This window comes from Benincasa hispida, chromosome 4 (assembly GCF_009727055.1).
Source record: "Benincasa hispida cultivar B227 chromosome 4, ASM972705v1, whole genome shotgun sequence".
In the NCBI taxonomy this organism is placed as follows: Eukaryota; Viridiplantae; Streptophyta; class Magnoliopsida; order Cucurbitales; family Cucurbitaceae; genus Benincasa; species Benincasa hispida.
The window spans coordinates 44,608,992-44,669,939 of NC_052352.1; the positions used below are offsets into that span (position 1 = coordinate 44,608,992).

The 60,948-nt window shown below is 34.8% G+C and overlaps 4 protein-coding genes across 9 annotated transcripts; 1 reads left to right on the top strand and 3 right to left on the bottom strand.

Annotated features, from left to right (window-relative positions):
- Positions 1 to 34,831: 34,831 nt before the first annotated feature.
- Positions 34,832 to 37,251, top strand: LOC120075712 (glycolipid transfer protein 3-like). 2 transcript variants are annotated; one of them, XM_039029336.1, is made up of 6 exons: positions 34,834 to 35,315; positions 35,414 to 35,469; positions 35,561 to 35,691; positions 36,193 to 36,328; positions 36,487 to 36,630; positions 36,717 to 37,251. In XM_039029336.1, exons 1-6 carry the CDS (start codon positions 35,159 to 35,161, stop codon positions 36,750 to 36,752), a joined length of 660 nt encoding a protein of 219 aa, XP_038885264.1. In that variant the 5' UTR covers positions 34,834 to 35,158; the 3' UTR covers positions 36,753 to 37,251. The 2 variants fall into 2 exon arrangements, with proteins under 2 accessions (XP_038885263.1, XP_038885264.1); XM_039029335.1 differs by having other exon boundaries at positions 34,832 to 35,315; positions 36,487 to 37,251.
- A 3,073-nt stretch (positions 37,252 to 40,324) lies between these two features.
- On the bottom strand, positions 40,325 to 41,933 carry LOC120075713 (pathogen-related protein-like). Of its 2 annotated transcripts, none has more exons than XM_039029337.1 (5): positions 41,767 to 41,931; positions 41,500 to 41,632; positions 41,303 to 41,387; positions 40,838 to 41,051; positions 40,325 to 40,609 (listed from the first exon to the last, which is right to left on the bottom strand). In XM_039029337.1, the coding sequence occupies exons 1-5, from the start codon at positions 41,893 to 41,895 to the stop codon at positions 40,466 to 40,468; spliced, it is 705 nt and encodes a 234-aa protein (XP_038885265.1). In that variant the 5' UTR covers positions 41,896 to 41,931; the 3' UTR covers positions 40,325 to 40,465. The 2 variants fall into 2 exon arrangements, with proteins under 2 accessions (XP_038885265.1, XP_038885266.1); XM_039029338.1 differs by having other exon boundaries at positions 40,468 to 40,609; positions 40,743 to 41,051; positions 41,767 to 41,933.
- Positions 41,934 to 44,891: 2,958 nt separating this feature from the next.
- Positions 44,892 to 51,663, bottom strand: LOC120075948 (protein LAZ1 homolog 1). Of its 4 annotated transcripts, XM_039029705.1 has the most exons (10): positions 51,368 to 51,663; positions 50,414 to 50,490; positions 50,043 to 50,267; positions 49,537 to 49,593; positions 48,126 to 48,234; positions 47,271 to 47,455; positions 47,088 to 47,176; positions 46,638 to 46,893; positions 45,894 to 46,139; positions 44,892 to 45,805 (listed from the first exon to the last, which is right to left on the bottom strand). In XM_039029705.1, exons 3-10 carry the CDS (start codon positions 50,256 to 50,258, stop codon positions 45,506 to 45,508), a joined length of 1,458 nt encoding a protein of 485 aa, XP_038885633.1. In that variant the 5' UTR covers positions 50,259 to 50,267; positions 50,414 to 50,490; positions 51,368 to 51,663; the 3' UTR covers positions 44,892 to 45,505. The 4 variants fall into 4 exon arrangements, with proteins under 4 accessions (XP_038885633.1, XP_038885632.1, XP_038885631.1 ...); XM_039029704.1 differs by lacking the exon at positions 50,414 to 50,490 and having other exon boundaries at positions 50,043 to 50,280; XM_039029703.1 differs by lacking the exon at positions 50,414 to 50,490 and having other exon boundaries at positions 51,368 to 51,662.
- Positions 51,664 to 53,812: 2,149 nt separating this feature from the next.
- Positions 53,813 to 60,312, bottom strand: LOC120075783 (vacuolar protein sorting-associated protein 45 homolog). Its single transcript, XM_039029454.1, has 13 exons — positions 59,949 to 60,312; positions 59,087 to 59,288; positions 58,919 to 58,998; positions 58,266 to 58,493; positions 57,910 to 58,035; positions 57,752 to 57,832; positions 57,519 to 57,660; positions 57,248 to 57,426; positions 56,611 to 56,766; positions 56,205 to 56,312; positions 55,997 to 56,118; positions 54,887 to 55,018; positions 53,813 to 54,389 (listed from the first exon to the last, which is right to left on the bottom strand). Exons 1-13 carry the CDS (start codon positions 60,036 to 60,038, stop codon positions 54,329 to 54,331), a joined length of 1,707 nt encoding a protein of 568 aa, XP_038885382.1. The 5' UTR covers positions 60,039 to 60,312; the 3' UTR covers positions 53,813 to 54,328.
- Positions 60,313 to 60,948: the final 636 nt, after the last annotated feature.

Below are 60,948 nucleotides of genomic sequence, written 5' to 3' on the forward strand. Positions count from 1 at the left end.
TGTATAAAATCTGACCACAAAGTGTTAACGTCTCGTTATATAACACGATTCATGACAGAGACTTCACTTCACTAGAATGACCATAGGTAACATGACCTCAATCCTGAGTGAGTTGGGAACTTTTACCATTGAGGGCGGTCCTTTGATTTGTATAGGTGTGAGTGGCCAGGTCACCGACTCAAACCTACCATTTTGGGGGTTCGTCTTATTTGGGAGCTGGAAACTCAGCTACACAAGATAGAATTCACTCCTTTCCCGAAGCAGGGGCAAGTAGATAGATAGCTCCCTTAAGGGCTGATTTCAGGTCTTGAATGATGTGGCGCCACACATCTCTCTTGGCCCGAGACGTGTTCACACATAGTTGGACTATGTTGTATTATTCATTAGAGGAATCAGTAGTACTTAAGAAGTGAGATGTAACTGCAGAGGCAAAATGGTAAATTGGCCCAGCTATACTTACGAGCATCTGTGAAGGGTCATCTTACTCATGATTGGTTATATCTGATGGACACGGAAATATATCTGTGGTAAAAAGAGTCCAGCCATTGATCTTTAGTAGAATGCCTGGCAGTTAACGGATGGTGGATCTCGTGGCTAAAGAGTTTAGTCAGCTATTCACGTACCGTTGGAACTTCGAGCCACAAGTCCATAAGGTCTCCTTGGTAGCTTGGATAAAGTTGAGAATCAGTTTTTGGATCAATTTGAAATGTTCAAATTGACAAGAGGGAGTTCGATTATATATGATATAATTGAACTGATTAATTATATATGATATAATTGACAAGAAAATTAGATATAAATATGATTTATATCAACTAGAGGAGAAATTACTATATTACATATATGATATCAAACTATAGGTTAAGAATATAATATGATTATATTCATTTATTAATTAATTGGTCGGTTATGTGATAATTGACCGAAAATTTCTCCTGAATCGTACGATAGTGAGAAGATCAATTTCGATTATTGTAAGTGAAGAATAAAATGAAAATTGGTTTCATTTTTGCAAAGAATTCGAAAAAATCGCTCACGGAGTGGAAACTTCACGATCGCTTAGTTGAGAGCCTATAGGATAGCACCTATCACCTAAATGATCACACACCCGCGCACTAAACGATCGCTCACCTTCTCTAAACAATCGCTTAGCGCGTCGTGCTTTTCTAAACGATCGCTTACTAATTGCTAGACGATCACTTAGTAAAACCTACACGACCGTGTACCTTTCTCTAAGCGACAAGCACCCGACTATACGATAGTCACCTACTATCTCCCACTTGCTTGTCGTTCTACACAATCATCCTTTCCTCCTTCCTCTACCAATTCCATCAAAGTCCACTATTTGGATTCTCACTCCGAGAATACCAAGGCTTCGAGTGGTGGTGTCGTCCTCGGCCGTGTTTGTTCGTGCGCTGTCGTTCGTGTAGACGATCGTGCCTGTCTCTTATACACATCTAGATGTGTATAAGAGACAGTGCTTGTTCGTACTACACCTCGTCTTTTCCTCCTTCCTCTACCAATTCCATCAAAGTCCACTATTTGGATTCTCACTCCGAGAATACCAAAAGCTTCGAGTGGTGGTGTCGTCCTCGGCCGTGTTTGTTCGTGCGCTGTCGTTCGTGTAGACGATCGTGCTGTTAGGCGACTGATTGCTGAGCGATAAGGATCGTCGAGGAGTCGCGTCCACTAGATTGAGTTCGAGTGAAGATAGTCTTCAACTGGTATGTTTACTCAATCTGTTGTATTTTATTTTTCAAAGCATGCCTATAATTAATGTTAAATGTATATCTGTTTGTTAGAATGTGTGTGTGGTAATTTGGTCACAATGAAATAGGAAAGATCTGAACCCGTTCATGGATACTCTTGTTTAAGATTCCTTCAATTGGTATCAGAGCCAAGTTCTGATATTCCAATTTCATTGATGCAACGAATTGTATATACATTCGCGGTGGGTGCATATCTGCTCTCTGTTTAATTGTTAAATTGTTTGTGGATGTGCAAATTAATGGATTTTTCTAGGATGTAACCTCGGTTCGATTAATTCTTTTGCATTTTAAGTTAATTGTAAAGGTCCCTGCATTTTTAGGCACAATTGATTATTATCGAGTCTGTAATTCAAAGTTTGTTTGAGTCTTGTGCCATTCGTGAAGAAGTTCGTAGCAATAGTTGCTATTCTTCGAGGAAGAAGACGATCAAGGGTTGATCGGGTCGTGTAAACGATGAGGTAAGCGATCATTGAGTATCGGATGATCGGGTGCCTTTTAACATGCACGCGCACTAGAAAATCGTTTAGCTCAGCAAACTTCATCGCTTAGTAACTGACTAAACGATCGTGGAATAACGCACCGTAAATCGTTTACCTTTCGCCGCATTAAACGATAGCCTAAACGATCAGGCTTTGTAGCCTCGTTATCGCCTAGGCGATCGTTTAGCTTTTGCGCTATCGTCTAGTGTGCGCTGAGCGATCGTTTACCTACGCTGTTTACTAAACGATGGAGGTTCTCTTGGCGGTTCAAGACCCGGTTCATCTGTGAACCGGTTTGCTCGATGGAAAATGTAATAGATAGAGTTATTTCATTCTGGTTTTTTATATGTCATATGGTATGCACATATAGTAAATCCCACCTTAGGTTATGCATTGGTCATGCATCATCTATTTATTGTAAATGTTATAATTTAGAGAAGCATGATTTAATTATGTAAGAGTATGCTCATGCATCATATAATATAAGAGTTATATTTATGCATGCATAAAAAGCATTGACATGCATCATCTTTATATTATAATTGTTATAGTATAAAGGTGTATGGAAAGCATGTTTGCTTGGTTATTACGCTTATATATAAAAGTTATGTATAGTAATGATCAGACATTGCATAAAGCATGACACATAGGTTTCTTTATAAGCATTATAAACACCTTGTTATGTGCAATGTGTTTTAATTGTTTCTTTTTAATGGTTAAAGAGAAATTAAAACTAAAAGCAATAAGAAAGACATGCATGCTCACTTAGGTTTAATTCTTTGTTTTAAAATGTTTAAAACTTGGATAATATAGACCTAAGATCATGGTTCTAATATGATTAGCAACCATTAGGCTTTAATCATTTAATCAGTTTAATAGGATTAAATTGACTAATAAAAAAGTTAAAGTGTAGCAAATCTATCTATAAGGGACCTTTTATCTAAGGAGGGTTCTGTCTAGGCTGGGGTATTTAAGTTGACGGAAACATAACACCTCTATCTGGGAACTTACTTGGAAAGGTAAATTAGATAGATTTGATGTATGCATGCAAGTTAAGGACAATCCATTAAAGTGTTTAAATGTGACTACTTGAACTTGTTCATAATTCATAGACAAAGGTTGTTTATGAGCGAACTTAAAAAGATGACTTAGACTAAAATCAGTAGCCGGATTGTCAAGGTTAATGAACCCCTAGGTAGAACATTCCGTGGGAGGTATTTGAGGTATATGATACTTCACTTAAACCTTTCACGTTTCTCCTATATAGTCCACACCGTGAGATCCACCCTCGGCCTCGTGGCACCTTGGGAGTGTCCCCCTAAAGGATGGTGTTTGGGTAGGTCAATATCAAAATGGATGGAGAGAGTGTTTATAGTAAGTGGGAGCGGGAGGCGAAAGCATATCCCTCAATCTCCCTCGTTGGATTGAATAAAGTTTTTGCACATCGCTTCGAGGCACCCTAAGAATGTCCCCCCTATAAGATGGCAGTTTTGCGCGTTTCTTTATTTGATCTCCTGTAAGAGGATAAGGTTACTTAGTCTCTTGTCCTAATCTACTTTTTTCCTACGGTGGGCTCATTAGGGCAAGACTCTGACACCGAAAGCGAGGGGTCACACTTACGCAAAATTGTTAAAGGTTAACAGTTCTGGACCAAATAAATGGTGGCTGTTAGGTTTAGTTCCAAGAGTTGGTTCTGCCTAATGGTTGAGAATGTCTCATCCCAGTGAAGGGGCATTTGATCACCTCACCGGTGACGTTTGTCCTGCCTCAGTGGGGCATTATTTCAAAAATAGAAGTCTTTCACTTAAGGTACTTGAAACTTTTTTGCAAAACTAATTGGTTAAAATGTGGTTTAGCAAAATCTAATAAAAGTTTTGTTCATTTTTCAGCAACAATCTTTTGAAAAATGGCCATAACCACTTTAGCTTTGTCAACCAGGTCCTAATAGGGATGTTTGCTCTGCCACCTCTGCCTGCCCATCTGATGAACCCTTTGCACTTCATGGATGAAGACCCTGCAGATGAACGCAGGGATGACGCACCAGCACAGTGAATTTGAGGGGTGTTGGTTATTTTATTCTGTCAATTGATCTTTTGTAATAGTATGTTTTGTTTTTGTTATTCCATGGTTGGCCTATCAAAGAAATGAATGAAATTTCTATCATTTTTCATCTTGCGTTTGTCTTAAGCATACCTCTTTTTATTCTTTGGCTATTTTCTTGTCTTGTGCTCTGATTTACCTTAATGATATTACTAATATGCAAAAATTTGTAAGTATAGGGTAGGCGTTAAGAAAATCAACCAAGTCTAAACTTCTTTAAAAATCAAGTACATGCTTTCTTTCTGACGCATGCAAGCCCTAAATCAAACCTCCTTTTGAAATTCTCAAAGCCTTTTCGGAATTTGTTTCTCTTTTAGCAATGAAGATTTTGTTGATCTCCAAAATTTGGGGGTGAGAGAAGTCTGAGTTAAGATGCATTAGTCGAATAACTTCAACAAACGAAAATATTAAAAAGAAGAAGAAACAAAATAGAAGGATGTAATACGCAAACTCCTCTGCCAATACTTTATAAAAGAAAACCTCAAACTGGCAAGAGTTAGAGTGGAACAGGTACTTAGCAGTAGTTGGATGCTTGCATGACACCCGTGGAGGCAAGTCAAAACGAAGTTAAGTCTCCTAGACCAACGCATCCAAAATTCCACTATCTAGCTTAAAAAAAACTGTATCCTGAAATGCATATATGCTTAGATATAAGTTTAGCTGTGAAGAGCTCTCACCCGTAATTGGATGCTCGCATGACACCCATGGGGGCAAGCCAAAACGAAAGTGGGACATCTGGAACAACGCATGGGTGGTCCAGAATTTATATTTTCTTACCTACATCTTGTTTAAAAAGAAAGCATCTAACGCATTTTTGGTTTAGAAAAACGAGAATGTTTTGAGAAGCGAAAGGAGTTGTTGACAAAAGGCTTGTTGCACTAGAAATAAAACAATCTTCCTTTTAGAAAAGAATCAAACCTGCTTTAAATTTTCAAGACGCCAATCTCAAAAACTTATAAGTTAAATATAATGAGAGGTGAAACCTGCACACTTAAGACAATGGAGATAACAAGGAATTATTTTTGGAATGCTCGAGGACGAGCATTGTTCAAAATTTGGGGGTGTGATAACTTGTAGAAACACAAGTTATTGTCTCTCAAAAGTTGTAACAATTAGGGTTTTTAATGATAAAATCTCATCATTCTTAGAGAAAATGCATGGAATTACTCGAACACTACTAAATTTGTACAAAAGAATGTTTTTCGCTAAAAGTTGCATCACTAACATATATTATTGCAGGATTTCAACAAAGATTCTAAGTGTTACAGGTGAAGCTAACGCATGGACATGCGTCGAAGAGATTTCAACGCAACAAAGGTTCATTAATTTAGGCTGTTTGTGTCAAATCACCACTTGTAAGCATGGGCAACTGACTGGCGACATCTGAAAAGTGTCTGAATGTTAGGCGGCTGACCAGGGTATGGAAATTAATGTTGCCTCATCATTAAGCTGGTGAAGTGCAATGCCTATAAATAGATAAAATCCCACCAGCAGAAGGGCAATCAGCTCATTATGTATAATTCCAAAAACTAGAAAGACTTAGAGCTTTGCTGCTACTACAAGAAGAACATAAAGGGAAAAGATCCATCTCCACCGTTGATCAAGGAATGAAGGAGACATAGCTCAATAGAGAATTCTCCTCCATTTCTTCCACAAGTTGGTTGTACACGAATTTAAATTAAGCCAAAGAGGACAAGAGATTGTACTCTTCGGCTTGGTTCTTTTCTTTTCATCTCAATTCCATTCAACTCATCTCATTCCATTAAGTATTGATATTGTAAAGACAATCTAGTTCTTTATGAATTCACATATTTGATCGATTACACTTTGCCACTGTTATTTCTTGTTATATGTTAGATGCATCTATGACTTCGTGCAAGTTCAATTTCTAAATGCTTAAGCCAATATAATTACTTGGTTAAAGTTATTTTAGCTTGAATTATTCGAGAGAATAAGCAAGTAAGCATTAAGTCAAAACGCTTGGTACATCTAGAAATAGAGACACTAGTGTTTCATTGCTTTTTGTGATTAACGCATGCATCCTAGAGATAGGAATTTGTGTGGCATTCGCATTGAGAAGTGCTGAATAAAACTTACGCAGAAACCTAACGCATCTACACATTTTTTAATTATAAGCAAGCAAAGTTTATTTCCATCCATACCACATTCTCGTACGTGTACATTTCACTTAGATCAACGCATACCATCTTCACTGAGCACCATTTTTACATGAACCCCTGTCTTCCACTTGACCTTTTGCATCTTCTTGTACGCACGCAGTAAACTTAGTGTAAATATAACTCATTCAGCATTTACTTAGGATCCTTCTACATTAGCTTCAATACAAACCCTGCGTTAGCTTTGATCTAAATCTCTGAGTTCGAACTTGGACTTACCAGGAACCTGAATTAGATTTATACTTGGATCTGATTCAGGAAAACTTAAACGCATAAGGAGAAGTGTCACGCATCCTTGCACGCGTCACTAATGCAACATCAACGCATCACTCATACTTTCACTTGCACCCTATTTTTCCACTTTCCTTACACAATACACTCCTAAGTTCGCGTCACGAGGAACACGAACAATCAGAAGTAGGAGCAAAGTTGTCAAACAAGGGATTTTCTCTTATGATAATCCTGCCTTTAAGAGATTCTATCAGTTGTTCCCATATTTTCTCCACAATGACAGAGCCTTATTCTTGATCATGAATGATCCTCTTTGAGTGACTCCGGGTGACAGGTCCTATGTAAGCATGGTTTGCAATGATAGCTTTGGATACAGTTTCCTTGGTGCTATTTGTTGATTTAGATGACGCGAGAGAGATGAGAGGTAGAGAAGTCCCATTGAACGTACCAATTTGTTCATACGAGGTTTCTAGAGAAACATGTTTCATGGAGTTAAACTTGTGTTGATGTAGATTTAATGCGGATGTGGTTCGGTCTCAAATATTTGATTCTCTTATTCTCTCTCAGTTGAATGTATACGCTTGATTTAGAGAAGCAGAGTGTGTGATATTTTTTAATTTGAAGTCTTGGAAGAATCTTTGTATCTTTAAAAGGCTTGTGTCTTTAAGAAGTGTGTAGCTTTAAGAGTCTTAAAGTCTTCTGATTGTTGGGAGAATTCTCTCTGGGCTCTCTAGAGTGCAGAATTTTCTGTGTCCCCTATAAATGAAGAGAACTTCACTATTTATAAAGTTCTCAGGTGGGCTTTATAGGCTTGGGCTTGGTTGGTCCATGAACTCAACTAATTGGACTTAGACCTTAATCAATATTTGGGTCAAGCATATTCTTGGACCCAATTTGACTTTAGCCTAAATAAAGTGTCAAATTGGGCTGAATTAATTTTATTCAATCTAATGGTCATGATGAAAACACGTGGCATCATCAAATTTGTCAATTTATGTCTTCAATTTGATTTGGGACACACGTCAACTTTTAATGCATCCCAAATCCAGTTATTTGTAATTTCATCATTAATTTAGTAAATGACGTGACAATTTGTGATTGGTCCAAAATTTCTCCATCAACAATAATTTTTTAGATTTTTGGATAAACTTTCTTACTTGGGTAGGTTTTGAAAGGAATATTGTATTGAAATTTCATAACCGCGAGAAACTTCCCTTACATGCATCTTTTGATATGTGTGTGTATATATATAGTAATAAGGATTGAAAAAATAAATTGGATCACACTTCTTTATAAAATAATAGTTCATTAGGCTATTCATGTACAAAATAAAAAAGTTTAGACAATGATGGAATTAGACCTATTGGGTTCTGATTCTTGTATTCTGATGTTGCGTTCAATGGGTTTCTAGAAATGCTCTCGTAGATTTAGATAAAATATTCCTTATTTTTCTCTCTTTAATCAAATTTGAATTTTCATCTTAGAATATCTCTTCCTCATTGTTTTCAAATTTTTTAGTCGGTCATGAGATATTCTAGATATGAAGCCCAATAGCTCTTACGGCCCAAACCCAATTGTTAAGACACAAGTCACTTTAAAGCCCAACCTAAAAAGAATGCTCTAGAGAGAGAACCAAAAAAAAAAAAAAACAAAAAAGGTCATATAAATAAATAAATAAGTGGACAACTAACAAAATAGATTACTAAATATGAATAAAACGACTTATTATCATTTAAAGGAGTATTCAGATATTATAAATGGCTTACTACCAATTTTTTTAATATTCAAACAAGAGTTAAAAGCCGATTTAGATGTTAAAAAGAAAATATATGAATATTTCATTCTTGAAACATGGCTAGCTTGTGGCCTTTCTCTAAATTGACAGTATTTTATCATGTTTAAACAATGCTTATAAAGCATAGGAGATATCACTTTCATTTCATAAATCTAACATCAATTTCAAGTGAGTATTAATTGTGTTCACGCTTCCAAAACATTTTTATACATGTTTAAATTAGTTGAGAACAGCCCAATTAATTAGATTTAGTAAAAGTTATTTGCTGCTGCCTAATTTGGTAGGGCTTGTGAAAGCAACATTAGTATCATCATTAAAATTAAAATAAAATAAATATAAAAAGATAACAACACGTAACTCCATAATAAAGACCTTATATTTCAATTATGTCGACTTTTTCTATTATTTTCACAAATGTCTAAGTGGGTTGGTTAATTACACAAAAATTAGGATCCAATTATCTTTTAGTCTCTAACCTACAATTATACTCTTTGTGATAATATTATTAAATGATATACTTTTATGATCCAACATTATACTCTTCGTAAATATGGAAAAGTATATCATAAATGTATTTATTATACTCTATTAATTATTTGAGATTTCTTCTCATTTTCAGTTAGAGAGAGAAAATGTATTTAATATGATGACAGATTCGTAGTTATTTTAAATATACTTTAGAACATTTAGTAATCATCCACAAAAAACTTGTTTATTCTTTGAATTTCTTCTTGTTGATACCAACTCAATTGAAATCACTCATAACAAAAACAAAGGCGACCCCAACAAAATTGCCTTTTCAAAAGTTGGGATTCTTCGTGTCCTAACTCCTATTAAATGAAAATATTTATAACAAAAAAAGATTTTCTCATCAATTTCTTCCACAAACTTTTTCATACATCAATTATCAAAATGCTTGGTAATATATGTTTTGGTTAAACAATTTTAATCATTCTTGGTTCATCATATTTGACAAAACATGTATTAAAAATTTTTCATTATGCTTTAATGATTGGTGGGATATATTTGTCCTTAATGAGGCTATTCTATCATACTAAATTCTTGAAAGTTTTAAATACTTTTCAAAAAAAAAAAATTCAAATTCTTTTTCCTTAACTCTACGTTTTTTAAATTATTTTCATTTGGCATGGATCTTTTGTTGAAATTACTCAATCACATAATCGAATGAAATCTCCCATCTTTTCTGAACATACAGAAATAAGTGGTGGGACAAATTCAATACAACTGTTGCTTCAAAAAATGTGGTGAAAAAATGGATTTCCATCTATCCCCACAACATGAAGCCAAACCTACAAAAAAGTCAACAATTCCTTACTCAAAAATCAAGACTGATGGCTGCAATGGCACAAGTATCAAATGAAGAAAAACTCAATGTTATCCTTCAACAAATTTCATCTTAGTCCACTAATAGTCAAGACAAAAATACATCCAACATTTAAGAAGAAGGGGATGAAAACGAATTTGCAGATTTTGTGCATCACATTTACACCAAAACCCAATCCACCAATCCAAATCAGTAGAAGACCAAATTCTCAAATTGTAAATGAAGACAAAGTGTTCTCAAATTGCAAATGAAGACAAAGCTCCATGGTTATTGTATGTAAACTTAAGCATGTATATGAGATATACAAGTGGATCATGCCTTAAGTGATAACCTAAAAAGGTCTGTAGTATAAGAATTAAGGAGGGATACCTGATCCTAGTGACACTACGGATACGGTCCGCTTTGTAGAGGTTTACAAGTGTTGTGAACTACTACAGATGGTAAAACCTGACTATTCATATGGACATGCGAGCGAGGGTGTCCTATACAAATTGTATAAGACCAAACCACGAGATGACTAGTCTCTTTATATAACGTTGTTTATACTTGAGACTTGCATCTCACCTAAACGATCATAGGTGACATGACCTCAATCCTGAATGTTTTAGGAATTCCTGTCTTTGAGGGCGGTCCTTTGATTAGTATGGCTGAGAGTGGCCAAATTGCCAACTCAACTTGTCTACCTTTTTGAGGATTTGTCTGATTTAGGAGCTGGAAACTCAATTACACAAGATGGAATTCACTCCTTCTCCAAAGCAGGGGTAAGTAGATAGATTGCTCCTTAAGGACTGATTTCAGGTCTTGAACATAGTGGTCACAACTTCTCTTTGGAGAGAGGACTCAGTTATAGTAGGACTCTGACTTATGTTCATTAGACGAATCAGTGGTACTTAATGAGTTAGATGTAATGAATCTGGCAGAAATGTCAGTTATTATAAGTCTTTTATTTAGAATCATGAGGGCTAACAAGTACTGATAATACTTAGAATTTGCAAAAAATTGAGTTTTGCGTCGATTAATACCTAAATCCTCACTAACCCCAATATTATGCATTACTCCATGCCAAAGTGTCTATTTTTGTAGCTATCGCATAGATGAAACGCATGTGCTGAAGCTAAGCAATCGTAAACAAATGCATGCGCTGAAGCCAGGCAATCGCAAAGACAAATGCATGTGCTAAAAGTTGGATCGCATGCGTCTATCGCATGGAAGTTGCGGTGATCGAATGCATCCATCGCACGAAAGTTGCGGTGATCAAGCGGATGCAGTGATCATTTGAGCCATAACACAATCATGATAGTTGTCGGCGTTTAAACTATATAAATAGCCTTTGGACCTTCATTTCAAGACATCCGAACTTCTGCCTCAGGGNATGCGTCCATCGCATGGAAGTTGCAGTGATCGAATGCGCCCATCGCATGAAAGTTGCGGTGATCAATTGAAAATTGCAGCCATGGAGTAACAACCATAATAGAAGGACGATTGCAAGATGGGTAGAACGCGTTGATACTTCAGCTGAATCAAGCTCGGACGCATACCTTGGGAGTAGCAACAAGATAAAAATATGTGACATTGCCCATATCGCAACAAAAGCAGCAATGAGCCATAACGCAATCATGATAGTTGTCGGCGTTTAAACTCTATAAATAGCCTTTTAACCTTCATTTCAAGACATCTGAACTTCTGCCTCAAGGCAGAGGTTTGCGATCACAAATGAGAGCTTGAGCAAGATTTTCAGTGAGAATTCTTCACCTCCACAAACAAGACCGAGTGATAACCGGAGCTTTCGCCGGAGATAGAGCTCGAGAGAGACATCTCCACCATTCATCCATGGCACCACCGACAGCCTTGATGCAGAGTCCTTCATTTCTCTTCTAACCTCTGTATTGTATTACATTTTAGCTTAAGATATTAAGATAATTTGAAATCAATGCATCTCTTGATTCCTTCAATGTCTTCTTCTTCATTATCTTTATCTCTATTATTGTTTATCTTCAGTGTTTATTTATCAAAGGCGATCGCATACTTAATCGTGTAGCCTAGAGATAGGGCGCATGTAGCAATCCACCGAGAAGTGTGCGTTGTGCGAGTATAGTGAGTTAATCCTCTTTGCTTGGTGAAAGGCTGTAGCAATGCTTGTCTATGGGATGTTGCAATGCTTTTCTATAAGTTAAATAGCCGCGTAAAACTTCCTGGGAAGGTAAGAGATGGAACGCACTAAAGCAAAGTATGCATTGTTCCTAGAGATAGGCACAATCTTATGTTCAACGCAACCATGCACTATAGACATATAGTCATGTGGCTGACCACCGAGAGGTGTGCGATGCGTTAGTGTGACGAGTTGGGATTACTCAAGCGATTTAAGATAATAAACATTATTATGCGTTAATTGTTATTATGTATCTACCTATTCTCATCGCAAGTCTTCTATTGCTCAATCTGTTTAGATAGGAGTAGGAGTAGTGTTTAAATCCATTAAACTTCTTCTTTTTATTTTTCTTTTCATCGCCTCAAACGCATTGCTTCACAAGCATTAATGAGTGACAAGTCCCTATGTTCGACCTCGAATTACCCGAGAAACGTGTAGTTGTGTTATACTTGGCGCGACCATAAGAAAACTTGTGATAGGAACGCGTGGTCATTGCATACTAGATTAACGCATTTTCATTCTAACGCATAGACGCATGCGCGTAAACACATAGCTTAAGCCATGTCTAATGCATGATTGCGTGCAACCCCATCCTTAATTCTCCTTTCAACATGTAACTACAGAGGCATAACGGTTATTGGCTCAACTGTACTTACGAGTGATCTGTGAAGGGTTATCACACTATTGATTGGTTGATATGGACACAAAATATATTTATAGTAAGGAGGGTGCAGTTGTCGGTCTTTAGTGGAGTGTCTGGCAGTTAATGGATGGTGGATCCCGTGACTAAAGAGTTTAGTCAGTTATTCATGTACCGTTGGAGCTTCAAACTATAGGTTCATAAGGTCCCCTTGGTAGCTCAATGGATTCAAGTTGAGAATCAGTTCTTGGTGTTGATTTGAAATGTTCAAATTGACTAGAGGAAATTCGATTATATATGATATGATCGGTGTGATGTATGAGATACATCAAGTGGAGGATTAATGTAAATAAGATTTACATTAAGTACCATGAAATAGAAAAAAGAACTATGGTTTATATATTTCATGAGATGAAATATTAAAACTATAGGTTATAAATATAATATGGTATTTTGATTATCAGATATATTTATAATAATATTAATTATTGGATAATTATATCTTTTTCTCTAATAACCAATTGAGTGGGAGGTTATTGGTGGTTTTCATGGTAACCGTGAGATAAAAGGAAAAATATTTTCCTAAATTTAGTTGATTTGAGATTTTCCAATCTCAGAAAAAAAATCACGAAGTTGCTATTAAGTGAATTGGATTCACTAACAATAGCTGAAGAGAGACTAAATGATCGTGGAGTGATACTACACGATAGTTCACTCAGTTGCTCATCTTCTAAACGATCGTGGGGCTTCTCCTATACGATAGCTTGCCATCTTCTATACGATTGAGCATTCATCTACACGATAGACTCATCTCATCTCCCACTTGCTCAATCGTATACATGATTGTTATTCCTCAGGTCTCTTCCTCTAACCAAGTCCACACAGAGCCCACACTTCTGGATTCTCACACTGAAAATACCAAATTATTCATTGTGGTTGTGTCTTACTCAACTCGACAGACGTCGAAGCTTTTGGAGGCCATTCACTGGGTTCATGAACTTGGAGATTGTTGAGTTCGAGTTTGTTGTTGATCGTGTTGTGTTGTGATCGCTGTGTTTGAGCATTCGTGTGTTGCAGTCTTGGAGATTGAATGAGTGCTCGTAATCAAGGGAGTTTGAAGCATGAGACTTTAAAGGCATGTATAATCTTTCCCTTAATCATATTGTAAAACATGCTGTAATTTCGTATTGTGCATAACCTGTTAGTTTCCGTTTCTTAACTTAATTGTGTATGTTCAATTTCGAATGGAATTTGGAATGATCATTCCACTGCTCATGGAAATTCTCAATCGTATCAGAGCCAGGTTGCTCTAATATTCCAAAATTCATTTTTGTTTTGAACTTCTTTTACAGTATGGTGGGTTTTCTACATTTGCATTTAAGTGCTAAATGCGTTTATGGATGGCATTGATGAATGTTTACGGGTTAATTGCCTCTATTTAAAGCTTTCTTTTGATTACAAAGTGTTAATTTGTAAGGGCCCCTGTGTTTTTTGGCATAATTAACATGCAATTGAGTCTGTAATTCAAAGTATTTGAGTTTATCGAGTCGTTCGTGATGAAGTTTCGAAGTATGGAGATGTGGTTCTCAGCGAAGAAAAAGACCAATAGTTGGTTATATCGTGTAGCCTCAGGTAAACGATCGTTGGGATTTTACTAAACGATCGTGTAGATTTTTCTATGTGATTGTGTAGTATTTACTAAACGATCGTTTAGCATTATAAAGTGTTTGCTCTATTGCGTAGCGTTGGTTGCCCAATCGCGTAGACGCTGGAGGTAAACAATCGAGTGGGAACATTTCATGCTCATCGTTTAATAAAAGACACGCGCACTAAACGATCGTGTAGTTAGCATGCCTCATCGCATAGTCACTAACTATACGATCACGTGGTATACAATACTTAGGCACTCGCTCAGCGAACGTTTAGACGATTATGCTTCACCGCATCGTTATCGTTTAGACGATCATTTAAGGTTTGTGTTATGCGTTGTGCACTGCACGATCACATACCTCATGCTTCATCGTATAGTAAAAGACTTCCGACAACACAGGTTACGCCTTTAAGCACTCCAACATCAAAATCGGTGGGATCACTAGGCAACACTCGGACTCTTTTCTTTATGGGGGATCTTGCTTAAGGAGCGGACAAAGGGAAAGCTAAGCTCCGTCTCGAGTCTCGTCTAGATCGATTCATAGATCGATTTCTATCCATATGTATCGGTATCTCCGTGGTACACGATCGTTTAGCTCTGGAAGGCTAATTATCCTGGTTCATCAACTTTTGCTTATGTACATGAGATGTATGTGGTTTATATGGCATAGTGTATGACATATAGATTTGAAACCCACCTTAGGTTGTGTAATTATTCATGCATCATATATTATAAATGTTATAATATGGCATGATGAAATTACAAGAAAGCATGCGCATGTATCATGAAATATAAGAGTTATATTTATACATGCAATAAGCATATTCATGTATCATCTTTATATTATAAGCGATAGTATAAGGGTGTATGGAAGCATGTTTTGCTTGGTTCGTTGTTGTTTTGTATAAGAGTTATATAAAAAGGTAGCAATGAATGAACAATGCATGGTGCATGACACTTAGGTTGTTTGTAAAAAATTATGAATGCCTTGTATGTGTTTGCTTTGCATTGTGGATGGTTTTGGTTGTTTCTGTTATAAGCGTTAAAATAGAAACTAGAACTAAAGTCGTTAAGAAATAGTTGCATACGGACTTAGGCAAACACATGTTTTAAAATGGTTTTAAAATTGGATTGAGATAGACCTAAGTTCAAGGTTCTAATGGGATTAGCAACCTAATTTAATCTTTTTAAATCGGTTTAATAGGATTAAATTGATTGGCATAAAAGATTAAAATTGTATTAAATCTATCTATAAGGACCTTTTGTCTAAGGCGGGTTCTATCTAGGTTTGGGTACTTAAGCTGACGGAAACAAAACACTCATACCTGGGAACCTACCTGAAAAGGTGAATTAGATAGATATTTTGCAAGCATTCCCTAGTTGGTCAAAGGCTCTGTTAAAGAGTTTAGTGGATGATGAGCAAAAGTTGTTAAACTATCCAAGGTAAATGTTACTCTTGGGAAAACCTAAAAAGTCACTTAGTTAAAATTCTTAACTGTGTTTTTTCTAAGGAAACTAAACCCTAGGTTATAAAATACTCAATGGGAGGAAGAGATGTATCTGATATATCAATGATTCCACTCATGTTTCTCCCTGAATGTTCAAACCGTGAGATTCATGCTTGGCCTCATCGTGCCCTGGGAGCATCCCCCTTTGGATGGTATTTGCATGAGACAATATCAAGGTGGATGGAGAGAGTGTTTATAGTAAGCGGGTGAAGGGTGTATGTCAACACGTCCTATGGTCTCTATCATTGGTTCGCACCGTGAGATCATTCTGTACTCCCTCGTGGCACCTTGGGAGCATCCCCCTTCGGATGGATTTTGTGCAGTTGATCAATATAAGGGTGAACTCTAGAAATGGATAGGGTCACTTTAGTTTTTGCCCCAATCAAATTTTTTCCCTTCGGATTGGCTGCTTGGGGCGGAACTCTAAGGCCTAAAATGGTGGGTCAAACTTATGAAAAATTGTTAAGTAAGTTAATGATTTCTTGACCAAATCAATTATGGCTAGTCGTTATAAGAGCAAAAGTTGTTCTAGTATAATGACTAGTTGAGAATGTCTCAATTCAGAGGAGGGATAAATTGACCACCCTTCGGCGGCTTTTGTCCTAAACCTTTGGAGCGTCATTGCGAAACTAGATGTCGCACGGGGTTCATGTTAGTTTTGTTAAACTATATTGGATGTTGTATGTTTTTCAACGGGTGTTTGCTTAAAACCTAATGTAGGTTCATGTGTTTTTGTTTTCAGCAACATGATTGTTTTTCCGTTAAATGCCTCTAATTTGACTAATTACATACAATGGAAAGGGTCTTGTAAAATGTATTTCATGGCAAATGACCTCGAGTTCATCATGGTTGAGAAGTGTCTTCAAGTCCCGACCCTTGATGATCACGAAGTGTTTGTAATGCATATAAGGTGTAGATGAAGGCTAATTTATTTGCCCGACTTCACATATTGGCTAGCATACCTGATGCTTTGGCCAAAAGGGTTGAGAACATGGTCATTACACGTGAGATCATGGACTCGTTGCAAGATTTGTTTGAACTTCGGTTCTTACTTTTCGAGCAAAGGGGGGTAGATGACAATACCAGTAATGTCAGTTCCCAAGTTAAACTCCAAGAAGAGAAAGCAAGTTTTGTTGACTCTGTTGAAGTTCATCGACGAGAAGTGTTCTCTAAATTGGAACTTGGAGCTTATTTAGGTTCTGATGCTGATCTCACTACTCTCCAAAAGAGAAGAAAGTCTAAAGACAGTAAATATGATTTATTGGTCTTGGAGACGTGTTTGATAGAGAATGATGATTCTACCTGGATCCTTGATTTAGGTGCTACTAATCACGTCAATTCCTCTTACCAAGGATTTAGTTCCTGTCAAACGTTGCCATGGGGAGAGATTACTCTTCGAGTCGGTACTGGTGAGGTTGTTTTAGTTGTTGTTGTGGGCAAGCTGAAGTTATTTTTAGACAAGAAACGCTATCTGTTACTGGATAATGTTTTTGTAGTTCCTCATATCAAGAGGAACTTAATCTCGGGAGGAACTTAATCTCGGTTTCTTGTCTCATTGAACAAGGTTATACCATCTTCTTTTCTGAAAGTAAAGTGTTTATTTTCAAGAATGGAATGGAGATTGGTTTCGGTTCAATAGAAAGTAACTTATATGTATTAAGGTCATTAGTCATAAAAGCCTTATTTAACACTAAAATTTTCAGTACATCGACAACGGCTAAAAGACCAAAGGTTTCTCCTAAGGAAAATGCCCATCTTTGGCATCTAAGGTTAGGTCACATCAACCTCAATAAGATTGAGTAGTTGGTGAAATGTGGACTTCTAAAGAGTTTAGAAGAAAACTCCTTGTCGGTGTGTGAATCATGCCTCGAAGGCAATATGACCAAACGACCTTTTACTGGAAAAGGTTACAGAGCCAAGGAAGCCTTGGAGCTTATACATTCAGACCTCTATGGTTCGATGAGTGTTAGAGCTCGAGGTGGGTATGAATATTTAATCTATTTCATAGATGATTATTCAAGGTATGGGTATCTCTACCTAATGCAACGTAAGTCTGAAGCCCTTGAAAAGTTCAAGGAGTATAAGGCTGAAGTTGAAAACTTGTTAGGTAAGAAGATAAAAACACTATGATGTGATTGTAGTGGAGAGTATATGGACCTTCAATTCCAGAACTATATGATAGAACATGGAATTACGTCCCAACTCTCGGCCCTAAGTACACCTCAGCAGAATGGTGTATCAGAAAGGAGACACAGAACCTTGTTGGACATGATTCGGTCTATGATAAGTTATGCTCATCTTCCAAACTCGTTTTGGGGTTTTGCAGTGGAGATTGCATGTTATATTTTGAATAACATTCTCTCGAAAAGTGTTTCTAAAACACCCTTTGAGTTGTTGAGAGGCAGTAAAGGTAGTTTATGTCACTTCAGGATTTGGGGATGTCCGGCCCACGTGCTTGTGACTAACCTAAAGAAGCTAGAATCGGGTTCAAAAGTTTGTCTCTTTGTAGGCTAACCTAGGGAAACGAAGGGTGGATACTTCTATGATCCAAGTGAGAACAAAGTGTTTGTTTCTACAAAATGCTATCTTCTTGAAAGAAGACCACATCTGAGATCATAAACCAAGAAATAAGCTTGTTTTACATGAGATTTCTAGTGAGACTGATATTACTGAGGGTTCAACAAGGGTTATTGAACAGACTGATAGATTAACAAGAGTTGTTGAGGTCGGTACATCTAGTCAATCAACTCAAGAGTTGAGATTGCCTCGACGTAGTGGGAGGGTTATGAACCCACCGGATCGCTACATGCATTTGACTGAAGCCCAAAACGTCACTTCTAATGATGAGGTCGAGGATTCATTGTCTTTTAAGCAAGCAATGGAGAATATTGACAAAGATGAGTGGATTAAGGCCATGAACTAGGAGATGGAGTCTATGTACTTCAATCAAGTCTGGGAGCTTGTGGATTAGCCTGATGGGGTAAAACCTATAAGATGTAAGTGGATCTACAAGCGAAAACAAGGTGTAGATGGAAAGGTGCAAACCTTTAAGTTTAGACTCGTGGCAAAGGGTTATACCCATTCTTACCTGTTGCCATGCTTAAGCCTATCAGGATACTCCTGTCTATAGCCACATTATATGATTATGAGATATGGCAAATGGACGTCAAGACTGCCTTTCTTGATGGTAATCTTGAGGATACCATCTACATGGCTCAACTAGAGGGGTTTGTAGTTACAGATCAAGAGCAAAGAGTTTCCAAGCTTAATAGGTCAATTTATAGGCTGAAACAAGCGTCTAGATCTTAGAACATAAGATTTGACAGTGCGGTCAAATCGTTTGGCTTTGATCAGAACGTTGATGAGCCTTGTGTTTACAAGAATATCATTAACAACTCAATAGCTTTCCTGGTACTGTATGTGGATGATATCCTACTCATTGGGAAAGATGTAGGGTTTCTAACTGACATTAAAAAGTGTCTAGCTGCTCAATTCCAAATGAAAGATTTAGGTGAGGCGCAGTATGTTCTAGGGATCCAGATCATTTAGGATCGTAAGAACAAGAGGTTAGCCTTGTCTCAAGCATTATACATCGATCAAATGTTGATCAGGTACAGGATGCAGGATTCCAAGAGAGGTTTGTTACACTTCAGGCATGGAACCGTTTTGTCTAAGGATCAATATCCTAAGACACTTCAGAAAGTTGAGGAGATGAGACGAATTCCCTATTCTTCAACTGTTGGAAGCTTAATGTATGCAATGTTATGTACCAGACCCGAAATTTGCTATGCAGTGGGGATTGTCAATCATTATCAGTCCAATCTAGGATTTGATCACTGGACGGCGGTCAAGATGATCCTCAAGTATCTTCGGAGAACGAGGAACTACATGTTTATGTATGAGATAAGGATTGTGATACCCTTACAGGATACACAGACGTCTTGATTTCAGACTGATTAGAGATTCTTCGTAAAATCCGACATTGAGGTTGTGTTCACCTCGAAGTGGAGAGGCTATAGTATAGTGAAGCATCAAGCAAGGATGCAGTCGCATGACTCACACTGATGGAAGCCAAATACATAGCCGCTTGTGAAGCAGCTAAGAAGGTTTTTTAGCTGAGCGAAATTCCCTTACAGATGGAAGTTGTTCGCAAATATGGATTAGCCGATCAACTCTTTATTGTGATAATAGCAGGCTGTGGCAGAATTTGAAGGAGCCTCAAGAGTCTTCATAGAGGCAAAGGCATTAAGAACGAAAATACCAACTATGATCAGGCCGGAGATTGTGCATCGCGGTGATGTAGAATAGTCCATGAAAGATCGCTCGGAGTCAGCACAACGTTGCTGATCCGTTTACAAAGGCTCTCACGGCTAAAGTGTTCGAGGGTCACCTAGAGAGTCTGGGTCTACGGGACATGTGGCATTTTGTCTAGGGCAAGTGGGAGATGATACTGGAGTATAGTGTATGCCCTAGTTTATTGTATATTATACTTGTAATTTATCTTGTATTGTACATTAGTCTCCCGAGGCAATAGAACAAGTGAGAGATTGTTGGAATTGATGTCCTAATTCTCCCAAAGTCTCGTAGTTTGTAAACTGTACACATTGTTATAAATAAAATAAGATTTATTTTATTTGGCATTTACTCATATCCAATAAACAAAGCTCCATGGTTATTGTTTGAAAATTTAAGCATGTATATGAGATATATAAGTGGATCATGTCTTAAGTGATAACCTAGAAAGGTCTGTAGTATAAGGATTAAGGAGGTATACCTGATCCTAGTGACACTACAATTATGGCTCGCTTTGTAAAGGTTTACAATTGTTGTGAACTATTACAGATGATAGATCCTTACCATTCATGTGAAGACATGCGAATGGGGTGTCCTATACAAAGAGTATGTATAAGACCAAACCACGAGATGACTAGTCTCTTTATATAATGCCATTGATACTTGAGACTTACATCTCACCTAAACGACCATAGGTGACTTGACCTCAATCCTGAGTATTTTAAGAACTCCTGCCTTTGAGGGCTGTCCTTTGAATAGTATAGGTGAGAGTGGTCAGATTGCCAACTCAACATGCCTAACTTTTTAGGGATTTTTTTGATTTGGGAGCTGGGAACTCAGTTACACAAGATGGAATTCACTCCTTCCCAAAGTAAGGGTAAGTAGATAGATTGCTCCCTTAAGGGCTTATTCCGGGTCTTGAACATAATGGCCACAGCTTCTCTTTGGAGAGAGGACTAAGTCATAGTAGGACTATGACTTATGTTCATTAGAGAATCAGTGGTACTTAAAGAGTTAGATGTAACTACAGATGCATAACGATTATTGGCCTAGCTGTACTTACGAGCGATCTATGAAGGGTTATCGCACTCTTGATTGGTTGATATGGACAAAAAATATATCTGTAGTAAAAAGAGTGTAATTGGCGGTCTTTAATGGAGTGCCTGGAAGTTAATGGATGATGGATCTCGTGACTAAAGAGTTTAGTCAGTTATTCATGTACCGTTGGAGCTTCAAGCTACAGGTCCATAAGGTCCCCTTGGTAGCTCAATGGATTCAAGTTGAGAATCATTTCCTGGTGTTAATTTGAAATGTTCAAAATGACTAGAGAAAATTTGATTATATATGATATGATCGATGTGATGTATGAGATACATCAAGTGGAGGATTAATGTAAATGAAATTTACATTAAGTACCATGAAATAGAAAAAGAACTATGGTTTATATGCTTCATGAGATGAAATATTAAAACTATAGGTTATAAATATAATATGGTAAGTTGGTTATCATATACATTTATAATAATATTAATTATTGGATAATTATATCTTTTTCTCTAATAACTAATTGAGTGGGAGGTTATTGGTGGTTTTCATGGTAACGGTGAGATAAAAGGAAAAATGTTTTCCTAAATTTAGTAGATTTGAGATTTTCCAATCTCGGGAAAAAACTCATGGAGTTGCTGTCAAGTGAATTGGATTCACTAAACGATAACTGAAGAGAGACTAAACGATCGTGGAGTGACACTACACGAAAGTTCACTCAGTCAGTCGTCTTCTATTCGATTGTGGGGCTTTTGCTATACAAGAGCTTGTCGTCTTCTAAATGATTGAGCATTCGTCTACACGATAGACTCATCTCATCTCCCACTTGCTCAATCGTATACACGATTTTTATTCCTCTGGTCTCTTCCTCTAACCAAGTCCACCCAAAGCTCACACTTCTGGATTCTCACACCGAGAATACCAAGGTAGCCATTGTGGTGGTGTCTTACTCAACTTAACTAACGTCGAGGTTTTTGGAGGTCGTTCGTTGGGTTCGTGATCTTGGAGATCGTTAAGTTCGAGTTTACTGTTGTTCGTGATATGTTGCGATCGCTGTGTTCGAGCATTCATGTATTGTAGTCTTGGAGATTGAACGAGCATTCGTGATCAAGGGAGTTTGAAGCATGAGACTTCAAAGGTATGTATAATCTTTCCCTTAATCGTATTGTATAGCATGCTGTAATTTTGTATTGTGCATAACCTGTTAGTTTCCGTTTCTTGACTATAATTGTGTATGTTCAGTTTCGAATGGAATTTGGAATGATCATTTCGCAACCTAAGGTATAGCATGTTTTAAAACTTGGTGGTGATAGACCTAAGATCACGATTCTAATGAGATTAGCAACCTAAGGTTTAATCTTTTAATCAGTTTAATAGGATTAAATTGACTAATAAAATATTAAAAGTGTAGCAAATCTATCTGAGAGACCTTTTGTCTAAGGTGGGTTTTGTCTAGGCTAGGAAGTTGACGGAAACGGAACACTTCTACCTGGGAACTTACCTGGAAAGGTGAATTAGATAGATTTGATGCATGCATGCAAATTTGAGGACAGTCTGTTAAATAGTTTAATATGACTACTTGAACTTGTTTAATTTCAAAGATAAGAGTTGTTTTTTAGCAAATTAAACTGACTTGGATAAAATCAGTAGTCGGATGATCTAAGTTAATGAACCTCTAGGTAGAACATTCATGTGTGGAGGTACTTGGGTATATGATACTCACCTTTAGTGTTCACACCGTGATATTTATCCTCGGTCTCGTGGAACCTGGGAGTGTCTCCCTAAAGGATGGTGTTTGGGTAGGTCAATATCAAGGTGGAAAGAGAGAATGTTCATATAAGAGAGGAGCGGGACGTGCGACGCAATCCACGGTTTCTCTCGTTAGGTTGGATAACGTTTCTGTGCATTGCCTCAAGGCACCTTGGAAGTGTCCCCCTATAGGATGGCAGTTTTGCACAATTTCTTTATCTGATCTCCTGTATAGGGATAAGGTCGTTTTAATCTCTTTCCTAATCTGCTTTTTCTCTACGGTTGGCGCATTCAAGCAGGACTCTAGGGCTGAAAACGAGGGGTTACACATTACGCAGAATTTTAAGGGTTAAACAATGGACCGAACGAATGGTGGACTGTTAGGTGTGTTAAAAAAAGTTGTTTCTACCACCGGTGACGTTTGTCTTGCTTTATTGAGGCATCATTGCAAAATAGAAGTCTTTTCACTTAGGGTACATGGAAACTATTTTTCTAAAAATAAATTGGTGTTAAAATGTGGTATTGCATAAACTTATTAAGTTTGTTCGTTTTTCAGCAACATAAAATATGGGTACAGCGACATTAGCTCTTACTAAGCTCTGACAAACTGACTAGCGAAAATTACGCTAGTTTAGAAAACACATGATCCACAACCATTTTGATCATCAATTGATCTCATGTTCATCCTTATGGAGGAGTGTCCTCCTATTCCACCTCAAAATATCACTCAAAATGTTCGGAGGCCTATGAACGCTAGACACGGGCGAACAAGAAGGCCCGAGCCTATATCTTGGCTAGTCTTAATGACGTTTTGGTCAGAAGCATGAGTCTATGTGTCTCAGCGCGTGAGATCATGGAGTCCCTACGGGGAATGTTTCGGACACCTTCTGGACAACTAAAGCACGAGGCTCTCAAATGCATCTTCAACTCTAAAATGGAGGAAGACACCTCTGTTCGAGAACATATGCTTAATATGATGGTTCACTTCAACGTGGTGGAAATTAATGGATATCGAATCGATGAGGGCAGCCAGGTTAGCACTATCCTACATTCATTTTCGGATAGTTTCCTGCACTTTGTTAGTAATGCCATACTGAACAAACTGGATTATGCCCTTATAACTCTCCCCAACGAGTTGCAGACATTCCAATCCTTACTGAAAAGCAAGGAGGAGAAGATTGGTGAGGCAAGTGTTGCCACTTCATCAAAGAAGTTCCATCGAGGTTCGACCTCAGGGACTAAGTCTGCACCTTCTACTTCTAACACTACCAAGTGGAAGAAGAAGAAAGGTAGTAAGGGGAAGGTGCCTGCTAACCCACCGCCTGTCGCCCAATGGGGAAGGCGACCAACGCCCAGAGACGAAGGAAAGTGTTTCCATTGTAACCAGGATGGGCATTAGAAGAGGAATTTTCCTCACTGGATCAAGGAGAAGAAAAAGGCTAAGGCCAAGGCCAAGGCAAAACAAGGTAAATATGATTTACTAGTGTTGGAAACTTGTTTAGTAGAGAATGATGATTCTACCTGGATTATTGACTCTGGGGCCACTAATTATGTTTGTTCTTTTTTTTTAGGGGATTAGATCCTAGCGACAGCTGGAGGCTGGTGAGATGACGATGCGAGTAGGCACCAAGCACGTCGTCTCAACTGTGGCAGTGGAAGGGATCCAGTTGACTTTACAAAAGAAGTTTATCATTTTAGATGATGTTTATGTGGTGCCTGAGTTGAAAAGGAACTTAATTTCTGTAAAGTGTCTGATACAGTGTAATTATACTCTTAATTTTCAATTAAATAAAGTGTTTATTCATAAAGATGGAGTTGAAATTTGTTCAACATATCTAGAAAGTAACTTGTATGTGCTAAAACCGTTAGCAACGAGTTCCCTCCATAACATAGAGATGTTTAAAACTGTCGTAACTCAAAATAAACGACAAAAGATTTCTCCAAAAGAAAATACCCAACTTTGGCACCTTCAATTAGGGCACATCAATCTAAATAGGATTGAGAGATTGGTGAAGAATGGACTTCTAAGCGAGTTGGAGGAAAATTCTTTACCGGTGTGTGAATCTTGCCTTGAGGGCAAGATGACTAAAAGACCTTTTACTGGAAAAGGTTATCGAGCCAAAGAGCCTCTAGAGTTAGTGCATTTTAACATTTGTGGTCCAATGAATGTGCGAGCTAGGGGAGACTATGAGTATTTCATCACCTTTATTGATGATTACTCTAGGTATGGGTATGTTTATTTGATGCAACGAAAGTCTGAATCTTTTGAAAAGTTGAAAATGCATTGGATAGACGAATTAAGACACTTCAATCGGATCGAGGTGGAGAGTTTTTGGATTCAGGGTTCCAGAACTATTTGGTAGAACATGGAATCGTTTCCCAACTCTCAACATCAAGTACACCTCAGCAGAATGGAGTAGCAGAGAGGAGAAAAAGAACCTTGTTGGACATGGTTCGGTCGATGATGAGTTACGCTTCCTTACCGGACTCATTTTGGGATTTTGCAGTAGAGACTGTAGTGTATATACCCAACTGTGTTCCTTCCAAGAGTGTTGCGAGGACACCTCTGGAGTTATGGAACGGGCGTAAAGCTAGTTTGTGTCACTTTCGCATGTGGGGTTGCCCAGCACATGTGCTTGAGGCTAATCCAAAGAAACTGGAACAACGGTTGAGGTTATGCCTCTTTGTAGGCTACCCTAAAGGTACACGAGGATGTTATTTTTATGATCCGACGGAAAATAAGGTGTTTGTGTCTATGAATGCTACCTTCCTGGAGAAGGATCATATTAGGGAGCACAGTCCACATAGTAAGATCGTGTTACGTGAGCTTTCCAATGAAACTACTGAAACTTCAACAAGAGTTGTTGAAGGGCCTGCTTCATCAGCAAGAGTTTTTTATGATAGTTCATATGGTAGGTCGGTTCCACCTCAAGAGTTGAGGGAACCTCGACGCAGTGGGAGAGTTTCGACCCACCTGTTCGTTATCTAGGTTTCATAGAAATTCTAGCTATGGTAGTCGATGACGACGTTGAGGATCCATTTTCTTATCAGAAGGTAATGGAGGATGTTGACCAGGATGAATGGATCAAAGCCATGGATCTCGAGATGGAGTCGATGTACTTCAATTCAGTGTGGGATCTTGTAGATCAACCTGATGGGGTAAAACCTATAGGTTACAAATGGATCTACAAGAGGAAACAGGGTGCCGATGGGAAGGTACAAACCTTCAAGACTGGACTTGTGGCAAAGGGTTATATCGAGGTGGAGGGAGTCGACTATGAAGAGACTTTCTCGCTTGTTGCCATGTTGAAGTCTATCTGCATCCTCATGTCCATTGTCGCATTTTATGACTATGAGATATGGCAAATGGACGTCAAGACTACCTTTCTGAATGGTAATCTTGAGGAGACCATTTATATAGTGCAGCTCGAGGGATTCATAACCCTAAGGTCAAGAGCAAAAGGTTTGCAAATTGAATCGGTCCATTTATGGGCTGAAACAGGCGTCTCGATCTTGGAACATTTAGTTTGATACTGCGATCAAATCGTACGCTTTTGACCAAAACGTTGATGAGCCTTTTGTCTACAAGAAAATCATCAACTGTTCAGTAGTTTTCCTAGTGTTATATGTAGACGATATCCTACTCATTGGGAATGATGTAGGACTACTGACTGCAGTTAAGAATTGGCTAGTGACTCAATTCTAAAAAGATTTGGGAGAGGCTTAGTTTGTTCTTGGTATTCAAATCTTTCAGGATTGGAAGAACAAAGTGCTAGCGCTGTCTCAGGCATCGTACATTGACAAGATGTTGCTCAAGTACTCGATGCAAAACTCCAAAAGGGGTCTACTGCCTTTCAAGCATGGAGTTACATTGTCTAAGGAAATGTGCCCTAAGACGCCTCAAGAAGTTGAGGAGATGAGACGGGTCTCATATGCATCTGTCGTTGGCAGTTTGATGTATGTGATGCTCTGTACTAGACCAGACATCTGCTATGTTATGAGAATAGTCAGTAGGTATCAGTCTCATCCAGGATAAGGTTACTGGACCACAGTCAAGAACATCCTTAAGTATCTTCGAAGAACGAGGAACTACATGCTCGTGTATGGAACTAGGGATTTGATCCTTACTGGATACACAGATTCTGACTTTCAGACTAATAAGGATTCTCGGAAACCCACTTTGGGGTCAGTTTTCATTCTTAACGGATGAGCAGTAGTGTGGCGAAGTACTAAGCAAGGGTGCATCACCGACTCCACGAGGGAGGCCGAGTATGTAGCGGCTTGTGAAGCAGCTAAGGAGGCCGTGTGGTTTAGGAAGTTCCTGACAGATCTGGAAGTTATTCCAGATAGTCTAGGCCCATCACTCTTTATCATGACAATAGTGGTGCTGTGATGAACTCCAGAAATCCTAAAAGTCACAAGCATGGCAAACATATAGAGCGGAAGTATCATCTCATCCGTGAGATAGTGCATCGAGGGGACGTGATAGTCACGAAGATCGCTTCTGAGCACAATATTGCTGACCCGTTTACGAAGGCTCTCACACCTGCAATTTTTTAGGTCACCTTCAGAGCATGGGTCTACAGGACCGCCCGCGGCTGGACTAGGGCAAGTGGGAGATTTTTGTATTGGGCCTTAGTGCCCTAGTTTATTGTTTTGTACTAGTTGTTTTGTACACCCCACTCGCTTTAGGACAAGTGGAAGATAAGTAATAACATTATTGATCAACCTTCAACAACAGCCAGATCAATATTGAATACTCATGCAATGTAAACACGAGCAAAGTCTAGCATTTTTAAACCAAAGGCCTTCTTATCTACACACTCATCATCCGTTCCAACATCTATCATAACTTACACTGAGGCTTCTAAATATCCTGAATGGTGATTTTCCATGTGTGAGGAATTCAATATTCTTCAAGAACAAGGTACATGGTCTTTAGTACCTCACCTTTCATCAATGAATGTTGTTGGTTGTAAATGGGTCTTTCGAACCAAATATAATCTGGATGGTTTAGTGATCGTTATAAATCTCGATTAGTTGCTAAATGTTACTATCAGGTTGAAGACTTCGATTTTTAAGAAACATTTAGTCCCGTAGTCAAGAAACCAACTATACAGGTAATACTTGTTTTAGTTGCTCAATACAATTGGCCTTTAACTCAATTGGATGTCAAAAATGCATTTCCGTGGTCTCCTTCACGAAACAGTTTATATGTCGTTTCTAGATAGATCATCTCCTGATCATGTATGTCTTCTTCGCAAAATCCTCTATGGTCTCAAACAGGCCCCGAGCATGGTTTGATCACTTCATCTCTTATTTATTTACATTAAGATTTGTTGCTTCTGTTGTTAACTCATCATTATTTATTCGCTCTGATGGATCTTCTTTAACCTATTTGTTGTTGTATGTAGATGATATTATTGTTACTGGTCATGACTCTTATTGTTCTTTAGCAACAATTGGCAGTTGAATTTCAGATTTCTGATCTGGGGCCATTGAAATATTTCTTTGGTCGGGAAATTCACTCTTCGTCTACTGGAATTTTTGTCAATCAAGCCAAAAATCTCATTGATCTTGCCACCTCATGAATGTCTTCTACTAAAACATGTTCCACTTCACTTCTATGTATACAACAATTGATCTTTATGCATTAGCATCTTTATTTACTAACACAACAATTTATCACTAGCTTGTTGGTTCTTTACAATATCTCACCTTCACTCGTCTGACATTGCCTTTGTTGTGAATCGTGTAAGTCAGTTTATGCATCGCCCCACTGTTGTTCATTTTTCAGCTATCAAACGCATTCTTTAGTATCTTTGTGGCACTATGCATCTTGGTATTATTTTTTGTCGAGGTGATTTATCTGTCAATGCCTTTTATGACTCTGATTTGGCTGGCAACACATCTAATCGTCGTTTCACTTCTGGTTTCATTGCCTTCATTGGATCCGGTCCAATCTCCTGGTCTACTAAAAAGCAACCCACTATTTCTCGCTCATCAACTGAAGCAAAATATTGATCCCTTGCAACAACAACTACAGATCTTTATTGGATACAATAACTTCTCTATGATCTTCATGTTCGTTTACATACTCCTCCAACCTTATGGTGGGACAACGTTTCTGCAATTTCTTTGGCAAACAACCATCTTCCATGCTCGAACCAAATACATTGAAATTGATTATCATTTTGTTTGAGAAAAGGTTGTTCGCAAGGATATCTCTATTTGCTTCATTTCATCCAAAGATCAACTTGCAAATCTGCTTACCAAACCCTTATCATCTCACAGTTTCTTATCTCTGCAGGACAAACTTCCAACTTCTCTTAGTCTGAGGGATGGTATTAGAGAATATTCCAAAATCTTCCATCTTTGATCATCTCCTCAATTTATGCCTTTATTTGTAAATACAATTATCTCCTTAATTTGTGTTTGTATTTTTTCCATATAACACTTCCTATATTATGTATAAAAGCATGAGTAAATCAAATGAAAATACACAAGAACTACATTTATTAAATACTTTCTCTATTGTTATTTTAGTTTTCAGAATTTGTATTGTTTAGATCCCGAAATCTGAAAATAATAAGTTTTAGAAACAGAATTTGGGTTATCTACTAAATACATATTTGTTGAACTTAGTGAAATTGAAAACATAAACTAGAATCTGGATTCTCTGTCAAACAACTCTTGAAAATCTATTTAAACTTAGTTTGAGTTGTCTTCGATGCAATCAAATATTTTATTATTTATTAACGATAACTTTATTCTATTAACCGAGCCTAATTTGCTGCCCAATAAACCATAGTATCTAGGTTTTGCGCTCTAATATAATTATATGCATGAGGGTAGTTTACCATTAAAATTTTATACAAGGTTTTATATCCTCCACAATACCAAAAAAGTTAACAGAATCCAATTTTTATAGAAGAATATTCTAAAGAGCATGCAAGTTTGTAATAATAGGAGAATTAATCAAATTTGCTTGCTCTAATCCCATTTAATCATTTTAATCAAAATAGGAATTTGAAAACTATGCAATCATATAAACAAAATGAAACTAATTTATCAAAAAAAAATAATAATAATAGCAATAGTAAAGATGGTTCCAGTCATGAATGGTTTAGCTAAAACTAAAAATAATAATAATAATAATAAGCTACTGACATTATCAATTGACATTACGTCACGTAATTAAAAAAATAAAACTTGATTAACCAATATATAAAAAACCCTAAATTCAATAAAAATACAAAATTATAGCGATTCACTTCGTCATTAGCTGCGTATATGCATACGTAATTGCTTTATTTTATAATTCAAAATTGTTAGTTCAACCTCTGTTAATTATAATACTCACATAATTTATTTATATATACTCTCACATAATTATATTATATTCCAATTGTTTTAGTTTGTCGGCAATGCTAAAATATTTCCATAATTATCTTTATTTTAGTTGTTCGTAAATTTCAATCTCTTACCTCCTTTATAATATTAATATTTTCAAAACATTATTCTTAAATTTTTATTTTTTTTTAAAACCATATTTGGTAATTAGTTGGATAGTTCATAGATTACATTAATTTCTTCTACTTTGATTAAATAAAAAAGAGTTGATTTTGGTGGGTCACAAGCTTGAGTGGCATGGGTCAAGCTGTAGCACAACAATTAACCTATGGAATTTTTACATAAAATAACTTAAAAATAGATCCATATTACGTTAATGTTTGAACATTTTATTTTTTACAAAAAAAAAAAAAATTATTGTTTTCTCTATTTTCACTAATATCAGTGGTTTTTTACAATTTAACTCACATACGTTATATATATATATATTATTATTATTCTCTCCCCTGCATTTTCTCTCTCTCTATGCATATATTCTCTCCCCCATACTTCAAGGTAATTTCTTCCTCTTCCCTCTCTTTTTTGATTTTCCCTCCCTCTTTTTTCTCCTTCTGACGGTGTGAGTTACAAGCGGAAGACAGATGGCATGGGATGATTCGACAACGAGGCGAGCACGGGACGGCAAGAACATCGATGGCGGACTCAGAGCAAATAAACGACGACGGTGGACTCGGAGTAAATGAACGATGATGGCGGACTCGAAGCAGACAAGGGGCGGACCCGACTCAACTTTTAGTTTTATTTTTTCCTATTTTTATATATACTATGATATATATGTACTTTTTTTAGCTTCTGTAGGAAATTTGATATATATTGTGGTATATGTATTCGTTTATTTGATATAAACGAGAGTGTTTTCTTTTTATTTAGACTTCATGTATTATAATATATATGTGTAAATGAAATTTATGAAGATTTATATACTGTGGTATAGTTCATATATTGGTTTATACTATAATTTATGTCAAACATTGAGTCAATTTCTAATTTATAGACTAAAGTATATTTCATATATTAGTTAGAATATTTCCAAATACCTAATAAATTGTTCTAAGGTATATTTAAAATAACTCAAAAAATATTCTAAGATATATTTAAAATAACCATTAATCTGCCAAAAAAACCAATAAGTTGATACGTAAAAACCAACATAAATAGAAAATAAAATTTCACTAAATGCATTTTTTTCCAAATTGGAAAATGGAAAGAAATTACAATAAATGTATTTTTTTTTTCCAATTGATAAATGAGAAAAATTATATTAAATACATTTTTTCTCTCTATAATAAATGTATTTTCTCTCCTCACCATTAAACCATTAAAGTAGTTTCGAAAATAGGAAAAAATATACAAAAATTGGATATAAATAAATGAAAAAGGGAATAATTGTACAAAATTAAGCCTATTTTTTTGCCACATTTCTTATCACAATTTACATCTCTCCTAAGTACAATGATTGAATTTTCAGTCAAATTTTAAAAACAAAAACAAATTTTCAAAAGCTACTTTTTTTTTTTCAAATTTTGGCTTGGTTTCTTAAACCATTGGTAAAAGGTAGATAGCAAATAAAGAAATTTGGAGGTGAAAGTTGTGTCTATAGGCTTAATTTTCAAAAACAAAAACAAAAAATAAAATGGTTACCAAATATGGTCTTAGTTCTTCCATTTTTCATTTTTTTTTACCTTTTTTTTGTTAAATTAAAATTTTGATCCGATGAATTTAGTTTCTATAATCTTAAAAACTAAAATTTAGTCTTTATAATTTATTAGAATTTCAAAATAGTTTCAAAATCTAAATTCTAAATATAAATTATAAGAACTAAATTTTAATTTTCTACAGCTATTATAAGGATCTAACTTATAATCTAATCTTTTTTTTTACGACGATATCATTTTACTCTATAAACATATTAATCAGTTTTATTCTCTTTTTAAGATATATATTGATGAAATGATTTGAAATTTATACTAGTCAGCAAGCATAGGCATGTATTGAAGTCGTATTAATATCGGTAAATATTCCTAATAAATTATAGAAACTAGGAAACGCTCGAAAATAATGGAAAATTTACTTTTTTCAGTCTTCAAATTTTTTAAGAATACGTGTGTTTAGTCTCTAAATTTTAAAATGTATGTTTTTAATCTCATTTGGTCTCTAAATTTTCAAAATGTATCTTTTTAGTTCCTTGATTTTTAAAAATAGGTTTAAAAATCCCCAATATAACTTTATACTGTTATTATGAATAATTATATTACATTTTAAATTAGAAGAATAACTTTTAAAAATCACATCCTCTCTAAAACTATTTTTTCTAATTTTAAATATCATATAATTATTTTTAAAAAATCAAATAAAAATACTTCAATGACTTTTTAAACCTATTTGTATAAATTTAGGGATTAGAAAGGTACATTTTGAAAATTCACAAACCAAATAGACCTATTTTCATAAACTTTGTGACTAAAAATTTACGTTTTTAAAACTTGGAAACCAAATGCACGTATTCTTCAAAACTTTGAGACTTAAAAAGGTAATTTTCCCAAAAATAATTAATTTAGTAAAACCCTTTGCATAAATAATAAATAATATTTTTTTAGCTTTAATTATATTTATTTTAGGTTCGAAAACTATCATTTTTGGGTCAAAAAGATATTTTTCTCTCTAATAACGGATCGAAAAGACTTTTGAATTTTAAAAATATTTAGTAAGTCCTTAAACTTTTGATTTGGGTCTTATAAGTCTCTAAATTTTTTATTTTGTATCTAATAAAACTTCAACTCATTTAATATGTTTTTTAAATTCATGAACATATAAATAAGTTTTGATAAAACTTATTTGACATTAAGGTTTCAAAAAATTTATTGGAAAAAAAAACTCTCATAGAGTAAACTTGTAATTTAACATTATCTCGATATTATATATATTTGTTTGTTTGTTTTTATTTAACGGTTATAATTATCTTGATATTCTAGAATATTTTACTAATACTTTGGTATAATATTATTGGATTTATGAGAACATTGATAGATATATATCCATGAAAGTTGTATTCTTTTTGGAGACATGATATACTTTGGCTACTTTTTTTAGGACTTGCTTTATTTCTATTTCTTTCCACCTTTACCATTTCTAAAGTTATCATAATTCACAAACAATAATCTTTTTTTCATATCATTTTATTTACCTTTTTCAACGAGTACTAATTATTTTCACTTTTATTTTACCTATGAATTCAATAGTAAAAAGTAAATCTTACCTAAGTAATACATAACTTGAAAGAAATGTATTCTTTTAACAAAGTTATGAAAATGAGTGAAAAAATGAAAACGGTATGAAATGGTGTTGCAATTAGGGGTGCATTTTGGATTGTCTTTGAAAAAAAAAAAAAAAAAGAAATTCTTTTGTTTGTGACTTTTTTTCTAACAAAAATTAATAAATTCAAATTTATATTTAAAGCACCATAACTAGTAGGTGGCAATAGTTGTCGAAGGTATCGACGTCGGCGGTGATGGTCAGGAGTTAGTTGGTGGCAACAAAAGACAACCGTTTGCAGTGGTAATTTCTGGCGACAAATCATGAAATAAAGTAGTGTGAGAGTATTTTAGTCATTTTAGATTGAAAAGGAATTTTGAATTAAAACAATCAAAAACATTTTTTTCTAAAAATTTAAATTCAAGTGTTTTTCTTAAAATAACTTATTTCTCAAACTTGTTTTCTAGAAAGTAATTTTGAAAATTTGTTATCAAACACTACAAATTTGATGAAAATAGATTTTTTGTTTTTCAAAAGTAAACAACTAACCTCACGTTTACCCAACCGTAACAAAAATTAGTATAATAATAATGAAATTCCATGGATGGATCAATTGTAATGAGTCTAAATCGCAAGCGTAATTGGATTGATTTAGATCGCATTTACTTAAAATTATGAGTATGTCACATTTACTATTATTGTGACCGTTACTGTTTGACCCTAATTAATGGTAACGGTAAAGGTAAAGATAACAATAAATATGACAAATTCATATAATTCTCATACTGTTACAATAGTAATATATGTAACAGTAACGATAAAGATAGTGGATCTCACATAATTTTCAAGCACAATCAGATTGAACACCATTTTTTCTTCAATTAGATTGTGTGATTTGATTATAGATTTCGAGGTGGTCTCCACAGTTCATTACAATTATGGAATACAAGTGAACAACAACAAAAGCAATCAACTGAACCCCACTTTTTATATTACCATTGATGCATTACGTTTCACGAATAAACCGAACATATTCTAAAAAGTTAATTCAAAGGAACCCAACCAATTAAACTCTATTGTTATAAGCTTTGGAATTTGTATTTAAGAGACAAGCATAGTGCATTCTCATTGGAATATAAAAACTTTCTCAAACCTTATTCTTATCTACTTGCTGAACTGTATGAGATTTATTAATATTAAAAAATCCTGTTTAAGATTCAATCAATAATTTAAGCAGGGAGGTTACTGATATAATTGAGGTCAAATCTGCAGTCTCCATCAACATTTCTTAAATTTGTGAACTTTCTTCTTTAACAAAAGAAAATTGAAAATATAAATAAAGGGGAGCTCAACTTTACTGAGAGCTCAGCTCAGAGATAAGCTTGTTGGGGATATTTTTTAAGCAACACAGAGAGGCAAGAGAAGGAGAAGAAGAAAGAAAGAAGGAAAGAAAGAAAGAGAAAGAAAGAAAGAAAGAAAAGTCCTTCCTTTATGAGAAGATTTGAAAATCAAAGGGTTATATTGAAAACCAAGAAGTGAAGGGGAAGGGGTTTTAGTTTATATATGAAGAGGAAGAGAGAAGTGGAAAAGGAATCTGAAATGAGGGCTGCAACAGCAGAGCTTTCAGTGTTGGCTAAGTTTAAACCTGTTGATTATGCTGCTTCTGACATACCCACCAACCAATTTCTTTCTATTTGCAATTTGATCCTTCAATTTCTTGGTATTTCTCTCTTTCTATCTCTCTCTGCTTGTCTTGAGAACTGTAGAAAGGAAATGTTCATGATAGATGAGATTGGTTTCGGTCTTTTTTTGTTGCAGATAAGGTAGGACCAACAATGACTGTTCTAAGACAAGACATATATCAGAACATTCAGGTTTAAACAGCGTCAAAATGGCATAAATCTCTCTCATTTTTGTTTCTATTTCTATTACTTACATAAAATGAAATGGTGGAATAAAATGCAGAGGTTGGAGACCATGTATGAGTCTGATCCTTCCATGTATTCCAATATGGTAGAAATTCTGAAGAAAGAGACAAATGAAGGTAATGCAAGAAAGCTTACCAGCTGTAGCAGAGCCTTTCTTTGGTTGACAAGGTAATTATTTTCATTCATTAAATTGTTGGTTCAAAATTCTACAGTGGAAGTGTTTCTCCTTCCTTCACTACTGCTAACTGGTTCCTTCCTTGGCTTTTGTTGTGTTTTTCACTGTTGTAACTGTTTCATCACTCTCTGATAAAAACCAGAAGACATCTGTTTAATTCTACCTCCCTCTCTCTCTTCCTCTTTTATGGAGTTGTTGATAAGGTATTATAAATGAACATAAAATAACATCGATGGGATTCTTTTAATGAGTTTGTTTAAGGTTAGGACTTAGGACACAAATAAAGTGACTCAAAGCTGTGAGAATGATGACAAGCAAGATGGGTATTATAATATGAATAGGAACAAGGAAAACAAACCAAAAGTTAATAAAGAGACTAACTTTAGTAAACTGCTTCTGAATTTAATGACCATACTAACTTTTCATTCACCTGTGAACAAAAGAGAAAAGAGATGAGGTATGACACTAATTATGCTGTCTTACTGATGGTATAGGTCCCTGGATTTTACAGTGTCCTTATTACAAAAGTCAAAAGAAGAACCTAGGCTGAGCATGGAGCAAGCAGTAGAGGATGCTTACAACCTTACTCTAAAGCCATGGCATGGATGGATTTCATCTGCTGCTTTCAAAGTAATTCTACTTGTTCATCCCTGTATCTGTTTCAAACAACGATTAAGTCTTCTGTGCATTTGCAACGGGTCATATTCATCCCTTTCTGTGACTTCGCCTCTAGTCTGATGATCATGATAGTTTTCTATAAACAAAAAAGAATATTATGGTTTTTGCAGATAGCTCTGAAACTTGTGCCAGATAGTGAAACCTTTGCTAATCTCCTAATGGCCAAAGACGAAAAAAGTGACACCCTTGTGGAGGAAATAGACTCCTTCGTTTCCCAGCTCTCGCCTTTCCTAGAAGATATCCATAATATTCTGGTAAACACAAGTATTACTTTCAGCATTAGAACCACTTCAATGACAGTTTACCTGCTGAGCTGTTCATGTTTTTTTTTTTTTCCCAGACACTGTACAGGTTAGATCGCTTAAAGTCTGCATAAAGAAAGGCCAATAGACAAAAGAAGAATAGCTTCCCAAGTTTTGAGTTCTCTTTGTTACATTTACATTTTCTTATGTACAGAAAACATATAAATACAACTGCCATAGGTACCACAGGAAAGTTTCCTTCTTTTCCATCTAAACTTCCTGCAGGTATTTTAGGCATACACTTCTGGATCTTTCTGTTTCATACCGATGTAACAGTTAGGCTTGTAATGTAACTAGTAGAATTACTAGGCCACACCTCGAGTTGTAATCTTTAACTGCATAATATATGGTGTTTTCTGTTTAGCCAATGTCAACAAAACAATTATCTTGATCTGAATGATACAGAAAGTGGTTACTGAATTCTTTCCAAAAAATGCAGTTTGTAATCTTTGTTTCTAAGCAAAATTGTATGACAAAATTAACTGCATTAGTTCAGATCTCTCCTTAGTTATCAAAGAAGCCTCATTCTAAATCACTCCATCTATAAGCAGTGTCATTTGACCTAAAAAAAAATTGCATAATGCATATGAGACCTACCAAATACATTTTAGGATTAACACAATCAGATTTGCTCAGAACTACATTCTATAATCTTTGTTTCTAAGCAAAATTGTATATCACAAAATTAGCATACTATGTCAACACAGAATTCAAAAGCAGAACTGCCACCAGAGAGTGGAGTAAATAAAGTAGGCAGAATGTGTAAATATACAAAGTTCCAAATTCTTTTTTCATTTTCCATTGTCACATAAGAATGCAAATTCAAACTTGATCTTCATCAGTCGTGTATCGACAGACCAGTTTTGATCGGAAACACAGTCTACATGCTTCATTAAATAAAATGGAGCTGTATCAGAGAATAAGCTCCTCGTTTGCCATCTAAGCTCAATCAAAGGACCTCACAATCTTAATAACATAGATGAGTTGTTTCTCTCGTTGTTAAATCGTTTTGAGATTGAACCCCATGTTATCTGATAAAATTAGTCAGATGATTCTTTAACATCAGTAAGTTCGGACGTCTTATCAGTTTTTACCCATGTTTCATCTTGATCATCAATAAATCACAGGTGTGGGTCTATAAGCAATAACAATCATCTCCTAAAGACTTGCTTTTGCTATGCTACCAAATTCTGCTTGTTGTTCCAATTCCTTAAGTAGTTGACAAATGCTGCAGCAAATGCCCTGTCCAGAGAAAATGTTGGAAGTTTCAACAATTCAATATCAATTTTAAGTTTTTAGTCAACCAGGGTTATGGATTTTATGGAGTGCATCTCTTTAGCCAGAGTAGCAGGATGATTATTTTATATCACCGAATGCAATTAAATATTGAGTGATAACTTCAAAATCTACCATTCTTTCTTAAGATGGGGCAACTTGAAGCTTCCTCTTTAATTATGCAGTCAACTTGAAGGCCATCTCCACGATTCTAATGTTCTCATTATAAATGACAGGTTCATGATGTAATGACTTCATTAATTAATTAATGGGAAATTTTCAAAAATAGAAAAATAAGGCAAATTATTTACACAAAATAACAAAATTTAGTCGTTTTAGACTTCTATCGATTTCTATCACTAATAGACACGGATAGACTTCTATCAGCCTCTATCATTGATAGACTTCTATCAGTTTCTATCACTGATAGACGTTGATATAAGTCTATCAATGTCTATCAGTGTTTTTTTGTTATTTCTGTAAATAGCATGACTTCTCTTTTGCCTCAGGTCGAATGAATACGAAAGGGAGATCCGAAGTTTACGACTTTATCGAAGTTCTACACGCTTTCATTTTCAAAAGCTTCTGTTAGATTCTTTCCTACAAGTCCTTGATAGATTTCGAGTCGGGAATAGAGCTGTGGCTTACTGCTTTGATTAGACCAATCACACTAAAAGAGAATGGAACTAGCCTTGAAAGAACAGAAAGTCGATTTACGATCTACGAAAGATAAGACATTTTTTCTATCTGTTAAAATTTCTCTTGATTAATTATGTATATTATGGGATGAAGTTCGTTAAGAACCTTAAAAAGTAAAAACAGCTAAACCATGGAAGAATCAATTTTCTTCCAGATGGGTTTGTCATGTGGATTGTTGTCAAATAAATCATATCTTGTCTCGTTAGAAGTCAAAGACACAACAGTACAACCTATAGAACAGATCTTGTTGATGTAAGGTCATCAAATTGCTCATACCATGAGTTTCAAAAGATTTTAGATAAATTCCATACAACGTTAACGCTAAATCATATTTGTTCGCCCAAATATTACAAAGTAATAAATAGATATCATAAGTACATCTCCATGCCTTGGATTTCCATTAGGTACAACACCTTTTCTCCCACGTGGCATAGCTAGCTATACCTTTCAATTGCAAGGTTGTGGGTTAAAAACTCATGGGAAAGACTCATCTTTACATCCTAAAGGCGACTTTTCAGGGTATCAAAGTAGGAGAATTTGTATTCATATTATTTCAACCTCATACCTTCCTAATTAATATTGATAATCGCTAATTGGGTTTCGTGGTAAATCTCCAACCAGGCAAGTATGGACGAGTTTCAAGAATATATATAAGAGATTAAGTATACACTAATCAATATCCAATATGCTTCTTATCAAAAGAAAATGCTATGTTATATTGATTACTCTATTACTTATTTTGAGTACTAGTGATTTTATTACTATGCTGAAAAGGAAAAAGGTTGCACCACAAAACAATCTTTGATAGTGAGGGAAAAAAAAAAAAAAAAAAACCCTACCTTAGTCCTCTCTTCTTCAAAGAGCGTGTTGACCACAGCATTAATCAGAAGGAATACCAGACCTCCATTGGTGTTTTTCTCTTCATCTCCATGCAGAAGAGAACAGTGTTTATCATCCTCAAACCCTGTAGCTGCCAACTTGGATGCTATCTGCATTGAGAGAAAATTTGTAGTGATGGTTTGAATTAGACTAGCATAGAGTGTAACAGAAAAGGAAAAACTGATATGACAAAAAGAGGTTGCCACTCTGTTCCTCAATGATCAATAGACATTATTTTCATCGCTCATAGATATGATTTATTAATTGTGCTAGGAAGTTCACATATAAAAAATAATAAAGAGCTTGTATTTAATGTTTGTGGATCATCATGGTCTAGATTTTCTACCATTTGCCCTCATGCAGAAATCCCATAACAAATGGATCCTTGAAATTAGGTTTGAAGTTTATCCAGTTTTACTTTTATAGTTGAATGCAAGTTCAGTGAAATAAACTGACCATACAATATGTTTCTAAGCAGATTTTGACCTATTTATTCAACATTCCATCTCTTCATAGATTTGAACTCAGGATTGATATCAGAACAAGTATTAGACTTTGAAGTGCGAATTGGATTCTATACTTGTTGCATTACATGGTTTGGGAACATACTAAATAAATAACCAATGTTACAGAAAGATCCCGTCATGGATAAGTTGTTAAGCCAGGAATTCTAGACAGTGCATATATGATCAATATACATTTCCATGATTTGCTGCAAAATACTGAATAGAATTTCAGTAATTAAGTTGGGGAGAAAAAAAAAAGACTGAAAGTGACTAGAGAATGTGAAAAAGAAAAAGGAACACGAAAGAGATAGAGCTTTATTTCAACTAGTAGATAATGATGTGGTTACATTTGTTTGCTTCTTGATATACTTGTAATCCCAGGCAATAAATTGGTAGAAGATTGAAATATTGAATCACAAATTAATATTCTACCCCGTGCTTCTCAAGACAGGGCAGCTCGAAACCGCCTTTTCAACCAAGCCATCCAAGCTAGGACCTTTCAGGAGTTTTCCAAGCAATTCCGCTGGGTCAAAAAAGAACTCTACCCCCTCAATTTTATCTTTCTCATTCACCTGGTTCGTCAAAATGTTCAATAAAGAACAAGTCAAAAAGAGTAACATACTGATAGGAATGGTATTAGAGGGATATTAAAGATATATTATTAATTAATCAAGTAGTTTGTTAGGAAAGTTTGGTCATAAGTACCTCGAACTATGTGGTTTATCTTGTAGTTCCATTACCAATTATTCAATATATTTAGTTTCTATCACATACAAGCAAGAATTGAAGTTGGATGCTACCTTAAAAATGGCAACTCCATAGAATTCAATTCTCTCCCCAGTGGGGGCATGGCTTTTAAAAGGCCCCTCCATGTAGCCCCAATGCCTGAACTTGAACACAATATTTGGGGGCCCTGAATAAACTTGGATAATTTCAAGAGCAAAACCTCTAAGGAACGTCGCACTGAAAGTTCGGTGAGACGATTCGGCAGTCTCCTTTGCAGCATTATAGTACCTATTATGAAATCAATAAAGAAAGCAAGAAAACATAAACAGTAAGAAAAATCGACATAAAACTTTACATGGTTCACTAACACTGACAACGTGTTACCTACGCCTATGGGGAGAGGGAGAGATCAGTTTATTATTAGAAGAGAGAAATATCAATAGGTTAGAGGGAGAGAGGTCTGAAAATAAGTTTGATATGAGAATCCATGCTTGGTCATTCAGAAGACCAAATAACAGATTCAAGCACTGTAAGAGTACCTATACTCCTCAGGGAGAGAGGTCTGAAGAAAGGGATTGTAACCTCCGAGTTTACTTACTTCTTCAACAGCTAAAGGCTTTCTTCCTGAGAATTGAGAAATGTTTGTTTTGTTTAGTTTATCATCAACTTGATGAAACAACATAAGCTTATCATAAGAGTCGAACATTTAGGATGCAAGTTCCTATGTTCTTCATACCATTGAGACTGAAAGTATACTTGTCTAAATCTAATGTTCTGAAGTCATTGCGTGATATCTTATGGAACATTTCCATCTCAAAATTTTTCACTAGGCTTTGCACCCTCTCTTCAAGTGACCCAACAGGCCATACCTTCCACAATGAAATTTATAAGTTAAAAGCTTAAAAGGGATTACACCCATTTACATTTACAACCCAAATGTAAACAAAAACAAAACAGAACAAAAATTTAGAACATCAAAGAGGGCTAAAGAGCAATAAATTACATTAGTCCTCTCTTCTTCAAAGAGTTTGTTGACAACATCATAGTTAGGAGGAACCCCATATCTCCATTTGGTGTTTTTCTCTTCATCTCCACGCAAAAGCGAACGATACTTCTCTTCCCCAGAGGCCATTGTGAAATCAAGGGTTTAGGTTTGGATTTGCTTTGTGGGTCAGTGGGCAATGGCAGCTTATATAATGCAGAGAACGACAAAAGGGAAGATGGTTACATCCAATGGCGGTGTTCTTGAAGTCATCACTGACGTAATCCATTGCCGCACTGCAACCCTTTGAAGTTTGTAGCTCCATTGTGAATTTCAAGTTTTTTTTCCCCCCCCTTTTTTCTGCTCCAACCAAATAAATATGATTTTAAGCGACGACCAACAGAAGTTTAATAACTATATGACATTAAATATATGACTTCAGTGGATTTAAAAATGAAATTCTAATTTAAATAATTATTTAAAATATATTTGATACATATACTTTTAATTTTAAAATTAGGTGTAACTACCTACTAATATTCCATTCACAATAAATTATTATTGATTTATTTATGAATATGATTTACGTTAAAAAATTTATGAATTATTATTTTATAATATTATATAATTTATAATACATTACATAATACATATTATATTTTTAAAAAATAAGTTGAATTTATAATATGGCATATTGTATTTCTAAATATTGTTATCTTTATTTAATATAATTATGCATTTTAAGATTTAAAATTCAAAATCTTGATACATTTAAAAACATCAAAATTTCGTATTCAGAATTTTCATTGTGTGGGTCACATGCCAACTAGATATTTGCCGAATTTTGTGAATCTGGAAACATAAAACAGAATTTGAATTCTTTTCCAAACCAGCCTCAATATATTTTAGGTAACCCAATTATAATTCACATTTCGTTCCATAACAATTTTATTTTTAGTTTTTGTAAAATTTGTGCTTGTTTAAGTATAATTTTCACCTTTGTTTAAATCTGTCGGGCTAAATCTTAGACATGACTACTCAAATTATATTGTAATTATCAATTCTAGATATTTTTTTTCAAAAACAAAAAGTAGAAGGTTGTTTAAGTGATACATGGTTCACAATTTAAAGTAATCGAATTAGAAAAGTTTGAAATGAATGGTGTGTTTGGTTGGTAGAAAATAGTAAATTATATCGTAGAAATGAGAACTTTCAAAAAAGACAAATAAGGAAAACTATTTATACAAAATAACAAAATTTTAATATTCTTTAATAGAGGCATAAAGCCTATCCGTATAAAAATCTAAGATGATAAAAATTTATTAATATCTCTTTTTTTTTGTTATTTATGTAAATAGTTGGACATTTTTTCTATATTTGAAAATTTTCTCGTAGAAATTTAAAATTAAGATAGAGTAAATATTTTTTTGTTCTGTGATAACATATGGTTAATTTATCATTCATAATTTGCAAATGTTACTTTACAATTACAAAGTGTGATATACAAATTCACATATGGTTAATTTATCATTCATAATTTGCAAATGTTACTTTACAATTACAAAGTGTGATATACAAATCAAAATTAATTTAACTTTATATACCCCTTGAAATTGACATATATACATATATATTCTCAATTTCAACATGTTCCAAATGCTGTTTAAATTTAATTTCTATTGGAATTGTCCCAAAGGGTTTGTTAGGTACTAGGCACTTTCAAAGACCAATTCCGCTTTGAATGTGGATTTATTTATTGGGAAAATTATAACTAACATAATAATTAAATAATTAAAAATCTTTCAACCTTTTGAAAAGTCATGAACTCATTCGTTGATTATTTTACTTGGATAAGTAAAGGATCATTCTTTAGCCATCTTGAATATGAAATCAACTATTAATCTCTCGAGTGTTTTAACATCTGATCTCAAACTTTTGATTGGAAAATTTATTTCATGTGGTACTATGAAACACAAATACTTCATGTGAGACAAAGAATCCGTATAAAACACATATCAGATACCGATATTTCCTTGATACGTATCTGACACGCGATTTGACGTATCTATTTCTACGCGTACCATTTTTAAAAAGAAAAAAAAAAGACAAACAACTCATATAATAAACTCACTACTCGAGTCCCAAACTAAAAGGAAAAAATAAATAAATAACTAAACCCTAAAATCATCTAATCTTCATTTTTACATTTGAGTCTCACAAAATCCACTAAAATATAAATCATTTGGATATCTTCAACAATTCAATGAAGAAGTTATTCGTTTATCTTCATACTTCTCCCTTTAATCTTCATCTTCTTATTTGTAGTATGAATCACTTTTCTATTGCATTTTATTAACTATTGTACTTCAACATCTTAGATGTTTTTTTTACATTATATTTCAATGTTTGTATTCTATTTTGTACTATTGTTATTAACTTGTATGTTAAATTTATCTATATCCTAGATTTTTTTAAGAAAAAGAAAATATATCTTTTAACATATCAGTATCGTCGTTTTTAAAAATATATATATTAAAAAAATATATAAAAAAATAACATATCCTTAGACGTCTGCACTCCATAGATATGGTATCAAACCTCGTTGGCCCCTATGATAACTTGACTTTCGATTTTTTTATTTTTTAAAAAATAAGCCATCGTCTTCCATATGTAAAAATGTTAAATTTTGAAGCCAAATTCCAAAAACAAAAATATTTCCCTTAGTTTTAAAAATGATTCAAATTTCATCAAACCTTCTGTGATGCAACAGACCAAACAGCGATTACATCCGATTTTAACACAGATACCCTACACTCCTTTAGTAGTTGGTATGCAGCTCTCTTTCCTGAAAGTTTTTCTTTTCCGTAATTTTAATCCTTATCCAAATTTTTTTAAGAGATTCTGGAACTATAACCTAACTAAAATAGGGAAGAGTAAACGTAAGAAAATTGGGAGAAAAAAAATATCACAATACCAGCCTAGAGAGACAGCAAAAGATTAGACCTCTTCTCAATTTAGCCAAAGCTACCAAAAGGATATGTTTGAAGAGCTGAAATATAACCAAAATTACTAAATATCGTAAAGGTAAAAACCGATATTAGAATGAAATCATAAGGCACATAAAAACAGCAGAAAAAAGATTAGGCTGAAAACAATGAAAAGAGAATGTAATAGAAATTACAAACCGGACTCAAAATCCTCCATCCAAATGTGACCTAAAATCATTACAAACTCATTAGTTGGCCCTGATTTTCTAGTCGATACTTAGCATCAATTATATATTTATACAATCCATTTATACAACCCAAAAATGCCAGAAATAAACCAGTACATGAACCTGAGAACGAGGGAGAGAGAGCAACATTTGTGGTAAGTTCACTGTTCATGATTAGTTCATAATCAATATAGTTAATGAAGACTGGCATGAAGGGAAATTTGGCGGCATTTACATCCCCTTCAAACAATTGTTCAGTTCAAAGGGTAGAGAGTTTACTTAAATTGATGGTTCAAAAGTCAACATGTCTACAGAAGACCAAAAAAAAAAATCTGAAGGCACCGTCGATTCTTTTGTCAAATCATCCTGTGTCTGAAGCTAATTTTGGTTAAGGGTTAGCTCTACCAGGGACCAGGACCAGTACTTTTTTGTCAGTTAAAGTCCCCGCCATTCACATATTTCTATTCTCTAAACTAACATCAGCATGGTTAAAAATCATCATGCTGCACGATTTACATTCCTTTATGCACAAAATGAAATGTTATCTTATCTGCCAATTCTAATTCGAGAAGTGGTAGCTTTTGATTGAGACAAATGTTGTCTCTTACCTTTCGTTATTCCACTGTCACTTACGCTGCCTTGAGTAAGATTTTCTTCGAGTTCAGAAAATTCTTTTGACCAGGAATTCAAAGGAATCAGATAGCTATCATCCTTGGCACTCTTCCGCTGCTCTTCATGCCGTTTAACGTTTTCAGAGAATCGATGGATTGTTTTGTTAAGTTTTGCAATCCCCCTTTCAACTGGTTCTACTACGTGTGTCACTGTATACTTCATGTCATCAACAATCTGATGGGAACAAAGTTATGGATTTATCAATGCCTATAGATAAATGATAAGCGAAGATAGGATTAGAAAGAACAACGTTAAGACTTACAATTTCACCACTTCCAATGACAACATCTCGAACACTCTGAGGAAAATTCAAACGCTTCTCTCTCTCATCATGGCGAGCCAAACGTATTTTAGTTGTTCGTTCAGAGTCTCTAACCTCCTCCGGATCAGGTGGCGTTCCTAGGGACGCATAGTCAGACAGCACTGCAACATTACGAACACATCTTTCTCCACGTTTATAAGGTACTGCTGGAAAGGTGTAAACATGTGCAACGGCAGCAATACCCATCTGAATGAGATGAAATAAATTTAGTTCATTACAATTTACACTTACTAGGTTTGCAAATGAAATTCAAACTTACAAAAGGATGGCAGAAAACAAAATAAGTTATTATAATCTGACATGATGTGAGATTTAACACATTTGACAATCAAACTCAATTCGTTTCGATCACATGGACTGTCAGCCATAAGGAATAACCAAGAAAATATTCAACCACCCTCAAGTCGGCCTTAACAAAGTTTCCTCCCCTTGAAAGTAGAGAGAGTTTTCACTTTTGAAAATGATACCCAAGCGTCCCAATCAAATGTTAGCCAATACCCATACTCTTCATAAGTTTAACTCCAATGACATCACAAGCTTCCAAGTACGATTGCATGTAATAACTAATAAGTTCAATTGATCAATCATCTCAAACAAAAAACCGAAATAAAGTGAAGGGCGTGCCTGAAAGCATAGCTGCAAGATAAATGAAGCAAACGGGCAAGAAATGTAGACATGGCTCACCTCAATACATATCAGGTAATCTTGTATGCGTGTCTTTAGCTCCCGAGCCAATGACCCTTTGAAAGCTCCTATTGAGAAAAGAAAGGCAACAGCAACACCTTGCCACCAAGTGAGGAAAACGATTGACTTGACCACAAGAAACTTCGCCAATGGTTTAATTGATTCCAATTTGTCCTTCGTGACAGAATAGAATTGGAGAAGGCAATATAGGGCCCACGATTGACTAAAATTAAGTACAACCGCCAAATAGGGATAACTGTAAGAATACAACAGAGACAGGTCAAAATTCAACATAGACTAGGAAAAGTATGTTAGAACTAGAAGTTCTCAAACACCTAAATCCTAGAGAGGTTTGAGTACATTTGTCTACATTATAGACAATTGAGATCATAGGGCATCTGTGATGTTAAAAATTGTAAAACATTCACAAAAATGAATTAGGACACATACCCATATCTCCACTCGAACTTTCCTTCTCCATAGACCCCAAAACTTTCAAGAATCATAGCTAGGAGCGCACATATCATCTTCAATATCATCTGAGATGTCAATCAAGAACTAAAATCATTATCTGAATTTGACAAGAACACACTTATTTCAAAAGAAAGAAAAAACAAAAAGATGATCACATACATATTGCACAATACCAATTTTCACCGCATGATAGAAGTCAGAACCAAGATACCAATCCCTTATGAAGCAATTTAAGGGAAAAGGATGTTCTACAACCCCATATGCATATTTTTCCGCCAAAAGAGGTGTGCTAGAGTCAACAACAGTCTGACTTTCCATGAATTCAACTGTACGTTTCTCACCACCTTTCAACCATATAAAAATTGTAAAATTTTTTGCTTTACTTAAGGGCATTAAACTAGCCTCGTAAAATGAATTAATCACCCATCAAAACATTTTAGCATCCCACACTAAATGCATACTGCTAACACCCAAGAGCAATAATGTTTGATGCAATAAAGAACATTCGTGATGTGGGGGAGAATAGCAAATTCCAATTAGGAATATTGCGGAGTACTTTTTCAGCTGATTTCCAAACTTGAACATATAACAAGCAGAAAATGAGAGAAGGAAATATTAACATTTGTATGCTCGTTCGATTCTATAGTCATCCTTCTTATTTTGTGAGGAAGATGAGACTTCTCAAAAATATTACAGATTGTTAGCTGAGACATACAGACATTAATTCAAATTAGGAAAACTCGTTGCTTTATTGAAAAGAAACAACTTCATTTAAAATATAAAATATAGAAAAGGATGGGGAGGAAAGCCACAACCCATGCTAAGGAACCTTATAATTAGCACAAAGAAAAGAAAGTCATAGGTAGAAAAATGTTTGAACCAGCAGTAACAACAAAAAACAAACAAAAAAACAAACAAACAAACAAACAAAAAAACAAAAAAAAAANAAAAAGAAGAAGAAGAAGAAGAAGAAGAAGAAACCAACTAACATAACTGCAAATACCATAAACGTACCCAAGCAAGCAATAAGGTATCTTTCAAAGCAATATAATGCAAATGCCTCATAGCAGTCCCGTATCACTTCACAGTTGAATGCACCATCTGAATTTAACAATGACAGGAACTGCAGCCAAAACGAAATATTAATGGCACAAAAAGTAGAAAAACGTCAAATACAAGTTAAATGCATTCACAAACTTCTCGTACCAACAAAATAGCTCCTCTTCTTTAAAATATATATATATATATTAAATAAATAAATAAATCAAGAAAAAACTTCATTGGATAAATGAAGTTACAAAAGAAAACACATCAAATTGGCACAAAGGGAGCTTAGACTGTAATTACAAAATGGCACCAAAAGTTCCGTCAAATAAAAGCAATAAAATTGAGATTGTACAAACAATGCCTAAAGGATTCGTAATCATTGATGAAGTGCCTTCCTTTTCCTTTTCCAGCAAAAGATCCCAATAGGAAGCCCGCATAAAATGAAACCACAAAATCATATTCTCTTCTGAAAGAATGACCAGAAAATATTCATGGGGAGACTATTGAGATGGAAGGAAAGACAGTATGCAAATTCAAAGAGAGAAAACTATAATCCCAAAATTTAGCACTCTAGCAAGAAAAAAGATGACTTTGAGATTCAAAACTCTTTGTATACTAACGCACCAGCTGTGGGAGAGAGACCAACTAGAATACCTTGGATTTTCTTGTGTATACCTTCAAGGGCTAATTCCCACCCACCTAAATAAAGGAGGAAAGGGGGCTAGGATGCTGAGAATACCATATGTGAGAAAACAGAATAATCCAACAAAAATTTCTTTTTGAGAGATCCATAAAGAAAGATTTACTGGAGAAAAAAAGGGGAGACAAAATTGTTTAAAGTATAATCCAAAATAAAATGAGATCATTTTCAAATTTGAACCTGAAATTTATTTCTTGAGAGCCCCAAGCTTGCATCACTTGACCATGCAACCATAGGGCGACCATGTTACTTAAAACAAATGCACCTGCAGAATTATTTTATCCGTCTATTTCTTTTTTCCTTTTTTTTTTTCCAAGGGGAAACGTGGTTTTCGTTGAATAAATAAAATTACATAAGGGCACAGTGCTATAGGATTACAAAAAACATTTTCAATAGGCAGTGAGTAATGTGAGACTCTATAGCTAAAAAAAGGGGAGAATTTACACCAAGCAATAGCAATAAAAGTTAAATGATCAAAGAAGGATACAAAATTAAAATCCGTTTTCAAAAACTAATGAACAGTGCCAAAAGAAACTTCCTTATTTAAGTTTTAACTTGGAATCAGCAATAAATGTTGGAATCATTTAAGATTCCCAACAATACTAGGAGCCGTTAAAATAAAATAAAAATTACACAGATAAACGATGTAAATAATAAGGGAAGTAGTATTTCTCTCACCGATTCTAGAGAGTAAACAGGAACCATCAAAATAAGCCCAATCAAAAACTTCTGTTCCTGAAAGAAGGAAAGGTACTCAGTCAATCAACAGAACAGTGCCAAAAGATATATACTATGTGATACAGTGATAGTATCACCTCTCGAAATTAGCAAAGGATGAAAACACACAGAAGTCATATACAGCCCCTACACTAAGAAAGTCAAAGGAGTAAAACTCCAATTAGCTTCACTCTCCACACTTCATATTCTGTTTGACATCTATGTAACCAGAGTTATCATGTTTAGTGAGAGAGTACTGATAGACAATCATCCAAACTAATTAAAGATATATGATTAGACATAAAAATGAAATCCACCAAGGCTAAAACGTTGGTTGTACAATGAGTATGATTGGACATAGGCATCTATTTCCACCCAAGCAGCAAAGTAGAAGAGTTCAGGAGTTTCACAGAAGATAATATATCCAGTCCTTTGGAATTCCAATCAAATGAAGAAACACAACAAACCTCTGGTTGATTATAAGCTGCTAAATGTTCAATGATGAGAAACGTGGAAAGAACAAGTGCAACAAAGACGAATACACCAGCACTGATAATTGTCCAGCTGAAGTTAGGTGCTGCTTCGCTGCTTAAATTCAGTAACCACATCTTCCCTGATCTACTGGAGGATTCAACCATTTTGAAGAGAATAAACAGAGTGTAGAAGAACACCCTCCATCCCATCAAGCAAAACTGTTAAAAGAATCTGGTTAAATAGGAATGTGCTCGATCAAAATCAACTTATAAACCAATCTTGCAATATCTTTTTCTACAATTAACTTTTCTCCCAGATCACTCTTCACTCTTAGTTTGAGATCTCAGAGAAAAATGAGTCAAACCCTTGCAAAGTGAAAAAGTAAAGATCATCCGGGAATAAATTATCTTGAGGCTTCAGTGCACTTCAGAAAGGGCTAGCCTATGAAAGTAAATAAGCAGAACTTCTAAGAATGAAGACATGAGAGTATAAGGGTTGAAGAACCCCACCAAACAATATGCATACGACCTATAAAGTCAAAATATTCTGAATAAACATCAGAATGAGCAACCACCGAGACTCTCACACCCAGAAAATCAACAAATCGACTAGGGCAAAAAACCATGGGAGAAGACACAAATATAAGAACATTAGACAAACCGTCTACATTATCACAAGCTTTGAAGTAATATCAACTCCCATTATGCTAATATTTAACCAATAATACTATAAAATTCTTCTGATCACAATTTCCCTCCACGTCTAAACCAGTATAATCCCCTACATAAGGAATTGACTGTTCCGCAGACTTGGAAGATTCTCTAGGAAAATAAATCAATATAACAAAGTAATTCGTATCATCGTATGTGGTGCAGCAAAAGCAATCATCCCTCACAGATTGGCATGCATACGATATTTCAAGAAATGATCACAAGTGAACACGAAACTCTATAAGAGCATGCGCGATTCAACAAGTACCCATCAAGTCTATCAAAATAAGATCTCCTCGATAGCCAACAGTCTTAAACAGCGTGGACTTCCAATTACTGAAAAATCCACCACAATGACAAAAAGATACTTCGAGTTTCAGTATTAAAAACTGAAACTTAGTAAAAACTCCGTTGCTAATGTCCCGCCCAGGCGCAAAGGAAAATCATATCAAGTTTCAAAAATCAACACAGGAGTTAAACCCTAAAACACCAATCAATCGGCAAATTAACGACCTTAAGAGCTAAAACTAACGCAAATGGACGAGAGAAATCACAAGGAAACAAAATACAAAACTGAAAAGAAAACGAGAGAGATTATTCATTCAAACCTGCGGAGGAGATAGTTCGAGTGATAAACCGATTAGTATTTTGGGAGAATATCAATCAATTCGCCGGAGGAAAAGTCAGGCGTCGGTATGGTGAACAGAGATGAGGAAATCAATCGGAAGTTGCTTCGGAAATTGGAAACGTAGTTCACGAAGTAGACCGAAATTGAAACGACTAAAGTGACGGAGTCGGTGAGAAAGCAAAGAGAACGGCAGAATTTCAGCCGTCGATTGAAGGCAACCCCCGGGACCCACTGGGTGAGGCGGAGGGCGCCGATGGGCTGTTACGGGAAGAAGTTTGCCGTCTTTAGCTAACCTCGGAGATGTAGACGGCTTGTTTGCTTTAAAGGCAACGGCGTTACGAGGCAAGCCGCGAACGTGTGACGTGGCTGCATGGAACTTTTGTAAAATCCACGTCATCGATGAGTAAGACAAAATGGTATCATAATTTTCACCTACCTATAGAGGTAGGGTCCAAAACGAAATAATTTTGGGAAATTGTTTAAATATATTTGGTTATTGTTTAAAGGTTGGATCGTATTTTTATCCTAAAAATGTTTATTTGTCTCTAAACTTTTTTAAAAAAATGTTTACTTTGGTTGATGTTATTAATTTCTATTAACTTGTAAGGATGAAATTGTATCTAATATAGATTGAGTAAGATAAAGATAGAGTAAAATGTCAACGACCAATACGCAAAGAACTTCTGAGATCTCATCTATAAATTTACTTTACCACCTAATTCAAAATTAAAACTTCATATTTTTTTTTAGCGTGATTAACTTATTTGGTAGCTTATTCATTCAAAAATACAAGTCATCTCACCATTCTATTTAAGTGTTAACAAAATTTTAACAGCAAGGACCAAAGTAGATATTTTTAAAAGTTTAAGGACTAAAATGGATATTTTAAAAGTTTAGAGACCATAATAGAATAAGATTCAAAGTTTAAGCACCAAAATAAGATTTAAACCTTGTATAAAATTTGACCTCTAAAGTCTAAGTTATATATTTTGTGTGTTCATCTAGTTGTTATAATTTTTCAAAGGTTGGGCCTCATTCTTTTTTTCTTTTTTTAAAAAAATTTAACCTCGATTTTGTCTAATAAATTTTGGTTGTCAACTTTAATCGCCTAAATTATGCCTTACCAATTTTCTAAATTCTTGTCAACAAGAGCGTAGCTTAACTGGTATAGTGTTTATATTAGAACTTGTCATGTTGGTACAAAAATAAAGTCAATATCCTAAGTTACATTTAAATTATAAGTAATAAAATTAGAGAAAATAACTATTAGACAAAAAGTAAACATTTAGGAACCGATCGTCTAAAAAAGAAAAGAAAATGTTAAAGGATCTATTAGTAAAATTGAACAAGAGACTAGATAAATATAACAGTAAAGTTTACTAATTTATTGAAACTTTAACCACACAAGTTCTTAATAAATACAACATAAGTTCAATGACCAAACCAAACTCAGATTTTTTTTTTTTTTTCCTTTTCTTTTCTTTCTTTCCTTTATTCTTTTAGTTAAACCATTTTGAAGTGTGAGATCAAACCATCGTAGTAATCTGTGCATTTATTTACCACTCGAATCAGTTAGTTAATTCTTATTATTATGATTAGAATAAATGTATTCTATCAATAATAATAACTTTCTGCTAAAAAATAACAGTAACCATTTATTTCTAATATACCTGGTTAGTCTTTTACCAAATAGTTCAACCAACGTACTAATGCATTTGTGACCAAAAAAGAAAAGATATGTAATTCTAATCTCCTATGTCCTATCTTTATTGTACTAAAAAAAAAAAACTAGCTTTTTATTTGAAATATAATTTTTTTTAAAATAAAATCCATGTTTTTTGTTTTTTTTTAACAGAAATTATTTTATTTTCGGTTTATTTGATAATGAATTTTCAATAGATAAATAATTAAAAGAAAGTACCATTATAAAAATACATCTAGTTTATGTGAATATTAAATAACCAATTGACCAAAACCTTAACCTAGTAGGTAATTAAAAAATATATATATTATGTACTAAATCAACACCTAACAGTTGATTGTTTTCTTAATGTTTTTAAGATATTAAATTAGAAGAGAAAGATAAAATTAAAAAAAATTATTTTAAATGATAAAATTATTAAAAATATTTATAAATAATAATAAAATATCACAGTCTATCTATAATAGACCGTAATAGGTTATTATCTATATCGATTATAATACAAATAGTAGTGATGGACAATAAAAATTTACTATATTTGTAAATATTTTGGTTCGTTTTTTTATATTTAAAAACAACCCTGAAAAACAACACCGAAATTAAATAAAATAAAACAGAGTCTATTTCTTTTCTTCGGACAGAAAAACCTAAGATGACGATTCTTTCATTATAACAACAGTTCTTCCAACAAAGGAAAGAAGGAAGAGAAGTGGCAAAAGGAGAAAACAGGAAAAATAATACACCTGCGGTTATGAATTAAGAAAAAATGAATGAGACATTTTTAGTCAACATTTCATAATTTACATCTAAATGCTAACATTTCAATTATTTTTACCAACTGGCCAGCCTATGGTGTGGAACAGTACATTGGTTTTATATATCCAACAACTCTAAGTAGTGTACTACATCTCCAAGACTTTCATGTTTCTAAATATACAAAAGGAATGACTGAATGAGAGCTGCTTTCTTTTTTCTATATGTGACAAATGGGACATTTAGATTTGTTCTAATATGATGACCAGAAAATTGACTCGATTGCTGAACGCCTGATAAAAAACGGGTAATAAACAATGACATCTGAGATTGAGGCCAGCCCCTCGAGATTCTATTAGTTAAAGTACAATGGACGACGCTCCCCCTCTTCCTTCTTCTATCCTCTGCAATCATGTAGTGGCTGGCCAGTAACCAAATGAAAATCTCCCATTAATTGGAAATTGTTATTTAGCAGGCTGTTGAACTTCAAATCACCGTGGCGCTCGAACGAGATATCCGCTGAGCTTCTTCCAAGTCCTTCAAAAACCTGCAATACCAGCCAAATGATGATATCATACAACTATTACTTGTTCAATGTGTTTGTTAAGAGATTACGGTTTTTTTTCCTTTTATACTTGTGGGTTTGTAACTCATGATCATCATGTGCTAAGTGATTAGCATTATATAGTTGGTTCAAATATAGTAACCAATAAACTTGTGTGGTAGGAGATTCCCCCGTTTCTTGTTTTCTCTCTCTCCGCCCCCACCCCCTTTTGATTTTTCAATATTTTTTTTTATTTTCGAGTGGTTGGTGGCCTTGCAAGAGGGCTTGTAGACCCTCCACCACTTAATTACTCTTGCAACCGCCTCATCTAACTCATCAGATAGGAACTAATAATAACAACAGAATTCATACCCTAAACAGACATAAATCTACCCATATAGACACACAAAGTATGGCAACATCCTTTCATTAAATAGGAAATTGGCAGTGATAGTAACTCAATAACTAGACCATGAAATCAAATAACCAACATTGCTTACCTCCTAGAATTTAGAACCACAGAACCACCCAGGATAAAGCGTATTCCAGAAGTAGTTGCGTTCTGTAAAGCTACAGCACGTGACTCCTCATATGTCGTACCACCTACAATAAAAATGATGACTTCTTGCGGCCTGCTTCGTACCAAAGTAGCCAAGTTAAATTCATATATTTTAACAGAAGATTTTTTCTGAAAATAGAGCTTACAATTATTTTTAGTAAAAAAATAAATAAATAAAAATACTAGACCACTTTGGTCCAGTGAACTGACGGCCATTTAATGGAGATTGTGGCGCGAGAGTAACAATTAACAAAAGAATATTTCAAGGGGAAGACATGAAAACGGACATTTTTTCTGATCCCAAAAAACAGCATATCAAAGTCTGGGAAAAATAAGCCTAAAAGAAAGCTTGGAAAAATACTTTAAGCACGTAAACGTTGGAATTAAAGAGCAGACATCTGAACGCCTTGGGAAATCTTTATCTAATTAAAAATCATTGTTCGTAACAAGTTGCTAGAAGCATCAAAATCATCAACCTTCGAACACAATACACAGATTATCTAAGGAGAGCTAAACAACATTTTCGATGTAAAAATGGCTTTGTATAAGAAACACAATCACAAACAATATAACTTAAAATTAAGACTAAATTACTGAAGTTTCAGTATGTGTCAATTTGATACTTGAATTTTAAAAAGTGTCTAATTGGTATATAAACTTTCAACTTTGTATTGGTCTCTAAACTTTAAAAAATGTCTAATATATCCTTAAACTATGAACTTTGTGTCCAACAAGTTCTTGAATTTTCAATTTTGGGTATAATAAAGGCCTATTTACAGACGTATTAGACACAAAATTGTAAGTTTAGAGTCCTATTGACTATTTTACCTAACATATCAGTTAATTTTTAAAAACTTCAAATATGTTGGGGATCTATTAGACAAAAAAAAAATTGAAAGTTTAAGCACTTATGAGACATTTTTTAATTTATGGGACTAAATTTGTAATTAAACCTAAACTTGCAACTAACCTAGTATTTAATATGCAAAGAAAAGAAAGTTTTAGCATAAAAGAGGATAGAGACTGAGACACACGCTAACTAGCAACAAACCTTCCTTGCTGAAAGTGATTCCCAACAAACGGGTAGTCCACATCTCTCAATCGCCCCTTGATTATACTTTCCATGGTCTGGACCAGAAGGGGTTGATGCTGGGTGTATACGTTCTCAACTCCCTAAAGCAGAAGTGAAGAGAACAACATATAAGCACCCTACACTGCAAACTAAAAGAAATTATGTGTTATTTCTTTTTCCAGCATACCTTTAATCCACGAGCCATGTTACGAGCAATATTCAAAAGATCTCGATTTCCATAAAGATCACCCGTTCGCTTATCAACACCAGCTTGTTTTAAAAGAAACTGGACAAGCTGTCACATCATGTTGTTTTGAGCACATCAAGATAATTGAAGACTGACCCTCTAGTTATGATAGAGGTATTTAAACCATATTGTGATAATAGTATGCCAAAGAATGAGCAGTTTCTTACGAACACACAGGATGAAGAAACAGAAATCTTTTCAAATCCTAAGACTTAAGAGAAAGATATCATGCTTCGGCATAGAAAAATAATACCCATAAAATAATTGAACATGTTAAAAATCTTTAAATAGAGAAGTAGAAGTTTTAAAAAAAATGATGAAAATGACGCTTAAATGTGTACAGTACCCCTGTTTTATATTTGGCAGAACGAGAAGCCAATTTGTTGAAAAGCTGCATCAGTTGGACAGGGCTCTCCTTCTCATACCGTAAAGCATACAACATAACTAGCCGCAGACGGTCTATATCAGAAATACTCTCATTGTTCAAAAGATTCGTTACAGCCTGAAAAGCATAAGAGCAGAGGTGGTCATGCTGAAAGTAATGACAATATCTCAATTCTCATCAATTAATGATCTCATAGCAAATCAATAGTTCCATGCTAAGTTGAAAGGTCCAAACATTTTACAGATAATTCATAGGCACATACAAAAAAAATGCTGTAGAGATGTTACAAACAAAAATCATTCAATCATGATAACTTCCCCAAAACTCAATGTAACATATTCATGTAATATCAACACACACACCCAAAAAGACAAGTCACATGATCTTTAACTCTCCAATCGCTCCTTCCCATTTCCCAACAAAATAGCAGAACCAGATTTTGGTCCTTGAGTTTTGTGCTAACAAAACATCTAAGATGGATGTCAAAGAAAACATGAAGATGGGAAAATGTCATGATTTTACATGCTGGTGTTGTACAGATATGAAAAAGTGCAATGCATATTCACATAAACATAAACGATGAAGAAAATATTATAACCTCAAAAGCAGCCACTTGCCCACCATTGCAAGCCAATTCCTGTTCTGTCTGTGAAACTAACATAAGCTTTCGCTCCTCAACTATTTTACTCATCTCTGTCACCAACGTCACATGTTTTGAAACATTACCGTGCATTTTTCTGTACTCTGGATAATTGTCAACAAACTTGGCCATGTCCTCTGTAGAAAACAAAGCAAAAAACAATTTAATGACACAATTCCTCCCAATAGTTGATCCCTACGAAGAATTTCAAATTTTATTTCATACAAACCTATTGTCTGTATGTTCTGGTTACTTTTGGCAATTTGCTGAAAATCATCCACCAATTTCTTTATATTCATTCCAATATCTCCAAAATTCTCGTACATGTTAGCTTTATAAAACGAATCTTGCTCTGATGATAGCACAACCTCCTGCATGATCCCAAAAGATCAAACACAATTAAATAGATTGTGAATGAGTTTAATTGTCTAATTGAGCAGAGAACAGCAATGCAATTTATACCTGTTGATCCTTTGAAGATTTCGCAATGCTTTTCAAGTCCACTTTATTATCTTGAATACCTAGCAATTCATGAACCATTGCCTAGAAAACATAACTCTGAATAACCAACACAAACCTACAGTAACAACAAAGCAAAATTACTTTTGTGATTCCAATACCTGATAAGTCCATTGATTCAGCAGGGGAGTCAGCGGGTCATCCCTCCTATCAATTACCAGTAACAAAGGGGAAACTTCCATTCTTCGAAAATCAAACAGACCACTTTCTTGCTGATACATAAGTTTCTGGTGCATCAGAAACAATATAAATTAGAGATTGTGGCCCTTGAACTTGTGATAATAAAGCTTAAAGTAGTAGTAGTAGTAATATAAAAAATAAAATATTTATAATATTTATAAAAAAAATAAAAATTTGAAGTTAAGACACCGCTTCTAGAGTAGAGTACAATTTTGGAAGGGTTGACTGACAAATTAAAGTAACAAAATGCAACTTGTAATTGTAAGAATTTATGTACTGATGCTTCCTGTGCTATCCTCTTGGCCACATCAGAAGTCCTTTGGTACCGAATAACAGGTCTTTGTTTTAAGGCCAAGAAAAGTGCTGCAATGCCGTCTACAACTCGGTCACAGAAATGTTGCAAACTTGGAGGATCAACAACTGCTGGGATCATGTATATATGGTTTGATGGCATGTTTAAAGTGAAATGATAAGGATCAATGGCCACAAAATCCGCATAAAACTCCTGCATGATCCATTCAATAATTATTTGTGATTGTCAAAATTAAAGCTAACACGTGAATACAATACAATATACAACTCATGCAAACCACTATATCAGATGACGAACAGGATGAGCAGAGAATGGAGTTCAACTCTCAGGCTAATGAACAGGATCAATAGTACGCAAAATAAGGTTCATACCATTGATGAATTAGCCATCTATTTTAACATAGCACGACAAAAGGGAAGGACCAGGATTCCAGGATACTATACTTAGCAACTTAATGTGGATTATTCTTCCGTGATCTCATCCAGATATAAGATTTCTTAGTAGCATGAATTTGAGAGAATCATCGATAAGTTTATTATTTAAGAAAAAAACAGATAAAATTGACGTTCTCTGGCCATGACTTATGTCTTATATAATTCATGTAGAAGAAAAATTACCACAACTTGCTGGACAACATCCTGCTCGTCTGAATCAGCTAGTATATGAATCTGAGTTTCCTTCAAAATGTTGGAGAAAACTGCAATTCAAATATACAGAAGAATGATTAACGTATATCAAAGTTACTTACACATGTTAGAAATCCATAAACGATATGAAGAACTCACAAAGGTGATACTCCCCAAATCTAGGATTAACCAGCTGGCGACGCAAAAGCTGTATATTTTCTGATGTAGGCCTGAGAAAGCAAACTGCTTTAAGATGGTACATGGATTCCCTCGACTTCGATACGCTATCTACCAATTCAACCAAAAAGACTTCTTTTTGAAGAAGCTCCGACTGTGAGTACACCACACTGACAACACTAACCTGAAACCAAAAATAACAATAACATTATGATGTAAATGTCACATCATTAAACACAAAAACCCATTACTCCTTTCCCCAAGCTATTTTACAAAGAAGGTCCAATTCTAGCATGATTGCAGTATAAGACACCATGTCACCAATTTGAACGCATTTATTCAGCAACCACACAAAACGTTACACATGGAGATTCAGGAAATGCAAACTTTGGCATAGAGGAACTCACGCATTGCCTATCTCAAAGCTTAAGTTTCGCGGATTATGGCACTATGCATCATCCAGCAGAACTGGCAAGCAATGTTCTTTAAAAAAAAATAACTAATTCCAGTCTAGATTATCAAAATCGTTATTCAGCACTGTGAATGATATAAGAATTAAACATCTCTTCCCTTTGGAATACATAAACGATCCATCTCCAAGTTCATAGAGATCGAAGAAATCTTATACAAAAACTACCCGGGCAAATTATCAGTCTGAAATACAGCTAGAGGATTCCATTATACACGTTTTTTTCCATTTTCTCAGACTAATTCAGTATGCAGAAAATTGAAACCAAATTCCCCCGACCAAAACAAAATTTTCCTTACTTCTACTTTTGATTTCTCCTCGATACCAATCAGAAAGAAAATTGAAGGAGTGAAATGGATAAATGATGGCGCATACCGTCTGAGAATCGAGGATGAGAACCTTCATCCCGGAGATGTCCTGCAACATCTTGTTGATATAATCCCGAACGACCGATATCAACACCATTTTAGCTTGTAATTCTCAAAATTGACAGTTCTGATCCCGACACCAAAATTGGTGAATCCGGTGACAAGAGAGTAAAATCGAAAACGCAGAGAGTGGGCTGGACGGAGGATCTCAGATCTGCGACGACCGACGACGGAAGTTGCCGATTAGTCCCGACGATGGCCACAACGCACCGTCTCCTTCACTCTCCCCTGTCTTCCAAAGTACAAATAACCTTCTTCTTCCGTTTTCTTTCTTTTCTTATTTCTTTTTTTTTTTCTTTTTTTTTTTCTTTTTTTGGATATGGCTTGAAATATTTGAAAAGTTCTTGTTTCTTAACCATTAAATTTTGAAATTATTCTAAAATTTGTTTTTTTAATTACCTTAAAAAATATGATATTATTTACAATGTTATTCATAAAATCAATTGGTACACATTAGTAAATTCGTCGATGTATATAAATAACATTGTAAATAATGTTATAAAAAGTATTTCGATTTATATTTATCCGTTACTACATCAACAATTTTCTTACATATATATAGTTATAGTTAAAATATATCTTAAAATTTGAGGAATCTTTATATATAATGTTATATTCCAAATTTCATATTGAATTTTGAAGTTGTATTAATATTAAAATGGTATTTTTAATTAGTGTGATTTATATATGTCAATCGCAGTCGTTACAATGCTCGTATGTAGTCTTATCAATTCTCGATAATTTGACTTGCAAAGCATGCACTATGGATGGTATCTCCCATTCTTCCTAATTATCATTGTTTGTTTCTCTCTTATTACCATTTACTCAACAAAAATGGTTAAAATGCAATTGTTTAATTCCTTAAAATGATTACATTGCCAAATGTTTATAGTTTTCTTACTTTTTTTACTAAAAAAATGTCGATCATATTACCAAATATTTTATAT

Excerpts from the sequence above, each read along its gene's own strand:
- LOC120075713 (XM_039029337.1), bottom strand. The coding sequence starts at position 41,895 with ATGGCCTCTGGGGAAGAGAAGTATCGTTCGCTTTTGCGTGGAGATGAA. Across the intron at positions 41,052-41,302 it reads TCTCTCCCTGAGGAGTATAG|GTACTATAATGCTGCAAAGG; the intron begins GTACTCTTACAG and ends ATTTCATAATAG. Across the intron at positions 40,610-40,837 it reads ATGGAGTTGCCATTTTTAAG|GTGAATGAGAAAGATAAAAT; the intron begins GTAGCATCCAAC and ends TTGACGAACCAG.
- LOC120075783 (XM_039029454.1), bottom strand. The coding sequence starts at position 60,038 with ATGGTGTTGATATCGGTCGTTCGGGATTATATCAACAAGATGTTGCAG. Across the intron at positions 57,427-57,518 it reads CCAGAACATACAGACAATAG|AGGACATGGCCAAGTTTGTT; the intron begins GTTTGTATGAAA and ends TGTTTTCTACAG. Across the intron at positions 56,767-57,247 it reads GGCAAGTGGCTGCTTTTGAG|GCTGTAACGAATCTTTTGAA; the intron begins GTTATAATATTT and ends TATGCTTTTCAG.
- LOC120075948 (XM_039029704.1), bottom strand. The coding sequence starts at position 50,258 with ATGGGATGGAGGGTGTTCTTCTACACTCTGTTTATTCTCTTCAAAATG. Across the intron at positions 47,177-47,270 it reads AAATTGGTATTGTGCAATAT|ATGATATTGAAGATGATATG; the intron begins GTATGTGATCAT and ends TTGACATCTCAG. Across the intron at positions 45,806-45,893 it reads TCATTGGAAGTGGTGAAATT|ATTGTTGATGACATGAAGTA; the intron begins GTAAGTCTTAAC and ends TGTTCCCATCAG.
- LOC120075712 (XM_039029335.1), top strand. The coding sequence starts at position 35,159 with ATGAAGAGGAAGAGAGAAGTGGAAAAGGAATCTGAAATGAGGGCTGCA. Across the intron at positions 35,470-35,560 it reads ACATATATCAGAACATTCAG|AGGTTGGAGACCATGTATGA; the intron begins GTTTAAACAGCG and ends AATAAAATGCAG. Across the intron at positions 35,692-36,192 it reads GCCTTTCTTTGGTTGACAAG|GTCCCTGGATTTTACAGTGT; the intron begins GTAATTATTTTC and ends CTGATGGTATAG.